The sequence below is a fragment of the Trachypithecus francoisi genome, unplaced genomic scaffold (genome assembly GCF_009764315.1).
Source record: "Trachypithecus francoisi isolate TF-2019V2 unplaced genomic scaffold, Tfra_2.0 Contig00285, whole genome shotgun sequence".
Classification (NCBI taxonomy): Eukaryota; Metazoa; Chordata; class Mammalia; order Primates; family Cercopithecidae; genus Trachypithecus; species Trachypithecus francoisi.
The window spans coordinates 129370-201458 of record NW_022680544.1 but is presented as its reverse complement, the minus strand read 5'-3'; the positions used below and the strand labels follow the sequence as shown (position 1 = coordinate 201458).

Sequence of the window (72089 nt, the reverse complement as noted above, 5' to 3'; positions counted from 1 at the left end):
AAAAAAATTCTGATTTACTTCTCATAATGTTTCATCTTAGCTGAACTGAGAAGTTCATAGATCAGAAAGTTTGGCCCTTTGTTTCTTCCTTCCTTCTTTCCTCTCTTCTTTCCTTCCTTCCTTCTCCTTCCTTCTCTCTTGCCCCCTTCTCATCTCCTGTCTTCCCTTCCTTTCTCCCTCCCTCTCCTTCCTCCCTCCCCATCCCTCTCTTCCTCCCTCTTTCTCCTTACAATAGAATATGCGTTGTCTCATTAATGTTGTTAGAAGCAGGGTCATGACTAATAAGCACTGGCTTGCTGCAAGCACTTGCACGAATAAGTTTTTTGACTTCTTTAGGTAGTATGAATCTACTAGACTGCAGCAGATAGCTGCAAATGTCTTCAAGTCTTCATCACCAAGGGGTTTCAGAGGTTTTAAGAAAACTGCACATAGACATCTTCAGGTTGTAAGAGCATTAGGGAACTTGAGTGTGACCATCTTCGTAAGTCTCTGTACATCTTTTAGTCGTCCCTGATTTGTCATCACAAAAGACACAACTAAGAGTTCAAAAGAATTTAAAATAAAATTCTCAATGGGAGACAAATTCATGGATTATCTGATGTACTGGAAGCAGCCAACTTCATCAATTTCTCCCAATTATCTCCAGTTTTCTCCCTCAATTTTCACATCTGAGCTATGAAAGAGAGGGTGAATGTGGTTGTGGAGACTGTGGAAGGAGTTGAGAGCAGTTATCCAGAGATCTGCTCTTTTAACTGTGTTGGTTTGCATTGGAATATAAGACATTTTATCTTTTGTCTACCATCAGCGTATCTATCAGTCCTGGGTCATAGCCTAAAAGATCCCCATAAAAAAGCACAATCTGGAGAAGTACAGAGGCCTCCTAACTAGGTCTAGTCTCTCAGATAGAAATACCCAAAGGAAAAATATAATTAACGCTCAGTCCCAGTCTCAGAGTAGGGGCACTGTGTGAATTTGTTTTCCAAAGGAAGTAAGGGGAAGAAAAAGAACGCAAACAGCAAAACATGACACCTGAAAAGTGCACTGACCAGCAAGCTTTGTCAAGACCCAAGACAACATCAACAGCTGAGGAATGAACAAATGTGTGGAGTATATTAATAAGGATTTCTTCCCAGTAGCTTCATCTTTGAAGGAAACACTGGCGATTTTTTTTCTGGATTTTGTTGGTTCTGATGACTGACATAAAAGCAAAATAAAAAAATGTATCATGTGGATCTTTTAAAACACAATGCAGATAAAGGAATGTAAAATGATTTTCATGTTCCTTTCATATTCTTCTACAAGAGACTGTGATACCATTTCCAGCTACTAATGGTGAAGCTGTTCTGTCTTTTCACATCCATATTCACTGCCAAGATGAGCTTGTCCACGATAAGCAAGTAGCTGTGAGTCATCGGGTTGGAGCCGTTAATCATACACAGAGAGGCAACGTGTAGTCTGGTTGATTAATCAGAAATTCATAGTGAAAAAGGCCAGGTATCATTCACATCAGATTAAGGGTTAAAGGCTTTTGATGTAGAAGTCAGTAATGCTGCTTTTGACGATACACACGCACACAGATATAACATACACATATGTATATATCTATCATATATACATGTGTATTTATGTGTGTGTGTGTGTATTCGCCCACTCACATCCCACCCACAGAGTAAGATCTGGCAGCTTTCAGAGTAGCAATCACCAAAACCTCTCTGTGTTCACACATTTTTTACAAGTTAACAACGGAATGACTTCTAAATCTTTGGTTTATCAAAAAGACAGCTTCTAAAATCACAACATTTTTGATTATTTTTTCTATAAGTGCACAGTGAACAACTTTTTTTTTTTTTTACAAAAGATAAAAACAGTGCCTTAGTGATTTAAATAAAAAAACAAAACAACAGCAATACAGCAATAGCTCCTTTCTACAGCATGCAACAATATAAAATGGTGAACTGGAGTTACAGTGAGCCTTACAGAGACTGTCCTGAAATTTTAGTTTTTTCCAGCTCCCAGCCAAAGCCACGAGAGGCAATGAGGAATGCACATTAGACCATTGTCTTTTTACTTCCATTGTTTTCAATGTGCAATTCTGTTTTCTTTCAAAAACCCAGATCTGAAATTCTCTCCTGTAAATATCATCCGTATTTGTCTTTACAATGTAATGATTTCCAATTTCCCCAGAGCAACACAAACCAATACTTTCTTGAAAACTGAATGAGAATAGAAGGAACATTGTGACTGATGAACCAAGCCACCAGTTTCTTCCTCAAGAAATTCTTGCGACTTCCTTTTGCAGCAAATTGTGCGTGTGGAGAATGAGTTCTCCAGAAGAACCTGGGTTGTTACATTTTTCAAAAATGGCTTTCTTAGGAGTATGGCAGCTTGTTAGAGCTGAGAAGTCCTCCCCTCCCAATGTTGGGACAGAAAAAGAAAGATGGCCCAATGAGGAACAGGAAAGGATTGGTACCTTGAGGGAAAAGTGGAGTGAGAGAAAGATAAAGTGATAATAGCAAAACAAAAGGAGAAGTTGGACTCCCATAAGTAATAGTCCTGTTATAGGAACCCAGGGTGTTGATTCCAGGGTATGTGAAATGATGTTATTCTCTAGTCCTGCCTGAATTATCCCTGGTACGGCTTCCTTCCTGTGCCTCGAGATATGTTTCTACCAATGTGGTCATCTCGAGTCTTTGGAACTAAAGGGGGCTGGCTGTGTTGGGGAGTTTGTGGCATCTCCTTCGGGGGAAGAAGGTCTGCATCCTTCAGGGTCCTCATCTAGGACACGTACTTATCAGCAGAGATATGGTGGGAATGATTGGGCCACTGGTTAAAAAAGAAGAAAGTTCTGGGTGGAGTTCTGTGGACTCAGCTCAGGTTAACTGTTATTAGTGACCACACTGAGTCCTGGGTACAGGTTCAGAACCACTCCAATGGGGCATTTTTGTGGTAGAGGGACATTGAGTTGATTTAGCTTTCCTCAAAAAAGATTGGTTTTGTCCCTCTGTCTCAAGAACTTTTGATTTGAAGCTGGGTCTGGCTTCTCTTTTGAAAGAGAGTAATGGAGACATTGGGCAACAGCTTCCATCGCAGGTATGTCTTCCATAACCTTGGAGGGCTGGCTTCCCTGTGCTCCCAAAAGACTGTGTTTCCTTTCCACGTTATCTCTAGTGAATTAATGAGAAAAGCTTGCAGTGTGAGCTTATGCCCCAACAATGCCTGAGAAAAATAATGGACTAGAAAATATACTGGCCTTTGAAAAGGCAGTGAAATATCTTTTTTGGCATCCTTAATCTGAGAAAGCACATTTCTGAATGCGTGTTGAAATCATTAACAGGTACTGAATGTTGGTAAATATTACAGTATATGTATTTCTTAAAATGTCTTCTATTTGTTCTTGTTGATTGGCACAGAAGTCTCCATTGCTTCTCTTTAATTCTCTTCTTCTTCTTCTCTTCTTCTTCTTCTTCTTCTTCTTCTTCTTCTTCTTCTCTTCTTCTTCTTCTTCTTCTTCTTCTTCTTCTTCTTCTTCTATTTTTGGACAGTAAAGTAAGTATGGCTGTGTGCTTTCCCCCATGGAACTCCTATTGGTCTTCCGTAGCACTGGTGCATCAGGCATTCTAGCACTGGTGTAAGTGAAAGTCCATGGAAGAACTCAAATTGAGATCAGTGACATCCAGGAAACCGATGTCGAAGATGCTGGGACTGCTGGTGCTGAGGGCGCTAAAGCCTGGTGTGGAACTTGGCGGAGGGAGGTCCAGCCACTCTATGGTTTCCCAAGGAGATTCAGTGAAGCTTAACTGCAGCCCACTGCTGTCCACAGAAGAGGGCGAAAACTGTGTCTGCATCGGAGAAAGGGGGCCTGGCAAGATCTCATATGCATTGAAGAGGTCTTCTGCAGCCTTCCCAGAGAATCCATCCATTATCCCATCAAAATGAGGTTCTTCGCTCCCAATTTTTAGAAGGGTGACATCACTCACCTTTCCTAGGGGGCTCTGGGAATTTACTAAGACTTCAAGATGCTCATCACTGTCGGTGGCATAGGGATCAAAGGGGATCTGGCTGCCTGAAGAGGCTTGTTCAAAGGAAGCCGAGGGCTTGGGGAGGACAGCAGTTGGAGTTTGGGAAGGTCTGGGTATCTTTGGGACTTTTGAAGACATGAGTGATCCTCTCTAGCGTCTGGCATTTCTGTGGGCAATACACTATGTGACTTGTTAAATCACTTCAAATTGAGCATGCCACGCAATATGAGTGAGTTACACTTAGATACGGAAGACTGCCATGCTTCCCTGCTCACCGCTCATCACCCAATCTCATCTCTAAGCTGATCTGTCAATCTTCAATTCATCATCCCTCTGGTTTTTCCCAAACCCTTTCCTGTTGGGAATTCTACTCTGTGATTCTTAAACTCTCTTCCCTGAAGGTTCCTGTGCCTACTCCTCTGACCCCTGGTGGTCCTTTGAGGACACTGAGTCCATCCCGACACCCTCAGTGAGGGCCTGAAGATGAGCGACCAGGTGCCACACCATTGCCACTTTCTGATTGCTACTCTCCCTCCTTCTGATGACAACTCAGCAGTTTTGGGTTTTGAGGGTGACACCAATGCCTCAACCCTAGCCTTCTGGTCACTCCTCCTCATTCACTGAAAACTCTACTTCCTACTCCATTGCCTTTCCCCCACTTCAGCCCTTCTCATTCTGTAACCTGAGCATCCTTGGAAATCACAGCACTCATGGTGGCCTCTCAGCTCCCGACTTGCTCTCAACTCCAGTGATTCCCTCTTTCCCACCCTGTCAGACAATCTTGAATTGTGTCATCTCAAAATACTGCATCCCTCTGAAAGCTCACTTTCAAGCTATGTTTTCTACTCGCTGTCCATCCTCTCCAAACCCTCCAAGCCACTTATTAAGTACCTGGTAACAATAATTTTGCAACCATTTACAGTCACGCCAATCCAAATACTCTACTACGTTATCACTGTCCACCAGTCCCTCTGGTCTTCACTTCTTTCCTTGTCCAGCTTGTAGTTTTGGCAGAACCCTACCTCTGGATGAACCTGATCGTCTGCCTTCGCTGAGCATGCTCTGGATCAGCAGAACATTGCAACAGAAAAATTAAACAACTAAGCTGACTTGGTTTCACTTTAGATTTCTGATGTCAGACCTACCGCTGGCATTTAAGACTGCAAAACAACCCTGCTGTGTTTCTCCAGAGAACTCAATTCATTCATAATTAAGTCATAACTGCTCTTCTTCACGTGAATCTTCCACACTCTCCTTCTACATCCTCATGCATTTCTGACCTTGCCACATATTTCATTAAAGATATACAAGAGCAAGCCAGGTGCGGTGGCTCACGCTTGTAATCCCAGCACTTTGGGAGGCCAAGGTGGGTGGATCATGAGGTCAGGAGATTGAGACCATCCTGGCCAACATGGTGAAACCCCATCTCTAATAAATATACGAAAAATTAGCTGGGCATGGTGGCGCACATCTGTAGTTCCAGGTACTCGGGAGGCTGAGGCAGGAGAATTGCTTGATCCTGGGAGGGGGAGGTTGCAGTGAGCCGAGATTGCACCATTGCACTTCAGCCTGGTGACAGAGTGAGATTCCATCTCAAATATATATATATATATGTGTGTGTGTGTGTGTGTGTGTGTGTATGCATATGTGTGTGTGTGTGTGTGTGTGTGTGTGTCTGTATAAAAATACAGGCATCTGATATGAACTCTTCTCATTTTTCCATCACAGAACTCATATACACACATATGTTTGTACCCATCTCTTTCTTCTTCCCTCTTGTTACAGTGGAGGAAAGGTGTGTTCACTTGCTTGTCTGTTTCCCTTACCAGACTGTAAACTCTATAGAAATCAGGACTTCGTCTGATGCAGCACTGAGACTAGCACAATGCCTGGCTACCCCTTCTCTGAGTCCTTTGCTACCTCCCTCTCTGAAATCTTAAATGTTTTTGGCCCAAAGATTCTTCCCTGAGTTCTTTTCTTTTTTTCTACACATCCTCCTCAGGTCATCTTATTCATCTGTGTGGCTTGAAATTCTAGGTACACACTCTGTAATTTTTTAAGTAAATAAATGAACAAATTAAAAGATGACAAAAAGCACATGTGGATTATGTTTTATTGCTAGCATGAATAATATTTAAGCCTGAATGAACTATCCAGTGGAAGGTTACTAATTGAATTTCACTTTGAGTTGGTGGCACAAAACGTTCATTATCTGCTTTTTTCTTTTCTCATAATTGAGAAGGCAGGCACATTGAGATTAGAACATAGAAAGAAGTAGTGCAGCAAGAGAAAACACTTAAGGAAACAAGGATTAGGCTGAGACATGAAAACTATTAAATTGATTCTGAAAAATGCTCCTAGGACAAAGGCAGTGAGGAATCATCCACTATGCTTTCTTTTATTAGCTGTAAAAATGTGCGAGAAGCTCAAAGGAAATGACTCTCCCTGAGGAATGCCTGGTACATCCGACTCACAGTGTGCATCTGATCTTGCTACCGAGAGTTCATTCCTTAAGAGTTCATGCAGGTTCAGAATGCCCTAATGGACAGGACACAGGCAGTCTTACCTCCACTTTCAATAAGCACGTCCGGGAGTTCATCCATCTGCTGACTCCGGGTCATTTGCTATTACAGATTTTTTTTTTTTTTTTTTGAGACAGAGTCTCGCTCTGTCACCCAGGCTAGAGTGCAGTGGCCAGATCTCAGCTCACTGCAAGCTCCGCCTCCCGGGTTCACGCCATTCTCCTGCCTCAGCCTCCAGAGTAGCTGGGACTACAGGTGCCCGCCACCTCACCCGGCTAGTTTTTTGTATTTTTTTTTTTTTTTTAGTAGAGACAGGGTTTCACCGTGTTAGCCAGGATGGTCTCGATCTCCTGACCTCGTGATCCGCCCGTCTTGGCCTCCCAAAGTGCTGGGACTACAGGCTTGAGCCACCGCGCCCGGCCAGAATTTCTTTTTTTAAAAGACTGAATAAAATTGCATTGTATAGATATAACACATGTTGTTTATCCATTCATTTTTCAATGGACATTTGGGTTGTGTCTACCTTTGGGCTACGGTGAATCATGCTGCTATGACCATGGGTCTATTGCCTAATGGCTTTTTAACCATATTTCATTCAGCTTCAGTATTAATTTTAGGCAGATAAACTGCTGAATGAAACAGTCTACTACAACAGGAGAAAGGAAAAAGAAGGCAGAATGCTTCCTAGCACAGAGTATTTTAGAGTCAGTTCTATTATTTGACAGGTTTTCATCCCAGGAGCAGGACATCTTAGTATATAGAAAATGTCTTTTTAGGCTCTTACTTTGAAGTGACCTGAATCTACCTCTTGCTTGGTTTCTGCAATGTGGTCCAAGATCTTGGCTCGTATTTTGTTGGTTCTTCATTGCAGTAGCTTGAGGAAGCTGTAGACACTTGTAGGATATGTCCCCTTCTCTCTGGCTCATCTCAGTAGAGTCTTATTTCTGGACGTCCACTTTGCCTGGCCCTCTTCTTTTGAAACTGAAGAATCAGCTGATGTTTACAGAAACCAGGGGAGAGGAATGGGGAGAACAAAGGCATATATCCATCTCACTACTCTGAGAGCCCAGACTCAATAAACACAGGTATCACTAATCAATATGGATGGGAACACTGACCAAAAAATGAGTCATTTATCAGTTCAGAAGGTACCAGAAGCCTAAGTGTCTGGCAGGTAATTGAAATGAACTGAATATAGAATAAGAAAAAGAGGCAGAGAGCAGAACATAGTTGTGGCTCAAAACAGCAGAAGAGCCTTGCTTTAGGCAATTGTCTCGCAGCAATGTGGCTCCTGGGTTGCCAGATCCTCTAACTTTTTAGAAATGAGAAAGCCCACTTTGCATACCATCTCCTGTTATTTTAAATATTCTTTAAGCCAAACAAAACTTAACTGCAGGCTGACTTTGATCTGTGGGATATCCGTATACAGCAACCGATGTAAATGTTCTTCTCTGGGTTAAGCACATATGAAGGGCTATCAAATACCTTATCCAAGCTCAAACTATTTGAAATAGGGGATCATTAATTGTTTTCTGTTTTTCTTTTCTTTTCTTTTCTTTTTTGAGACAGGGTTTTGCTCTCGTCACCTGGGATGGAGTACAGTGCTGCGAACTCAGCTCACTGCAACCTGGCCTCCCAGGTTCAAGCAATTCTCCTGCCTCAGCCTCCCGAGTAGCTGGGATTACAGGCACGCACCACCACACCCAGATAATTTTTGTATTTTTAGTAGAGCCGGGGTCTCACCATTTTGGTCAGGCTGGTTTCAAACTCCTGACCTCATGTGATCCACCTGCCTTGGCCTCCCAAAGTGCTGGGATTACAGGTGTGAGCCACCAGACCCAGCCTTGTTTTTTCTTTTTCCTACTTTTTAATTTTGAGACTTTCCAAATACAAACGAAAGCAGAGGATACAGTGAACCTCCTTGCGTTTATTATCCAGCTTCAACACCCATCAATGTTTTGGCAGGGTCATTGAATTTTAAAGCCAGAGAGCACCTTAGGAAGTATTACCCTGACAATCACTGTCATCTATTTGAGAAGCTATTATGTACCTGAACAAAGTGGTAAGTGCTAGGTTATCTAGAATCCTTACCAAGTAAATATCCCTGTTTTGTATAAGAGAGGTGAAGTGTTCACCTGAGCAACAGTGGCAGCTGGCAGATGGCAGAGCTGGTACCAAAGCCAGACAGGTGACCCTCTCTCTTCTCTCCCTGCCTCACACAGCTACACACGCAACACTGTTTTCCAATTATTGTCTACATAATTTGCTTATTTTGGTGGCGTGGCACATGACACACTCAGTATCAGAATTTACAAACTATGTGAAGTTTAATCATATAAAACCATGTCTGTTCATTGAGTCAGTCTATTAATTCTTCCATAAAGAACAAATCACATGGTTATCTGCTTTACGGCATCTTCATAGGATGGAGGCTGTGTTACCTCTGAAATTGCTGAACTTGACTTAGAAAAAGTTTAGATGGAATTTAAAACTTTGGCGCCACCTTATCAGAAGAGTGTAAACCAGCCATCTGCATGGGTAAAATACGGAGAAAGGTATTGAATTCATGGGTCTGACATGATACTGTTTCTGTTCTAGAAACAACAGGCTAAATTTTGGAAAAATTGATCTAAGAGGAAAAGAAAAGGTCCAGGGCTTAGAAAATAACTCCCATATGTTAACAATAGTGAATGGTACTGTGGGTTTATTGGTGGTGGCATCTTAGAATGGGAACCTTGCAGATCAATTTTCTCCCTTAAGGCACACCCTCTTCTTTTAGGGGAAAATAAGTAAGAGTCTAGTTCAATACGAAGAAGATGAGGCCGGGTGCGGTGGCTCATGGCTGTAATCCTAGCACTTTGGGAGACAGAGGTGGGCAGATCTCCTGAGCTCAGGAGTTCGAGACCCGCCTGGCCAGCATGGTGAAACCCCGTCTCACTAAAAATAAAAAAAAAAAATCAGCCAGGCGTGGTGGCGGGCCTGTAATCCCAGCTACTCGGGATGCTGAGGTGGGAGAATCATTTGAACCTGGGAGGTGGATGCTGCAGTGAGCCAAGATTGCACCACTGCACTCCAGTCTGGGTGACAGAGTGAGACCGTGTCTCAAAAAAAAAAAAAAAATCAACCCAGGAATTTCCAGAGTAATCTATCCCCCAGGTCATTTATTCCAAACGGGTTATTTTGCAGAGAGCTGGAGGCATTGCTGAGGTCTCTTTATGAACCAGCTTTGTTTATTGTGAGTGTGTTCTCCTGTGGAGTGCCTGGCCCACGTCAGGGTCTCTGCCCCTTCCCTGACTTGTGGTATGTGGCACTTTTATGTCATGCTTATGTTGTTTGTCTCCTTTCTGCCACCTCTTCTTTGCCCCTTGAGATTCTCCATACTTGGGAGGCTGAGGCATAATAATTGCTTGAACCCGGGAGGCAGAGGTTGCAGTGAGCCAAGATTATGCCACTGCACTCCAGCCTGGGTGATAGAGCGAGACTCCATCTCAAGAAAAAAGTAGCAAACTTCCAAATTACACACACACAGCCCCTTTTGCTTTTTCTCCATAAGATGTATCTTCTGCTAATATAGTACATAATTTACTTTGAAATTGTTTCATTTGCTTTTAAACTTTCTCTGTTCCCATAAGAATAGAAATTTTTGTTTGACTAGCTCAGCTAATTCCCAGAGATGAAAACAGGGCCTGGCACATAGTAGGTGCTCAGTAAATGTTTGCACTATGCAGACCATTACATGAAGAGTAAGATCTGATGATTTCCCCTTTAAACCTTTGAGGCATTGGTTTTGCCTATGATAAGGTTGGATACCAAGGAATCCTGGGAATCCTGAGAGCAGTGGTCAGCAAACTGCAGCCCACAAGCCAAGTCTTGCTCACTGACTTTTTTTTAAAATAAAGTTTTATTGGGACGTAGCCATGTGCATTTGCTTACATGATGTCTGTGGCTGCAAAGACATCATGTAATACAAAGGTGATACAAAGGCAAAATTAGGTTGGGATGACACAGACAGTGTGACCTGCAAAGCAAAAAATATTTACCATCTGGCCCTTTACAGAGCAAGTTTGCCACCCCTGCCTTAGAGGATGAGTGACTTTGGTCTACCATGGAGATTCAAGGATTGTAGTGTCTGGGAGATGCTGCTATGCTTTTGGTAAACTCTTCACATTGAAAGTTCTGACATTAGCTCTTTAGCAGTTGAAAATTTGTAACCCACTTCCAGAAAGAGGTGTGCACCAGGCATGGTGCAAGGTGCTCTTACCTGTCCAGTGCACACCTGGATGCTGATGGGTGAGGAGACCCTGTGCCCTTCTCCCTGGGCCCCGGAGGATGAGGGCAGAAAGTGAGGGTTGTTGGGTGATGGGGGCAAACTGGTGTACTGTGGGCTTTTCACAACCCCAAGCGGTGAATGCTGAGGAGAACACTGGGGGTTGAGAAATGTGGAAGAAAGTACGTTGGTTTGATCTGAGAACTCCACACAATAGGCATTTCCAAGAGGCTGGAGTTGAGCCGCTTCACAAGCCGGCGGTTGACACTCTGAGCTGCTGCTTTGTCTTTTCACAGGTACTTGGGATGCAAAAGGGCAGCTGGAGACAGCCTTTTCCTGCTTGATGGAGGCAGCCAGGAAAGGCAGTGGCTTCCTCTCTGAACAGTTATTCCTTTTCTGCTTCTGAAAATGCATCCTCAGCTCCCCCACCTGCCTCTGCTCTTGCTGGAGTTTCCAGGTGAGTTCGTTGATCACCTTCTGCTTCTCCACCAGCATCTTGTCCTTCTCAGAGTCCAGCCCATCCAGCTCAGAAGGAACAGAGCCCCCATTCAGGCTGCTCATGAGACTCCTCCGTGCACATGTGGACTGAGGATGGGTGCAGGCCGATGGAGGGGGAGGCATCATTGAAGGTGTCTGGCCGGGGCCCGGCCACCAACAGGTCAGAGGAGGCTAGAGAGATCGGGGGGCTGGAGCTGGTGCTTCCAAAGTGGTAGAAACCATTGGAGAGGGCACTGGTGGAAGAAGTCTGGTAATTGGGCAGAGTGTTGGGTGTGACAGGAAAAGTGACAGTCGTTATATCCCCAAAGTTCGGCCCTGGGTTGCCAGAGCAGTCCTGGAAGGGTCGAAGCCGGTCCATGAGGGCCGTTTTGGTGCCTGACACAGGCAGGCCCCGAATTCGAAGCTGTTGTCTTAATTCAGAGACCTAAAGAAATCAGAATGTGGTTAGTGTGCTGTTTAACGACAACATTTTAAAAAGTGTATTCTTTATAAAATTAGCTTCAAAACCTCACAAATGGAATTCTACAATACCCACTCTTTTTTATACTTCTTTCCAATTTCCTCTCCTACCCCTGATACAAACCAGTTTTGCACAATTTTAACAATTACTTTTAACTTTATCATATATGATGTTTTCATGGCCTTAGAGTCATAGAAATATAGAGCTTGAATGAATGGTAGAAGTCGTCTAATCTACTGCCTGTCATCCCTCATGGCGATCCGTGTCCCCGTTTTCTAGATGAGAAAACATATCCGCCTGGGTTTAGACACAAACCCTCCAACAATAGTCTTGAAGTACAGCGAAGTCGGCAGCTTTTCTGGCTTCCTTGGTGAGGGCTCTTCCTACCACGTTCTCTTCCTCAAACCTGAGCATGCACCAGAACCACTGGAGAGTGTGTTACAAAGCAGACTGCAGGGCCCCACTGTGGGGTTTCTAGCTCAGTTGATATGTATTTCTAACAAGTCCCCAGGTGGTGCCCAGACCTGACTTTGAGAACCACGGCTCCTTATGAACATTTACATCCTAATTTTAAAGACCAGCGGGGTAATAGTCATCTACTGAGAGAGTAGGCGGTGATAAGGCCATCGGTTCAAATCCTGGCCCTGCCTGTTACTAACTCAGTGATCAATCACTCCGTGCCTCAGTTTCCCTTCTGGGAAATGGAGGGAATAACACTTTATGCATTTTTGTGAGGGTTAAAATGGCTTACAATGCATAAAGCACTTGGAATCGTGCCTGGCAAATAGTTGTGCAATATAAAATTTTACTAATATTATTATGTTAATTCACATGTAATTATCTTATCCCTGTATTTTTTATAATGTTCTTAAACTGAAAAGTCTTAATATCTACAAATATGAGAACTGCTTAGGTAAATGATGGTGTATGCAAATGATGGGACACTACAGATCCAGTAAAGCTGATGCTATAAATATTTGCTGACATTGGATGATTAATTGCTTGTGGTATAGTAATAAGTGAACAAGGTTTGAATTGATTGTATTTTTCTAAAAATTATATAAACAATGTATGGATATATATACACACATATATATTTAAAGCTATGTTTGCATATGAAATTATCCAGATAAAATATGCTAAAATGTTAACAATGGTTCTCCTTATCTGTATGTTCCAAATATTTCACGTAAATTATTACTTTTGTAATTAAAACAGGAAACATATTAAATACATACATTTCAATAATTTCATAAAACAGAAGACTATAGGCAAATATTCTGATATTGTAGGAAATTCTGATATCTGTAGGAAAAGATTGCTTGAGAGAAATATTGAAAACAAAATTTAAAACTTCTGTAAGTCAAGAAACTACAAAGCTCAAATACAAATAACTCCCTTGGGAAAAACTAATCGCAACACCAATAATAAAGTGTTAAAAAGCTCAATGTATCAAGTGTACTAATTGATTAAAAAGAAGATTGATACCCAGTAAAAAAATGGGCAAGGATATACGATCTAGCTTTTCAGAAACAAAAATAAAATTTAAAATATGGACAATAATGTATGTATATCATCATTAGTAATCCAACAAATGCAAATCAAAAGAATATATATAATTTGTATTTATTAAATTTGCAAAGGAATAAGAAGACTTTGTGTTAGTTAAGTAGGAGCAAAAATTAAACAAAACTAATTTTTTTTTTTTTTTGAGACGGAGTCTTGCTCTGCCACCCAGGCTGGAGTGCAGTGGCCGGATCTCAGCTCACTGCAAGCTCCGCCTCCCGGGTTTACGCCATTCTCCTGCCTCAGCCTCCCGAGTAGCTGGGACTACAGGCACCCGCCTCGTCGCCCGGCTAGTTTTTTGTATTTTTAAGTAGAGACAGGGTTTCACCGTATTAGCCAGGATGGTCTCGATCTCCTGACCTCGTGATCCGCCCGTCTCGGCCTCCCAAAGTGCTGGGATTACAGGCTTGAGCCACCGCGCCCGGCCTAATTTTTTTTTTTTTTTGAGGCAGAGTCTTGCTCTGTTGGTCAGGCTGGAGTGCAGTGGCACAACCTCAGCTCACTCCAACCTCCACTTCCCGAGTTCAAGCAATTCTCCCGTGTCAGCCTCCCAAGTAGCTGGGATTACAGGCGTGCACCACCACACCGGGCTAATTTTTGTATTTTAAGTAGAGACGGGGTTTCACCATGTTGGCTAGGCTGATCTGGAACTCCTGACCTTAGATGATCCGCTCACCTCAGCCTCCCAAAGTGCTGGGATTACAGGCATGAGCCACAGCGCCCCACCCCAAATTACATTTTTGAAAAGCTCTTTAGTACATTGCTATTCAAAGTATGGCCCTTAGACAAACAGCATCAGCATCGCCTGCGAGCTAGTTGGAAATGCAGAATCTTGGGCCCCTCCACAAACCTGAATCAGAATCTGCATGCTACCAAGAGCCCAGGTGATTCAGTTCACACATTAATGCTTGAGAAGAGCTGCTTCTGGAAAGAGACGGACACAAACGTTCAGGGCAGAAATTTTACAATATATATCAAAAACTTTAGACAATATTAATATATTTAATACAGGAATTTTATTCTAGCCTGAGGAAATAATCAGAGGAACTAATAAATGAAGCCACAAAGGTCACTGAAATCATATATATATATATAGCACTTGGAATAGTGTCTGGCAAATGTTTGTGAAATATAAAGTTTTGCTAATATTATTATGTTAATTCACGTGTGTGTATATATATATATATATATATATATATGTATATATAGGGTTTTTTTTTTTTTTTTGAGACGGAATCTTACTGTCGCTCAGGCTGGAGTGCAGTGGCCGGATCTCAGCTCACTGCAAGCTCCACTTCCCAGGTTCAAGCAATTCCCCTGCCTCAGCTTCCTGAGTAGCTGGGATTATAGGTGTGCACTACCACACCTGGCTAATTGTTTGTATTTTTAGTAGAGATGGGGTTTCACCATCTTGGCCAAGCTGGTTTTGAACACCTGACTTCAAGTGATCTGCCATCTTGGCCTGCCAAACTCCTAGGATTACAGGCGTGAGCCACTGCACCCGGACTGAAATCACAGTTTGAATAGCCAAAATCTGGTAGCTAGTTAAGTGTCCAGCAGTGGAATGTTAACTAGGTGGTGAAGTGATATGCTGCTGTTAAAAATTTTAAAATTTATTGAATATTAACAGTTATGAAAAATATTCGTGATGTGTTAAGAAAAGAAGTATGCCAGTAATTTATGTACACGTAATTTTTTCAAGACAATTTCTTAAGACAAAATGTTTATATGCTTTTTTTTTTTTGAGACAGAGTCCCGCTGTGTCACCCAGGATGGAGTGCAGTGGCCGGATCTCAGCTCACTGCAAGCTCTGCCTTCCGGGTTCATGCCATTCTCCTGCCTCAGCCTCCAGAGTAGCTGGGACTACAGGCGCCCGCCACCTCGCCCGGCTAGTTTTTGCATTTTTTTGTAGAGACGGGGTTTCACCGTGTTAGCCATATATGCATTTTAAACCTAGAAGGAAATATAATCTACTTTCTGTGAGTCTTAATTATTTTTTAAAATAATGTTGACTTTTCTACATACTACCATATTTCAACAATCAATTTATGTTACTTTATAATCAGCTAAAAGTTATCAGAAAGGATTGAATTAACTTACATTAGCAATTATTTAGTTATTCACCCTACAGTCTTGCTGGAATTGTTTTATCATTATCTTTTAGATTTGCCGGTTTGGAAAAGTACAAAATGGCATCTCATTATTGTTTTAATTTTGAATTACTTAAACTTGATGAGTTCTACATTTATTTTTAGAATTTGTCTTGGCACTGAATAATTTAACTACATTATTAAATAACGTGGCTCATATTCTAAAATAAAATGAATACGGTTGCGTTTAATTTACCTTAAACTTCAGAATATTACACTGTATGGGCTTGTTCAGGACAAAGGTTTGTATATACCTTTTTCGTACATTCACTGGTGTTTTAATCATTAATAACTTTTAAAACTATTATGGAAAAATTGAAACATACACAAAAGTAGATAGAAAAGTCTAATGAACCCTATCTACTCATCAACAAACTTCAACAATTATCACTCATGTACAATCTTGTTTATTTTATACTCCAACCCATTTCTCCTACCTTTCTTGAATTATTTTGAAGCAAATCATACAATTTCATCCAAATAATTTGGTCTCTAGCTCTAAAAGATAAGTACTCTTAAAAAACGAAGATACAATAACATTATCACACCTTAAAATATGAATCATTATTTCTTAATATGAATAAGATATTCTCCCAGTTTTTTAAACTTTCAGTCTCTCTCTGTCTCTGTCTCTCTGGTATGCTCTCTCTCTCGCTCCAGTTTTTTCTTTTTTTTCTTTCTTTTCTTTTTTTTGAGACGAGGTCTCTCTCTGTCGCCAGGCTGGAGTGCAGTGGCACAATCTTGGCTCACTGCAACCTCCCCCTCCCGGGTTCATGCCATTCTCCTGCCTCAGCCTCCCAAGTAGCTGGTACTACAGATGCCCACCAGTACACCCTGCTAATTTTTGTATTTTTAGTAGAGATGGGGTTTCAACATGTTGGTCAGGCTGGTCTTGATCTCTAGACTTCATGATCTGCCTACCTTGGCCTCCCAAAGTGCTGGGATTATAGGCGTGAGTCATGTGCCTGGTAAATTTTTTTTTAATAGGATACAAAAAATTATCCACATACTGTCATATATAACCATGAACTTTTCAAAAAGAAATCAAAGACTTTTCTCTCAGTGTTCTTTTCCTTTTATGTAGCAAAACGTGAAAATTGCTTGCTAATGTCACCTCATTATATGACCTTTCTGATTACTATTTGGGGGGGTCACCTTCATCCATTCCTCTTATTTCTTCCTTTCCCCAATTGTGGATGCATCATATGTCTCCTTCATTCCTCTTCTCCCCTTCCTTCTCACTCTTTCCATTTTGTTCTTTGTCAGTCACATTCACCCTTCTAGGTTCAATGCTCCACACAATACACATGATTCTGAAATTTCTTTTCCCACCCCTGACAACACAGCCTGGCTAACTCTTAGTGATGGAAATGGATGCCTTTTCTCTCAGTTGTCCTGCTGGTACCTGAGACTTGGCTTTCCCAAACTGAATGAACTTGCCACTGTCCCTTCATATCAACTCCTCATTTTACTCTCCCTCTTTCCGTCATTGATGTCACTCTCCCAGGACTCAGATGGCGCCTCTCCCCATACACACAGTGAGTGGCCAAGTCCAGCCACGTTCTCTCCTGCCCATTCCTCTCTTTCCACTCGTCTCTCATACAATAGCAAAGCCCTTGAAATAAGTTGCTTAGCTTCAAGCCTCAGTTCTGTCATTCATAAGCTGGTTAAACTGCCTATCCTTTGACCTCTTTATGATTTTTTTTTTTTTTTTTTTGAGATGTAGTCTCACTCTCACCCAGGCTGGAGTGCAGTGGCGTGATCTCTGCTCACTGCAAGCTCCACCTCCCGGGTTCATGCCATTCTCCTGCCTCAGCCTTCCAAGTAGCTGGGACCACAGGCACCTGCCACCATGCCCGGCTAATTGTTTTTGTATTTTTAGTAAAGACAGAGTTTCACCGTGTTAGCCAGTATGGTCTCGATCTCCTGGTCTCGTGATCCACCCGCCTCGGCCTCCCAAAGTGCTGGGATTACAGGCATGAGCCACTGCGCCCGGCTCTATGATTCTGGTGTTATTTTCACTTTTTAAATTGGGGAGACAAACCTTACCTTGCGGGTGAAAATTAAAGCAAATCTACACAGAATAAATGACGGATGGCTTATCTTAAAAAATACAAATTGGAAGGGGTTGGGCAGGGTGGCTCATGTCTGTAATCCAGGACTTTGTGAGGCCAAGGCAGGTGTATCATCTGAGGTCAGTGGTTCGAGACCAGCCTGGCCAACTTGGTGAAACCTTGTCTATACTAAAAACACAAAAATCAGACAAGTGTGGTGGTAGGCGCCTGTAGTCCCAGCTACTAGGGAAGCCGATGCAGAAGATTTGCTTGAACTCGAGAGGCAGAGCTTGCAGTGAGCCGAGATTGAGGCCCATGGGATCATTCTGGCTGCAGCCAGGCCCTGCCTGGCTCAGTCGATGTGCTCAGCCCATCCATTCTCACTCAGAGGGGTCTGAAATCGGATCTGATGGGGGGTCGTGAGATGACCTCAGCAGGTGTAATGAAGCTCCCCCTACCCCGGTGGAAATCAGCTCAAGGAGGTCCTGAAGATAGGACTACTGGGGGTCTTTGGTTTCATCCTGGGACGCCGCTCACGGCCCCCACTCCACGTGGCCCCCTACTGGACCTCGGATCCAGCCGCTGCCAAGGCTGCTGCAGGAGAGCCCCTGATGCCACGCCCAGCGGCCGCCATCATTTAAAGGGGACGCAGCCTGACTGCCCGCAGCGGAGTGCGGGGCTACCCAGCCAATGCGCATGCGCGAGGCGCGAGCGGGTGCTGGCGTCACAGTGGTTCCCACGGTTGCCACGGAAACCACACCTTGAGGCCTGGCAAACAGGAGCCCTCCGGGGCAGTGCTTGGGTGTCGGGGCTAGCAGGCTCCAGCCTGACCTCTCCACGGGGTCCACAGGAATGTCTCCGGATACCAGGAGTCGTGGCAAGGGCTGACCAGGATGTTGAAAGCACAGGCGGAGTCTCGGGGAGGCAGCGCCGCATCCCACCCTCAGGCCCGCCCAGACGCTGTTCGGGTGAGTCTCCCCAGAAGTCGTGCCCCCCGTGATCTCGAGGATGGGTCGGCCTGCAGGCCTGTGGGCTGCTCTCTCAGCCGAGGGTCCTCCCGGTCGAGAGCCCAACCCCGAACCCCACTGCCTGTGGGTGTTTGTTTCTGGGCCACTGGCCCATGACTGTCTGTGTGTGTATGTGTTTGTGTGTCTCCCATTCTCGCTTCTCTCACTGTCTCTGACTCTGTGAGTTTCTTGGCCTCTCTCTGTTGATGGGTGTTTACGTGTGTGTGTGTTTGTGTGTGTGTGTGTGTTTGGAGGAATGTGCCCTTTGCGCCAAAATGCGATTTCTTGCATGTCGCCTTGTCTTTGGAGAGCCTCCCTCTGCGTGTCTGCCCGGGTCATGTGTCCGCTTGTCAACCGTTTTCACGGCTGTTCCATTTTGGGTTTGTAAAGGCCTCGACCACGTGAGGAGATGCGTGGCTCCCGGAGCATTTGAAATTTCATTCCAATCCCGGGCGACCTCTTTTCACGGATCAAGACGAACACACCCCAGCCGCGGAAAAAAGCCACAGGAGAGCTCATTGTCCTGCAGGAGAGGAGCAGGCCCACATCACAGAAGAGGCTTGTATCTTTTCAGGGCTCTTCTGTGAGAAAACAAGCCACACCACGACACGGGCTGAAAGAGGAAGCCGGGAATGGGAGATGGCCACAATGCCAGTCACTGGAACGCTGGCCTCACTGGACAAGCCACCCGTTTGGAAGCCCTACCCTTAAGCCCATGGCGGTGGCACGGTGCTGTACCCCGCCTGGGCTCTGGCCTCTGCTCTGTCCTCCCTCTGGCTGTGTATCACCTCTTTCTCCGGGGTGTAGATGCTTCTCGGTCTGGCTGGATGTCTTCCATAAGGATCACTTCCCAGTCCATCAGGGAGACACTTCCTGGAAATCCCTGTCATGATCGCTTCTCTCTGCAAACCTGCTTCGGTTTGAGTCGATTTTCAACGGAGGCAGGAGGAGCTACAGGGCGCCTGCTGGGGTCTCAGGACTCCACTTCAGATCCGACTCTGGACCCCTCCGGGTGAGAAAGCATGGGCTGAGCACATCTAGTGAGGCAGGCAGGCAATCGCTGCAGCCCACAGTCATCCCACGTGCCTCAAGGGGTGCTGTCCACTGAAAGTTCACTGACCCATCTCAGCCCTCTGCCTCCCTCCTCCTTTGAAAGACAAGTCCTTGTCTTCTGGGACAGGTGCTGTCACATATCTTCTGCACATCCAGTCTCATTTCTGAGAATGAGACTCCCCCTGCTCCTGCGGGGACTGACCCCCTTGAAAATTTCGACTACCTGGTAGATCCCAGGCGTTTTGTGACTTTCCCTGGCATTCATGGAAAGGTTACCTGTGCCCTCCTTCCACCGGGCACACGCCTGGACACCATTGTATCTTCCACAATCGCTCCTTGTGCCCTCAGTGACACACGTTCACACCATCTGCTCTAGGGTACGCCACTACCACGCATTGGCTCCACCTGGGAATCGCCCCCGGACCTAATTACACGTGTCCTGAAAATCGGGATCAGGTTGAAGGAGCCCAGGACCTTTAGATCAGGGCAGGCGACTGCTCTTTCAAAGGAGGGAGGCAGAGGGCACCGGACTCAGTGAACTTTCAGTTGACACCATGCTTTGAAGTCAGGGGGATCATTCTGGGCTGCCCCCAGGCCCTGATTGCCTCAGGCGATGTGCTCAGACCACCCATTCTCAGATGAAGGGGTCCGGAATCGAATCTGATGAGAGGTCGTGAGGTGACCCCAGCAGGAGCCCTGAAGCTCCCTCTCCAACGGGAAAAATCGGCTCAAGGAGGTCCTGAGGACAGGACTCCTGGGGGTCTTGGGTTTGGATCTGGGACGCCGCAGGCGGGCTCTCGCTGACGCGGCCCCCTACGGGACCCCGGATCCAGGCTGCTGCAGGAGAGACGCTGGTGTGCAGCAGCCACCGTCCTTTAAAGGGGACACAGCCTGACTACCCGCCCGCAGCGGAGCACGGGGCGGCCTAGCCAATGCGCATCCCCGAGGTGCATGCGGGTGCTGGCGTCACAGTGGTTCCCATGGTTGTCATAGGAACAACGCCCTGAGGCCGGGCAAACAGGAGCCCTCCGTGGCAGTGCTTGGGTGGCGGGGCTCCGAGGCTCCAGCCTGACCTCTCCACAGGGTCGACAGGACTGTCTCCGGATGCCAGGAGTCCTGGCAAAGGGCTGACCAGGATGTCGAAAGCACAGGAGGGGTCCGGGGGAAGCAGCGCCGCATCCCAGCCTCAGGCCCGCCCAGACGCTGTTTGGGTGAGTCTCCCCAGAAGTCGTGCCACCCCTGTGATCTCGAGAATGGGTCGGCCTGCAGACCCGTGGGCTGATCTCTCCACCAAGGGTCGTTCTCAGTCGAGAGCCGAACGCAGTAGCCTCAGCGGCTGCCTGCGGGTGTTGGTTTCTGGGCCACTGCTGTGTGACCCTCTGTGTGTGTATGTGTTTGTGCGTATCCCGTTTTCGATTCTCTCTCTCTCTCTCAGTCTCTCTGAGTTTCTTGCCCTCTCTCTTGCGATTGGTGTGTGTGCGTGTGTGTGGTGTGTGTGTGTGTGTGTGGATTGATTCCTCTATTTCCTTGTAAAAGTTATTGATCTTTACTTCTTACAAGTAGGTCTTTAACTCATTTTGAGTCAATGTTTACATATGATGTAAGGAAAAAGAACTAACTTCATTCTTTTGCATGGAGATACCCTTTTCTTCCAGGATCGTTTATTGAAATGACTATTCTTTCCTCCATTGACCTGACTTGGCTCCCTTGTCAATCAATAATGAACCATACATGTTGGACGCTTGATTCTAGTTCATGAATAAGTGTGGGTCCATCCTTATGTCAGTATCACAATCTTGATAACTGCAGCTTCCTAGCATGTATTGAAATTGGAAAACATGAACCATCCTACTTTCTAGGGTTTTTTTAAAACCACTTTATTTTAGTATGACTGATATACAAAAACTCATATATACTGGATGTATACAACTTGATGACTTTGGATACACCCCTCAAACTCTCAACACAGTCCAGACAATGAACATCTGTATCACCTGCAAAAGCTTCCTCCTGCTATTTTTGTGTAGGTGTATTTGGACAGCACAGAAGTTGCACCCTCTTAGGAAACTTTTAACGATGGTGTTACAACAATAGGTCCTCTGTTGTACAGTAGATCTCTAGGAGTTTATCATCTTGTATAACCAAAACTTTATACCCCGTGACTAATAACTCTGTCTAGGAAAACTGGGAGAAATTAGCCAGCAAACTTTCTAGTTTTTTTTTCTTTTTTGTTCACTTCTTTTGGCGATTCTGACTCCATTGCATAGCTGTATATATTTTAGGATCCACATGTCAATTTCTGTCATAAAGCCAGCTGAAACTGATAGGGTCATAATGACTCTACATCAATTCCAAAGATACGACTACCTTGACAATATTAAGTGTTCTCATCCATAAATCTGGGATGTCTTTCAATGTATTTAAATGAAATATAATTTCATTCATGATATTTTCCAGTGTTCTCTGTACAAATGTTACACTTTTGTTAAATTCATTCATATACATACATGTATATGAATTTATATGTGTGTGTGTGTGGTGTGTGTGTGTGTATATATATATATATATATTTTGAGGTGGAGTCTCACTGTGTCATGCAGGCTGGAGTGCAGTGGTACAATCTTGGCTCACTGCAACCTCTGACTCCGGGTTCAAGCAATTCTCCAGCCTCATCCTCCTGAGTAGCTGGGACCACAGGCATGCACCACCACATCCAGCCCAATTTTTGAATTTGTAGTAGAGACCAGGTTTCACCATGTTGGCCAGGGTGGTATCGAACTCCTGACCTCAGGTGATCTGCCCACACTGGCCTCTCAAAGTGCTGGGAGCAGGGATTACATGAGTGATCCACTGTGCCCAGCCTCATTTCTGTATATTTTTATTGATACTATTCTACATGGATTTTCTTCACTTTGATTTTGGAATAATTGCATACACACATAAACAAAATTTTTTTATAATCACTAATTCTTCTAGATTGGTAAACACATTTATTAGTCATAATACTGTGTGTGTGTGTGTGTGTGTGTGTGTGTGTGTGTATGTGTGTGTGTGGAGGAAAGTGCCCTCTGCGCCTAAAAGCGATTTCCTGCATGTCGGCCTGTCTTTGGCGAGCCTCCCTCCGCGTCTGTGCCTGGGTCACGGGTCCGCTTGTCAAGCGTTTTCGCGGCGGTTCCACTTTGGGTTTGTGAAGGCCTCGACCTCGTGAGAAGATGCCTGGCTCCCGGAGTAGGTGCAATCACATCCCCAGCCCGTGCCGCCTTTTTTCGTTGAGCAAGAAGAACACAATGCAGCCACGGACAAAAGACGCACGGGAGCTCCTTGTCCTGCAGCAGAGGAGCAGGCCCACATCACAGAAGAGGATTGGATCTTTTCCGGACTCTTCTCCGAGAAAAGAAGTCACACCAAGACACAGGCTGAAAGAAGAAGCCGGGAATGGGAGATGACCCCAATCCCAGTCCCTGCAAAGCTGGCCTCACTGCACAAGCCACCCTTTTGGCACCCTTCCCCTTAAAGCCGGTGCCGGTGGCATGGTGCTGTACCCCACCTGGGCTCTGGGCTCTGCTCTGTCCTCCCTCTGGCTGTGTATCCCCTGTTTCTCCAGGGCCAGGATGCTTCTTGGTCTGGCTGGATGTCTTCCAAAAGGATGACTTCCCAGTCCATCAGGTGCACACTTCCTGGTGATCCCTGTCCTGCTTGTTTTTCTCTCCAAACCTGCTTCGGTTTGAACCCATTTCATCCGGGTTGCGGGGGCTTCAGGGCGCCTGGTGGGGTCTCAGGACTCCGCTTCAGAACCGCTTCAGGACCCCTAAGGGGGAGAATGGATGGGCTGAGCACATGGACTGAGGCAGGCAGGATCTCGCTGCAGCCCACAATCATCCCATGGGCCTCAAGGCGTGCTGTCAACTGAAAGTTCACTGAGGCTTCTGAGCCCTCTGCCTCCCTCGTCCTTTGAAAGACAGGTCGTTGTCTTCTGGAAGAGGTGCTGTCGCATTTCCTCCGCACACCCAGTCTCGTTCCTGAGGACGAGACCCCCTCTGCTCCTGGGTAAACTGACCCCATGAGAGTTTTGGGCCGCCGCTAGATGCCAGATGATCTTTGATTTTCTCTGGCATTCCCTGAAAGGTCACCTGTGCCCCTTTTCCACAGGGCACATGCCAGCACACCGTTGTTACTTTGACAATCGGCCCGTGTGCCCTCAGTGACACATGCTTCCATCATCTCTTCCAGGGTGCGCCAGTGCCACGCATTGGCTCCATCTCGGATTCGCCCCTTGACCTGTTGACAGGTGTCCTGGAAAGCGGGATCAGCTTGAAGGAGCCCCAGGCCCTTGAGAAGCGCGGCAGGTCACCGCTCTTGGAAAGGAGGCAGGCAGAGGGCTCATGGCGCAGTGACATTTCAGCTGACTCCATGCCTTGAGGCTCATGGGATCATTCTGGGCTGCAGCCAGGCCCTGCCTGCCTCAGTCGATGTGATGTGCTGAGCCAAACCATTCTCCCCCGTAGGGGTCCAGAATCGGATCCGATGGGGGGTCATGAGATGACCCCAGCAGGCGCCAGGAAGCTCTCCCTCCCCTGGTGGAAAAGGACTCAAGGACATTCTCAAGTCCGGACTCCTGGGGGTTGGATCGTGGGAGGCCGCCTGCCATCGCCTCTCCCACGCGGCCGCCTTCAGGACCCCGGATGCAGCCGCTGCCAAGGCTGCAGCAGGAGAGCCCCTGGCGCCCAGCGGCCGCCGTCCTTTAAAGGGGATGCAGCCTGACTCTTGGCAGCGGAGCGCGAGGCAGTCCAGCCACTGCGCATGCGCGAGGGGCGGGCGGGTGCTCGCGCCAGCGAGTGCTCGCCTCACAGTGGTTCCCACAGTTGTCATAGGAACTACGCCCTGAGGCCGGGCAAACAGGAGCCCTCCGTGGTAGTGCTTGGGTGACGGGGCTCTGAGGCTCCAGCCTGACCTCTTCACGGGGTCGACAGGACTGTCTCCGGATGCCAGGAGGCCTGGCAAAGGGCTGACCAGGATGTGGAAAGTACAGGCGGGGTCCAGGGGAAGCCCCGCCTCATCCAAGCCTCAGGCCCGCCCAGACGCTGTTCGGGTGAGTCTCCCCAGAAGTCGTGCCCCCCCTGTGATCTCGAGGATGGGTCGGCCTGCAGAACCGTGGGCTGATCTGTCCACCGAGGGTCGTTCTCAGTCGAGAGCCGAACCCAGTAGCCTCAGCGGCTGCCTGCGGGTGTTGGTTTCTGGGCCATTGCTGTGTGACCCTCTGTGTGTGTATGTGTTTGTGCGTATCCCGTTTTTGATTCTCTCTCTCTCTCTGAGTCTCTGTGAGTTTCTTGCCCTCTCTCTTGCGATTGGTGTGTGTGCGTGTGTGTGTGTGTTTGTGTGGGTGTGTGTGTGTGTGAAGATTTATTCCTCTATTTCCTTGTAAAAGTTATTGATCTTTACTTCTTACAAGTAGGTCTTTAACTCATTTTGAGTCAATGTTTACATATGATGTAAGGAAAAAGACTAACTTCCTTCTTTTGCATGGAGATACCCTTTTCTTCCAGGATCATTTATTGAAATGACTATTCTTTCCTCCATGGACCTGACTTGGCTCCCTTGTCAATCAATAATGAACCATACACGTTGGACTCTTGATTCTACTTCATGAATAAGTGTGGGTCCATCCTTATGTCAGTATCACAATCTTGATAACTGCAGCTTCCTAGCAAGTATTGAAATTGGAAAACATGAACCATCCTACTTTCTAGGGTTTTTTTTTAAAACCACTTTATTATAGTATGACTGATATACAAAAACTCATATATATTGGATGTATACAACTTGATGACTTTGGATACACCCCTCAAACTCTCAACACAGTCCAGACAATGAACATCTGTATCACCTGCAAAAGCTTCCTCCTGCTATCTTTGTGTACGTGTATTTGGACAGCACAGAAGTTCCACCCTCTTAGGAAACTTTTAACGATGGTGTTACAACAATAGGTACTCTGTTGTACAGTAGATCTCTAGGAGTTTATCATCTTGTATAACCTAAACTTTATACCCCGTGACTAATAACTCTGTCTAGGAAAACTGAGAGATATTAGCCAGCAAACTTTCTAGGTTTTTTTTTTTCTTTTTGTTCACTTATTTTGGCGATTCTGACTCCATTGCATAGCTGCATATATTTTAGGATCCACATGTCAATTTCTGTCAAAAAGCCAGCTGAAACCGATAGGGTCACAATGACTCTACATCAATTCCAAAGAGACGACTACCTTGACAATATTAAGTCTTCTGATCCATACATCTGAGATGTCTTTCAATTTATTTCAATGAAATATAATTTCATTCATGATATTTTCCAGTGTTCTCTGTACAAATGTTACACTTTTGTTAAATTCATTCATATATATACATGTATGTGCATATATATGTGTGTGTGCGTGTATATATATATGTATTTTGAGATGGAGTCTCACTGTGTCATGCAGGCTGGAGTGCAGTGGTACAGTCTTGGCTCACTGCAACCTCTGACTCCGGGTACAAGCAATTCTCCAGCCTCATCCTCCTGAGTAGCTGGGACCACAGGCATGCACTACCACATCCAGCCCAATTTCTGAATTTGTAGTAGACACCAGGTTTCACGATGTTGGCCAGGGTGGTATCGAATTCCTGACCTCAGGTGATCTGCCCACACTGGCCTCTCAAAATGCTGGGAGCAGGGATTACATGAGTGATCCACTGTGCCCAGCCTCATTTCTGTATATTTTTATGGATACTATTCTACATGGATTTTCTTCACTTTGATTTTGGAATAATTGCTTACACACATAAACAAAATTTTTTAATAATCATCAATTTTTCTAGATTGGTAAACAAATTTATTAGTCATAAAAGTGTGTGTGTGTGTGTGTGTGTGCGTGTGTGTGTGTGTGTGTGTCTGTGCGTGTGTGTGTGTGTGTGTGGAGGAAAGTGCCCTTTGCGCCTAAAAGCGATTTCCTGCATGTCGGCCTGTCTTTGGTGAGCCTCCCTCCGCGTCTGTGCCTGGGTCATGTGTCCGCTTGTCAACCGTTTTTGCGGCGGTTCCACTTTGTGTTTGTGAAGGCCTCGACCTCGTGAGAAGATGCCTGGCTCCCGGAGTAGTTGCAACCTCATCCCCAGCCCGTGTCGCCTCTTTTCGTTGAGCAAGACGAACACACTGCAGCCACGGACAAAAGCCGCATGGGAGCTCGTTGTCCTGCAGGAGAGGAGCAGGCCCACATCACAGAAGAGGCTTGGATCTTTTCCGGGCTCCCCTCTGAGAAAAGAAGCCACACCAAGACACAGGCTGAAAGAAGAAGCAGAGAATGGGAGATGCCACAATCCCAGTCCCTGCAACGCTGGCCTCACTGCACAAGCCACCCTTTTGAAACCCTTCCCCTTAAATCCCGTGCGGGTGGCACAGTGCTGTACCCCACCTGGGCTCTGGCCTCTGCTCTGTCCTCCCTCTGGCTGTGTACCCCTGTTTCTCCGGGGCCTGGATGCTTCTTGGTCTGGCTGGATGTCTTCCAAAAGGATGACTTCCCAGTCCATCAGGTGCACACTTCCTGGTGATCCCTGTCCTGCTTTTTTTTCTCTCCAATCCTGCTTCGGTTTGAATCCATTTCGTCCGGGGGTGCGGGGGCTTCAGGGCGCCTGGTGGGGTCTCAGGCCTCTGCTTCAGACCCGATTCAGGACCCCTAAGGGGGAGAATGGATGGGCTGAGCACATCGACTGAGGCAGGCAGGATCTCGCTGCAGCCCACAATCATCCCACGGGCCTCAAGGCGTGCTGTCAACTGAAAGTTCACTGAGGCTTCTGAGCCCTCTGCCTCGCTCATCCTTTGAAAGACAGGTCGTTGTCTTCTGGAAGAGGTGTTGTCGCATTTCCTCCGCACACTCATTCTCATTCCTGAGGACGAGACACCCTCTGACCCTATGAGACTTTTGGGCTGCTGATAGATCCCAGACGTTCTTTGATTTTCCCTGGCATTCCCTGAAAGGTCACCTGTGCCCCTTTTCCACAGGGCACATGCCAGCACACCGTTGTTACTTTGACAATCGGCCCGTGTGCCCTCAGGGACACATGCTTCCATCATCTCTTCCGGGGTGCGCCAGTGCCACGCATTGGCTCCACCTCGGATTCGCCCCTGGACCTGTTGACAGGTGTCCTGGAAAGCGGGATCAGCTTGAAGGAGCCCCAGGCCCTTGAGAAGCGCGGCAGGTCACCGCTCTTTGAAAGGAGGCAGGCAGAGGGCTCATGGCGCAGTGACATTTCAGCTGACTCCACGCCTTGAGGCTCATGCGATCGTTCTGGGCTGCAGCCAGGCCCTACCTGCCTCAGTCGATGTGATGTGCTCAGCCAAACCATTCTCCCCCGTAGGGGTCCAGAATCGGATCCGATGGGAGGTCATGAGATGACCCCAGCAGGCACCAGGAAGCTCCCCCTCCCCTGGTGGCAATGGGCCCAAGGATATTCTCAAGTCGAGACTCCTGGGGGTTGGATCCTGGGAGGCCACCCGCGGTCGCCTCTCCCACGCGGCCGCCTTCAGGACCCCGGATGCAGCCGCTGCCAAGGCTGCAGCAGGAGAGCCCCTGGCGCCCAGCGGCCGCCGTCCTTTAAAGGGGACGCAGCCTGACTGCTGGCAGCAGAGCGCGGGGCGGCCCCGCCACTGCGCATGCGCGAGTGGCGGGCGGGTGCTCGCGTCACAGTGGTTCCCACGGTTGTCATAGGAACTACGCCCTAGGCCGGGCAAACAGGAGCCCTCCGTGGCAGTGCTTGGGTGGCGGGGCTCCGAGGCTCCAGCCTGACCTCTCCACGGGGTCGACAGGACTGTCTCCGGATGCTAGGAGCCCTGGCAAAGGGCTGACCAGGATATAGAAAGCACAGGCGGGGTCCGGGGGAAGCAGCGCCGCATCTCAGCCTCAGGCCCGCCCAGACGCTGTTCGGGTGAGTCTCCCCAGAAGTCGTGCCCCGCCGTGATCTCGAGGATAGGTTGGCCTGCAGACCCGTGGGCTGATCTCTCCATCGAGGGTCGTTCTCGGTCGAGAGCCGAACGCAGTAGCCTCAGCGGCTGCCTGCGGGTGTTGGTTTCTGGGCCACTGCTGTGTGACCCTCTGTGTGTGTATGTGTTTGTGCGTATCCCGTTTTCGATTCTCTCTCTCTCTCTCAGTCTCTCTGAGTTTCTTGCCCTCTCTCTTGCGATTGGTGTGTGTGCGTGTGTGTGTGTGTGTGTGTGTGTGTGTGTTGAAGATTTATTCCTCTATTTCCTTGTAAAAGTTATTGATCTTTACTTCTTACAAGTAGGTCTTTAACTAATTTTGAGTCAATGTTTACATATGATGTAAGGAAAAAGACTAACTTCCTTCTTTTGCATGGAGATACCCTTTTCTTCCGGGATCATTTATTGAAATGACTATTCTTTCCTCCATTGACCTGACTTGGCTCCCTTGTCAATCAATAATGAACCATACGTGTTGGACGCTTGATTCTAGTTCATGAATAAGTGTGGGTCCATCCTTATGTCAGTATCACAATCTTGATAACTGCAGCTTCCTAGCAAGTATTGAAATTGGAAAACATGAACCATCCTACTTTCTAGGGTTTTTTTTAAAACCACTTTATTATACTATGACTGATATACAAAAACCCATATATATTGGATGTACACAACCTGATGACTTTGGATACACCCCTCAAACTATCAACACAGTCCAGACAACGAACATCTGTATCACCTGCAAAAGCTTCCTCCTGCTATCTTTGTGTATGTGTATTTGGACAGCACATAAGTTCCACCCTCTTAGGAAACTTTTAACTATGGTGTTACAACAATAGGTCCTCTGTTGTACAGTAGATCTCTAGGAGTTTATTATCTTGTATAACCAAAACTTTATACCCCGTGACTAATAACTCTGTCTAGGAAAACTGGGAGATATTAGCCAGCAAACTTTCTAGGTTTTTTTTTTCTTTTTTGTTCATTTCTTTTGGCGATTCTGACTCCATTGCATAGCTGTATATATTTTAGGATCCACATGTCAATTTCTGTCGTAAAGCCAGCTGAAACTGATAGGGTCACAATGACTCTACATCAATTCCAAAGATACGACTACCTTGACAATATTAAGTGTTCTGATCCATAAATCTGGGATGTCTTTCAATGTATTTAAATGAAATATAATTTCATTCATGATATTTTCCAGTGTTCTCTGTACAAATGTTACACTTTTGTTAAATTCATTCATATATATACATGGATGTGCATATATATGTGTGTGTGTGTGTATATATATATATATTTTTTGAGATGGAGTCTCACTGTGTCATGCAGGCTGGAGTGCAGTGGTACAATCTTGGCTCACTGCAACCTCTGACTCCGGGTTCAAGCAATTCTCCAGCCTCATCCTCCTGAGTAGCTGGGACCACAGGCATGCACCACCACATCCAGCCCAATTTTTGAATTTGTAGTAGAGACCAGGTTTCACCATGGTGGCCAGGGTGGTATCGAACTCCTGACCTCAGGTGATCTGCCCACACTGGCCTCTCAAAGTGCTGGGAGCAGGGATTACATGAGTGATCCACTGTGCCCAGCCTCATTTCTGTATATTTTTATTGATACTATTCTACATGGATTTTCTTCACTTTGATTTTGGAATAATTGCATACACACATAAACAAAATTTTTTTATAATCATTAATTCTTCTAGATTGGTAAACAAATTTATTAGTCATAATACTGTGTGTGTGTGTGTGTGTGTGTGTGTGTAGGAAAGTGCCCTTTGCGCCTAAAAGCGATTTCCTGCATGTCGGCCTGTCTTTGGTGAGCCTCCCTCCGCGTCTGTGCCTGGGTCATGTGTCCGCTTGTCAACCGTTTTTGCGGCGGTTCCACTTTGGATTTGTGAAGGCCTCGACTCCGTGAGAAGATGCCTGGCTCCCGGAGTAGTTGCAACCTCATCCCCAGCCCTTGCCGCCTGTTTTCGTTGAGCAAGACGAACACACTGCAGCCACGGACAAAAGCCGCACGGGAGCTCATTGTCCTGCAGGAGAGGAGCAGGCCCACATCACAGAAGAGGCTTGGAGCTTTTCTAGGCTCTTCTCTGAGAAAACAAGCCACACCAAGACACAGGCTGAATGAAGAAGCCGCGAATGGGAGATGACCACAATCCCAGTCCCTGCAACGCTGGCCTCACTGCACAAGTCACCCTTTTGGCACCCTTCCCCTTAAAGCCCGTGCCGGTGGCATGGTGCTGTACCCCACCTGGGCTCTGGCCTCTGCTCCATCCTCCCTCTGGCTGTGTATCCCCTGTTTTTCCGGGGCCTGGATGCTTCTTGTTCTGGCTGTATGTCTTCCAAAAGGATGACTTCCCAGTCCATCAGGTGCACACTTCCTGGTGATCCCTGTCCTGCTTGTTTTTCTCTCCAAACCTGCTTCGGTTTGAACCCATTTCGTCCGGGGTTGCGCGGGCTTCAGGACGCCTGGTGGGGTCTCAGGACTCTGCTTCAGACCCGATTCAGGACCCCTAAGGGGGAGAATGGATGGGCTGAGCACATCGACTGAGGCAGGCAGGATCTCGCTGCAGCCCGCTATCATCCCATGGGCCTCAATGCGTGCTGTCAACTGAAAGTTCACTGAGTCTTCTGAGCCCTCTGCCTCCCTCATCCTTTGAAAGACAGGTCCTTGTCTTCTGGAAGAGGTGCTGTCGCATTTCCTCCGCACACCCATTCTCGTTCCTGAGGACGAGACCCCCTCTGCTCCTGGGTGGACTGACCCCATGAGCCTTTTGGTCCGCTGCTAGATCCCAGACGTTCTTTCAGTTTCCCTGGCATTCCCTGAAAGGTCACCTGTGCCCCTTTTCCACAGGGCACATGCCAGCACAACGTTGTTACTTTGACAATCGGCCCGTGTGCCCTCAGGGACACATGTTTACATCATCTCTTCCGGGGTGCGCCAGTGCCACGCATTGGCTCCACCTCGGATTCGCCCCTGGACCTGTTGACAGGTGTCCTGGAAAGCAGGATCAGCTTGAAGGAGCCCCAGGCCCTTGAGAAGCGCGGCAGGTCACCGCTCTTTGAAAGGAGGCAGGCAGAGGGCTCACGGCGCAGTGACATTTCAGCTGACTCCACGTCTTGAGACTCATGGGATCGTTCTGGGCTGCAGCCAGGCCCTGCCTGCCTCAGTCGATGTGATGTGCTCAGCCAAACCATTCTCCCCCGTAGGGGTCCAGAATCGGATGCGATGGGGGGTCATGAGATGACCCCAGCTGGCGCCAGGTAGCTCCCCCTCCCCTGGTGGAAGTGGGCTCAACGATATTCTCAAGTCGGGACTCCTGGGGGTTTGATCGTGGGACGCCGCCCGCGGTCGCCTCTCCCACGTGGCCGCCTTCAGGACCCCAGTTGCAGCCGCTGCCAAGGCTGCAGCAGGAGAGCCCCTGGCGCCCAGCGGCCGCCGTCCTTTAAAGGGGACACAGCCTGACTGCTGGCAGCGGAGCGCGGGGCGGCCCAGCCACTGTGCATGCGCGAGTGGCGGGCGGGAGCTCGCGGCGAGCGGGTGCTGGCGTCACAGTGGTTCCCACGGTTGTCATAGGAACCACGCCCTGAGGCCGGGCAAACAGGAGCCCTCCGTGGCAGTGCTTGGGTGGTGGGGCTCCGAGGCTCCAGCCATCAGGATGGTTCATGCCTGCTATCCAAAATTGGTTGGTAGAAGTACCTACTCTCCATCCCACCTGTAAATTTACTTATCACAGGGTAAGCGGAATGTCACTCAAACCGCAGGTAAACTTTTTAGAAGACTTCTCTTATCAAAGATCATTAAAATTTAGGCCAAAAGGAAAACCTTGCCCCAAGGAGATTTCCATAGAAACAAGAGATTTCGTTTGGGAAGGATGTGTGGCCGATAGTGCCGTGATTTTACAAAACAATACATTTGGAACTGTTATAGATTGGGCACCTCGAGGTCAATTCTACCACGATTGCACAGGACAAACTCAATTCTGTCCCAGTGCACTAGTGAGTCCAACTCTTGACAGTGACTTAACAGAAAATGTAGACAAACATAGACACAAAAATTTACAGTCTTTCTACCCTTGGAAATGGGGAGAAAAGGGAATCTCTACTCCAAGACCAAAAATAATAAGTCCTGTTTTTGGTCCTGAACATCCAGAATTATGGAGGCTTACCATGGCTTCATACCACCTTAGAATTTGGTCTGGAAACCAAACTACAGACACAAGAGATTATAAGACATTTTACTCTATCAACCTAAATTCCAGTCTAACAGTTCCTTTACACAGTTGTGTAAAGCCCCCTTATATGTTAGTCATAAGAAATATAGTTATTAAACCAGACTCCCAAACTATAACGTGTGAAAATTGCAGATTGTTTACTTGCATTGATTCGACTTTTGATTGGCAGCACCGTATTCTGCTAGTGAGAGCAAGAGAAGGTGTGTGGAGTGGATCCCTGTGTACATGGATCGACCATGGGAGGCCTCGCCATCCATCCATATTTTAACTGAAGTATTAAAAGGCATTTTAAATAGATCCAAAAGATTCATTTTTACTTTAATTGCCGTGATTATGGGATTTATTGCAGTCACATCTACAGCCGCTGTGGCAGGAGTCACATTGCACTCTTCTGTTCAGACAGTAAGCTTTGTTGACAATTGGCAAAAGAATTCCACAAGGTTGTGGAATTCACAATCTGGTATCCATCAAAAATTGGCAAATCAAATTAATGATCTTAGACAAACTGTCATTTGGATGGGAGATAGACTCATGAGCTTGGAACATCGTTTCCAGTTACAGTGTGACTCGAATACTTCAGATTTTTGTATTACACCCCAAATTTATCATGAGTCTAAATATCACTGGGACATGGTTAGACGCCATTTACAGGGAAGAGAAGATAATCTCACTTTAGACATTTCTAAATTAAAACAACAAATTTTTGAAGCCTCTCAAAGTCACTTAAATATTGTGCCTGGAGCTGAAGCGTTAGATCACGTGGCAAAAAATCTTTATGGATTAAACCCCACGACTTGGATTAAGTCTATTGGAAATTCTACTGCAATAAACTTTGGAATTATGTGTCTCTGTTTAATCGGTTTGTTTTTAGTGTGCTGGACCAGTCGAAGAATCCTGCGCCAAAATCGAGAGAACGAACAAGCCTTTATTGCCATGGCACATTTATATAGAGGGAAAGGGAGAGAAAATGCTGCAGGAAGTCAGGGACCTTGAACAGAGGGACTGACTGGAGCCACAACAGAAAAACATAAAATATGAAGATTTCATGGACATTTTATTACTTCTCCAAAATGTATACTTTTGTAATTTCTTATGTCTGTCTTTAATCTCTTAATCGCACCATTTTCTTTGTAAGCTGAGGAGGATATATGTCACCTCAGGACCCTGTGATGATTGTCTTAACTGCACAAATTGTTTGTAGAACATATGTGCTTTAACAATATGAAATCTGGGCATCTTGAAAAAAGAACGAGATAACAGCGGTGTTCAGGAAACAAGGGAGGTAACTTTGAACTGGCCTATATTCCATTCCATTCCGTTCCCTTCCATTCCATTCCATTCCGTTCCATATTCCATTTCATTCCATACTCAATTCCATTCAGTCGCGTGCTCTTACATTTCATTCCATTCCACTGCATTTTCCATTCCATATTCAATTTCATTCCGTTCCATTCCATTCATTCCGCGCTATATTCCATTCCATTGCATTCTATTTCATTACATTCCATCCTGTTCCATAGTTCATTCCATTCCATATTCCTTTACTTTCCATTCTATATAACATCCCATTCCATTCCATTCCATTCCATTCCATTCCATATTCCATGGCATTCCATATTCCATGCCATTCCATTCCATTCAATTCCATTCCACTCCATTTTATATTCTATTCCTTTCCATTAAATTCTTTCCATTCCAATATATTCCGTATTCCTTAGCTTTTCATATTCCATTCTATTTTATATTCCGTTCCATTCCATACTCCATTCCATTCTATTCTCTTCCATATTCCGTTCCTTTCCATTCTGTTCCATTCCATTGAATTGCATATTACATTACAGTCCATATTCCATTTTATTCTATTCGATTCCATTCCATATTGCATTCCATTCCATATTCCATTACCTTCCATTACACATTCCATTCCATTCCGTTCGAATCCATTCCATTTCACATTCCATTGCATTCCATATTCCATTCCATTTCATATTCCTTTCCATTCCGTATTCCAGTTCATTCTATATTCCATTCCATTCCATTCCGCGGCATTCCATATTACATTCCATTCCATATTCCATTCCTTTCCATTCCATTCAATTTACTTCCGTTTCATTCCCTGCCACATTCCATTCCATTCTATATTCCATTCCATTCCATTCCGTTCTATATGGCATTCCATTTCATTCCATTAAATATTCCATTTCATTCTATTCTATACCATTCCATTCCATTTCACATTCGATTAGATTCCATTCCATTCCATGTTCTATTCCATATTCCATTGCATTCCATATGCCATTCCATTCCTTATTCCATTCAATTCCATATACGATTCCATTGCATTCTATTACATTCCTCTTTCCATTCTATTCCATATTGGATTCCATTCCATTCCATTACATATTCCATTCCATTCCTTATTTCGTTCCTTTCCATTAAATTCCATTTTGCATTCCAATCCATTGCATTCCATAATCCATTTCATTCCATATTACATTCCACTGCATTCAATGACATACTTCATTCCATTCCGTTCCATTCCATTGCATTCTATTCCATTCCATTTTTTATTCCATTCATTCCATTCCATACCATGCCATTCCATATTTCATTCTGTTCCATACTCCATTCCATTCCATTCCATTCCTTTTTGTTCCATATTACATTCCATTCCATATTCCGTTCCACTCCGAACCATTCCATTCCATTCAATATTGCATTCCATTCCATATTCCATTCCATTCCATTCCATTCCATTCCATTCCATTTTTTATTCCATTTCATTCCAAAATCCATTCCATTCCTCTCCATATTCCCCTCCTTTCCCTTACATATTCCATTACATTCCATCTTCCATTCCATTCCATATTCCATTCCATTGAATATTCCATTCCATTTCATATTGCATTACATTCCGTATTTCATTCCAATCTATATTCCTTTCCATTCCATTGCTTTCCACTCCATATTTCATTCCATTCCATATTCCATTCCATTTCGCTCCATATTCCATTCCATTCCATTCCATTCCACTCCATTCCATATTCCATTCCATTCTATTATATTCCATTCCATATTCCATTCCTTTCTATATTCCATTCCATTCCATATTCCTTTCCTTTGTATTCCATTCCCTTCCGTTCCATTCCATTTCATATCAGATTCCATTACGTTCCATTCTGTTCCTTTCCGTTTCTTTCCATTCCATATTCCATTCGATTCCATTTCATTCAATTCAATATTCCATTCCATTCCATTGTATTCCATTTAATATTCCATTCATTCTGTACTACATTCCATTCCATTCCATATTCCATTCCATTCTATTGCATTTCATATTCCATTCCGTTCCGTTCCATATTACATTACATTCCTTATTCCGTTCCATTCCGAACCATTCCATTCCATTCCACGTTGCTTTCCATTCCATATTCCATTCCATTCCTTTCCATTCCATTCCATTCCATTTTTTATTCCATTTCATTCCAAATTCCATTCCATTCCTTTCCTTATTCCCCTCCTTTTCATTCCATATTCCATTCCATTCCATCTTCCATTCCATTCCATCTTCCATTCCATTCCATATTCCATTCCTTTTCATATTGCATTCCATTCCGTATTTCATTCCAATCTATGTTCCTTTCCATTCCATTCCTTTCCATTACATATTTCATTCCATTCCATAATCCATTCCATTTCGCTCCATTTTCCATGCATATCCATTCCATTCCATTCCACTCCATTCCATATTCCATTCCATTCAATTGCATTCTATTGCATTTCATTCCATTCCACTGCATATCCCATTCCATATTCCATTCTATTCCATTTCGTTCCATTCCATTCCATTCCAGTCCATTGCAATCCGTTCCATATTCCATTCCATTCCATTTTATTTCAGTCCATTCTGTCCCATTCCATTGTCCATTCCATTCCATATTCCATTACATTCCATTCTATATAACATTGCATTCCATTCCATTGCATTCCATATTCCATTCCATTCTGTATTCCATGCCATTCCCTTCCATATTCCATTCCCTTCCATTTAATTCCATTCCATTCCATTTTATATTCCATTCCTTTCCATTCCATTCTAATCCATTCCATATTCCTTAACTTTCCATATTCTATTCCATTCCATATTCCATTTCCTTCCATATTCCATTCCAATCCATTCTCTTCCATATTCCGTTCCTTTCCATTATGTTCCGTTCCGCTCCATTCCATTACATTCAATTGCATATTACATTCCATTCCATATTCCATTCCATTCTATCCCATTCCATATTCCATGCCATATCATATTGCATTCGATTCCTTGTTCCTTTGCATTCCATTCCATATTCCGTTCCATTCCGTTCCAATCCATTCCCTTCCATATTCCTTTGCATTCCATGTTCCTTTCCATTCCATATTCCTTTCCATTGCATTCCATTGGCTTCCGTCCCATTCCATTTCATTTCATATTTCTTTCCATTCCATTCCATTCCATTCCATTCCTTTTCATTCCATTCTGTATTCCATTTCATTCCATAATCCATTCCTTTCCATTCCATTCTATTCCATTCCATTCCATTCCATATTCCATTCCATGTTCCATTCTCTTCCATTTTATTCCATTCCATATTCCATTCCCTTCCATTCCATTCCCTTTCTTTCCATTCCATTTTATTTCATATTTCGTTACATTTCATTCCTTTCCATTCCGTTCCATTCATAACTCCATTCCATTTCATATTCTACTCCCTTCCACTGCATTCTATTCCATTCCATTCCATATTCCATTCCATTCCATTCCATTCCATTCATTCCATTCCTTATTCCAATACATTCCATTCTATTCCATTCCATATTCCACTCCATTCCATTCCATTGAGTTCCGTTCCATATTCCATTCTATTCCATATTTCTTTCCATTCTACTTCATTCTGCATTCCGTTCCATTCCATTACATTCCGTTACATATTTCATTCCATTCCATATTCCATGCCATTCCATTCCATTCTCTGCATTCCACTCCATTCCTCTCCATATTCCATTTCATATTTCTCACCATCCCATTCCATTCCATTCCGTTCCGTTCCTGATTCGATTCGATTCCATTCATTCCATTCCATTCCATTCCATTCCATCCCATTTCATATTTCATTCTATTATATATTCCATTACATTCCATTCCCTATTTCATTACAATCCATTCCATTCCATTCCATTCCGTATTCCATTCCATTTCTTTCCATGTTCCATTCCATTCCATTGCATTTTATATCCCATTCCTCTCCATTCCATTCTATTCCGTTCCTTTCCATTCCATATTCCATTCCGTTCCGCTTTACATTCCACTCCATATTCCATTCCATTCTATACCATTGCATTCCATATTCCATTCAATTGCATTCCATATTCCATTCCATTCCATTGCATTCCTTTCCAGTCCATTCCATTCCATATTCCATTCCATTCCACCCCATTCCATTGCATATTCCATTCTATCCCATTTTCCATTCCATTTCTTTCCATATTGCATTGCATTCCATTCATTCCATTGCATTTTATATCCCAATGCTCTCCATTCCATCCTGTTCCATTCCATTCCATTCCATATTCCTTGTCATTCAATATTCCATTCCATTCCATATTCCATTCCATTCCATATTCCTTTCCATTCCATTCCATATTCCATTCCATTCCGCTCAATATTCCATTCCATGAAATTCCATTCCATTCCATTCCATATTCCATTCAGTTCCATTCTATTCCATTCCATATTCCATTCCATTCCATTCCAATCCATATTCCATTCCATATTCCATTCCATTCCGCTCAATATTCCATTCCATGAAATTCCATTCCATTCCATTCCATATTCCATTCAGTTCCATTCTATTCCATTCCATATTCCATTCCATTCCATTCCAATCCATATTCCATTCCATTCCATATTCCTTTCGATTCCATTCCGTTTCCTTCCATTCCATGTGGTTTCATTTCACTTTTCGTTACGTTCCATTCCGTTGCTCTCCGTTTCTTACCATTCCATATTCCCTTCCATTCCATTTCATCCTATTGTTTATTCCATTCCATTCCATTCTATTCCCTTTCATATGCAATCCCATTTCAGTCCACTGCGTTCCATATTCCATTCCATTCCATATTCCATTCCATTCTATTCCATTTCATATTCGATTCCATTCCATTCCATTCCATTCCGTTCCGTATTCCATTTCATTCCATATTCAATTCCATTCAGTTACGTGCTCTTCCTTTTCATTCCATTCCACTGCATATTCCATTCCATATTCCATTCCATTCCATTCCATTCCATTCATTCCGTTCTATATTCCATTCCATTGCATTCTATTTCTTTCCATTCCATCCCATTCCATAGTTCATTCCATTCCATATTCCTTTACTTTCCATTCTATATAACATCCCATTCCATTCCATTCCATATTCCATGGCATTCCATATTCCATGCCATTCCCTTCCATATTCCATTCCATTCCATTCAATTCCATTCCACTCCATTTTATATTCTATTCCTTTCCATTCCAATACATTCCCTGTTCCTTAGCTTTCCATAGTCCATTCTATTCTATATTCCGTTCCATTCCATACTCCATTCCATTCCATTCTCTTCCATATTCCGTTCCTTTCCATTCCGTTCTGTTCCGTTCCATTCCATTCAATTGCATATTACATTACATTCCATATTCCATTCCATTCTATTCAATTCCATATTCCATTCCATTCCATATTGCATTCCATTCCATATTCCATTGCTTTCCATAAACATTCCATTGCATTCCATTGGAATCCATTCCATTTCATATTCCATTGCATTCCATATTCCATTCCATTTCATATTCCTTTCCATTCCGTATTCCAGTTCATTCTATATTCCATTCCATTCCATTCCACGGCATTCCATATTACATTCCATTCCATATTCCATTCCTTTCCATTCCATTCCTTTTCCTTCCGTTTCATTCCCTTCCACATTCCATTCCATTCTATATTCCATTCCATTCCCTTCCGTTCTATATTGCATTCCATTCCATTCCATTAAATATTCCATTTCATTCTATTCTATTCCATTCCATTCCATTCCACATTCGATTAGATTCCATTCCATTCCATGTTCCATTCCATATTCCATTACATTCCATATGCCATTCCATTCCATGTTCCATTCAATTCCATATACTATTACATTGCATTCTATTAAAATCCATTTTCCATTCTATTCCATATTGGATTCCATTCCATTTCAGTACATATTCCATTCCATTCCTTATTTTGTTCCTTTCCATTAAATTCCATATTCCATTCCATTCCATTGCATTCCATAATCCATTCCATTCCACATTCCTTTCCACTGCATTCAATGACATATTTCATTCCATTCCATTCCATTCCATATTTTAGTCCATTCCATTCCCTTCATTCCATTCCATTCCAATCCATATTGCATTTCACTCCATGCCATTTCATATTTCATTCCATTCCATACTCCATTTCATTCCATTCCATTCCATTCCATTTCATATTCCATTCAATTCCATTCCTTTCCAATACATAGTCCATTCCATTCCATATTGCATTCCATTCCATATTCCTTTCCATTACATTCCATTCCCTTCCTTTCCATTCCATTTCATTTCATATTTCTTTCTGTTCCATTCCTTTTCATTCCATTTCATATTCCATTCCACTCCTTATTCCTTTCCTTTCCATTCCATTCTATTCCATTCCATTCCACATTCCATTCCATTCCACACTTTCCATTCTATTCCATATTCCATTCTATTCGATTCCATTCATTTCATTACGTTACATATTCCATTCCATTCCGTTCTATTTCATTTCATATTCCATTCCATTGCATTCCGTTCCATATTCCATTTCATTCCACATTCCATTCCTTTCAATTGCATTCTATTCAATTTCACTGCATTCCACTGCATATTCCATTCCATACTCCATTCCATTCCATTCCATTGCTTTTTGTTCCATATTACATTACATTCCCTATTCCGTTCCATTCCGAACCATTCCATTCCATTTCATATTGCGCTCCATTCCATATTCCATTCCATTCCATTCCATTTTTTATTCCATTCCATTCCAAATTCCATTCCATTCCTTTCCATATTCCCCTCCTTTCCATTCCATATTCCATTCCATTCCATTCCATTTTTTATTCCATTCCATTCCATATTCCATTCCATTCCATCTTCCATTCCATTCCATATTCCATTCCATTCCATATTCCATTCCATTTCATATTGCATTCCATTCCGTATTTCATTCCAATCTGTAATCCTTTCCATTCCATTCCTTTCCATTCCATATTTCATTCCATTCCATATTCCATTCCATTTCATATTGCATTCGATTCCATATTTCATTCCAATGTATATTCGTTTCCATTCCGTTCCTTTCCATTCCATATTTCATTCCATTCCATATTCCATTCCATTTCGCTTCATATTCCATTCCATTCCATTCCTCATTCCATTCCATTCTATTATATTCCAATCTATATTCCATTCCTTTCCATATTCCATTCCATTCCATATTCCTTTCCATTCTATTCCATTCCCTTCCGTTCCATTCCGTTTCATTGCAGATTTCGTTACGTTCCATTCCGTTCCTTTGCGTTTCTTTCCATTTCATATTCCATTCGATTCCATTTCATTCAATATTCCATTCCATTCCATTGTGTTCCATTTCATATTTCATTCCATTCCATTCCATTCCGTACTATATTCCATTCCATTCCACATTCCATTCCGTTCTATTCCATTTCATATTCCTTTCCATTCCGTCTGTTCCATATTACATTCCTTTCCATATTCCATTCCATTCAATTGCATTCTATTCCATTTCATTCCATTCCACTGCATATCCCATTCCATATTCCATTCTATTCCATTCCATTCCATTCCACTCCATTCCATTCCATTCCAATCCGTTCCATATTCCATTCCATTCCCTTCTATTTCAGTCCATTCTGTCCCATTCCATAGTCCATTCCATTCCATATTCCATTCCATTCCATTCTATATAACATTGCATTCCATTCCATTGCATTCCATATTCCATTCCATTCTGCATTCCATGCGAATCTCTTCCATATTCCATTCCCTTCCATTTAACGCCATTTCTTTCCATCTTTTATTCCATTGCTTTCCATTCCATTCTTTTCCTTCCAATCCATTCCATATTCCTTAACTTTCCATATTCTATTCCATTCCATATTCCATTTCATCCCATATTCCATTCCAATCCATTCTCTTCCATATTCCGTTCCATTCCATTCCGTTCCATTCCACTCCGTTCCATTCCATTCAGTTGCATATTACATTCCATTCCATATTAAAATCCATTCTATTCCATTCCATATTCCATTCCATTCCATATTGCATTCGATTCCTTGTTCCTTTGCATTCCATTGCATATTCCATTCCATTCCGTTCCAATCCATTCCATTCTATATTCCATTGCTTTCCATATTCCTATCCACTCCATATTCCTCTCCATTGCATTTCATTGGCTTCCGTCCCATTTCATTTCATTTCATATTTCTTTCCATTCCATTCCATTCTTTTTCATTCCATTCCGTATTCCATTCCATTCCATATTCCATTCTTTTCCATTCCATTCCATTCCATATGCCATTCTATTCTATTCCATTCCATTCCATATTCCATTCCATATGCCATTCCATATTCCATTCCATTCCATTCCATTCCATATTCCATTCCATTCCATTCTTTCCCATTTCATATTCCATTCCATTCCATTCCATTCCATATTCCATTCCATTCCACATTCCATTCATTTCAATTACATTCTATTCCATTCCATTGCATTCCAATGCATTTTCCATTCCATTCCATTCCACTCCATTCCATTCCGTTCCATATTACATTCCATTCCATATTCCATTCCATTCCATTCCATTCCATTTTTTATTCCATTCCATTCCATATTCCATTCCATGTTCCATTCTCTTCCATTTTATTCAATTCCATATTCCATTCCCTTCCATTGCATTCCCTTTCTTTCCATTCCATTTTATTTCATATTTCGTTACATTTCGTTCCTTTCCATTCCGTTCCATTCATAACTCCATTCCATTCCATATTCTTTTCCCTTCCACTGCATTCTATTCCATTCCATTCCATATTCCGTTCCATTCCATTCCATTTAACTCCATTCCTTATTCCAATACATTCCATTCTATTCCGTTCCATATTCCACTCCATTCCATTCCAGTGGATTCCGTTCCATATTCCATTCCATTCCATATTCCTTTCCATTCTACTACATTCTGCATTCCGTTCCATTTGATTACATTCCGTTACATATTTCATTCCATTCCATATTCCATGCCATTCCATTCCATTCTCTGCATTCCACTCCATTTCTCTCCATATTCCATTTCATATTCCTCACCATCCTATTCCATTCCATTCCATTCCCTTCCTGATTCGATTCCATTCCATCCATTCCATTACATTCCATTCCATCCCATTTCATATTTCATTCTATTATATATTCCATTACATTCCATTCCCTATTTCATTACAATCCAATCCATTCCATTCCGTATTCCATTCCATTCCGTATTCCATTCCATTCCTTTCCAAGTTCCATCCCATTCCATTCCATTCCATTGCATTTTACATCCCATTCCTCTCCATTCCATTCTATTGCGTTCCTTTCCATTCCGTATTCCATTCCATTCCGCTTTACATTCCACTCCATATTCCATTCCATTCTATACCATTGCATTCCATATTCCATTCAATACCATTCCATATTCCATTCCATTCCATTGCATTCCTTTCCCATTCATTCCATTCCATATTCCATTCCATTCCATTCCACCCCATTCCATTGCATATTGCATTCTATTCCGTATTCCATTCCATTGCTTTCCACATTCCATTCCATTCCATATTCCATTCCATTCCATATTCCATTCCATTTCGTTCCATATTCCATTGCATTACATTCCACTCCATTGCATTTTATATCCCAGTGGTCTCCATTCCATCCCGTTCCATTCCATTCCATTCCATATTCCTTGCCATTCAATATTCCATTCCATTCCGTATTGTGTTCCATTTCATTCCATTCCATACTCCATAAATTCCATTCCATCCATATTCCATTCCATTCCATTTCAATCCATATTCTGTTCCATTCCATTCCTTTTTCCATTCCATTCCATATTCCATGCTATCCACTCCATTGTATTCCATTCCATTCCATTCAATTCCATATTCCATTCCATTTCATTCCATATTCCATTGCATTCCGTTCCATTTCATTCCATTCCATATTCCAATCCATTCTATTCCACTCCATTCCTTATTCCATTCCATTTCGTACCCTATTCCAGTCCTTTCCATTTCATTCCATATTGCAATCCAATCCATTCTATTCCATTCCATTATTCATTCCATTCCATTCCTTTCCTTTCCATTCCGTTCCATATTCCATTCCATTCCAGATTCCATTATATTCTCTTCCTTTCCAGATTCCATTCCATTCCATTCCACTTCATTTCATTCCATTCCATATACCATTGCATTCCATTCCATATTCCAATCTATTCCATTTTATTCAATTCCCTATCCAATTCTATTCCATATTCCATTACATTACCTATTCCATTCCTTTCCATATTGCACTCCATTCCATTCCATATTTCATTCAATTCCATATTCCATTCCATTTAGTGTTCCATTACATTCCATGGTACATTCCACTCCATTCCAGAACAGATTCCATTCCATTTAATATTCCATTCCATTCCATATTCCACTCCATTCCAAATTCTATTAAATTACATTCCAACTCCATTCCATTGCATTTCGTTCCATTTCATTCCGTTCCATATTCCATTCCATTCCATTCCATTCCATCAAATTCCATTGCGTATTCTATTCCATTCCATTCCATTCCATATTCCATTCCATTCCTTTCCATTCCACATTCTATTCCATTCCATTCCATTCCACATTCCATTCCACTCCTTTCCATATTCTATTCCATTCCATTCCATTCAATATCCCATTCCATTCCATAGTCCCCTGCATTCCATTTAATTCCGTTCATTTCCATTCCATTTCATATTCCGTTTCATTCCGTAACGTTTCGTTCTCTTCCGTTCCGTTCGATTCCATATTCAGTTCCATTCTATATTCCATTTCATATTCCATTCCATTCCTTATTCCATTTCATTCCATTCCATTCCATTTCTTTCCGTATTCCATTGCATTCCGTTCCATTCCATTCCACTGCATTCTGTTCCATATTCGATTCCATTCCACATTCCATTCCATTCCATTCTATATCCTTTCCATACTACTCAATATTTCATTCCATTCCACATTCCGTTCCATTCCATCTTCCATTGCATTCCATTCCATTCCATTCCACTGCATATTCCAGGCTAGTGCATTCCATTGCATAGTCCTTTCCATTCCATATTCCATTCCATTACGAATTCCATTCCATTCCATTACATGTTTCCTCGCATACCGTATTCCATTTCCTTGCATTACATTCCGTTCCTTCCCATTCCATTTCATATGGCGTTCCATTCCATTACGTTACGTTCTGTTCCATTTCATTCAGTTCCATATTCCATTGCATTCTATATTCCATTCCATTTTCCATTACATTCCATATTCCATTCCATTGCATTCAATTTCATTCCATTTTCCATTCCATTCCATTCCATATTCCATTCCATTCCAATACATATTCCATTCCATTCCATATTCCATTCCATTCCATATTCCATTCAATTCCATATTCCATTCCATTCCACTCTATATTCGTTTCCATTCCATTCCATTACGTAATCCATTCTATTTCATTCCAGTCCCCTCCATTCCATTCCATTCCATTCCGTTCTATATTCTATTCCTTTCCACTGCATTCTATTCCATTCATTTCTTTCCACTGCAAATTCCATTCCATATTTCATTCCATTCCATATTCATTCCATTCCACTACATTTCATTCCATTCCATTCCATTCCGTATTCCATTCCATTCCATATTCCATTCCATTCCATTCCATTCGATTCCATTCCATTCCATTTCGTATTCCATTCCATTCCATATTCCATTTCATTCCATTCTATTCCATGTTTCATTCCTTTCCGTATTCCATTGCATTCCATGTAATTCCATTCCATTCTATTCCATTCCATTCCATATTCCATTACATTACATTCTGTCCCATTCCATTCCATTCCATATTTCATTCCATTCCATATTCCATTGCATTCCATTTTCCAGTCCATTCCATTCCATATTTCATTCCATTACATTCAATTCCATATTTCATTCCACTCCATATTCCATTTGATTTCATTCCATTCCATTCCATTCGATACAATTCCATGTTCCATTCCATTCCTATCCATATTCCATTCCATTCCATATTTCATTCCATTCCATATTCCTTTCCATTCCTTTTCATGCCCTTCCTTTCACTTCCATTTCATTTCATATTTTTTTCGTTCCATTCCGTTCCGTTTCATATCATTCCATTCCATATTCCTTTCCCTTCCATTCCATTCCCTTCCGTTCAGTTACATTTCATTTCACCTTTCTTTCTGTTCCTTTCCGTTCCATACTGTTTCATTGCATTCCATATTCTACTCCATTCCATATTCCATACCTTTCCATTCCATTCTGTTCCATTCCATTCCATATTATTCCATATTCCACTCCATTCCGTTTCATTACATTCCTCATTCCATTCCATTCCACTCTATTTCATTTCATATTTCATTACATTCCATAACATATTCCATTCATTTCCATATTCCATTCAATTCAATTGCATTCTATTCCATTTCATTTCTTTCCACTGCAAATTCCATTCCATATTCCTTTCTATTCCATTCCATTCCATTCCATGCCATTCCATTCCATTCCGTTCTATAGTTGATTCCATTCCATTCCATTTTATTCCGTTCCATCCCATTCCATATTCCATTCCATTACATATTTCATTTCATTCCGTTCGATATTTCATTGCATTCCATATTCCATTCCGTTCCCATCCATATACCATTCCATTCAATTTTCTATTGCATTACATTCCATTCCAATCCGTTCCATTCCAATCCATTCCGTATTCCTTTCCATTCCATATTCCATTCGATTCGATATTCCATTCCATTCCATTCAAAGTTCCATTTCATGCCATTCCGTTCTGTTCCTTTCCATTCCGTTCAATTCCATATTCTATTCAATACCATATTCCATTCTATTTAATTCCATTCCATTCCATTCCGTATTCGATTCCTTTCCATATTCCTTTCCATTCCATTCCATTCCCTTTCGTTCCATTCCATTTTATTTCATATTTCGTTACATTTCATTCCTTTCTGTTCCATTCCATTTTTTACTCCATTCCGTTCTATATTCTATTCCTTTCCACTGCATTCTATTCCATTCCATTCCATTCCATATTCCATTCCATTTCATTCCTTTCCTTATTTCAATACATTCCATTCTATTCCGTTTCATATTCCACTGAATTCCACTCCATTGCATATTCCATTCCATTCCATTCTATTCCATTCCGTCGCATTACGTTCCATATTTCATTCCATTCCATATTCCATTCCATTTCATATTCCATTCCATTGTATTCCATATTAAATTGAATTCCATTCCATTCCTTTTCTATCTATATTGCTTTCCATTCCATTCCATATTCCATTCCATTCCATATTCCATTCCATTCCGCTCAATATTCCATTCCATCAAATTCCATTCCATTCCATTCCATATTCCATTCAGTTCCATTCCATTCCATTCCATATTCCATTCCTTTTCATATTGCATTCCATTCCGTATTTCATTCCAATCTATATATTACTTTCCATTCCTTTCCTTTCCATTACATATTTCATTCCATTCCATATTCCATTCCATTTCATCCATATTCCATTCCATTCCATTCCATTCCATTCCATTACCTTCCATTCCCTATTCCATTCCATTCTATTATATTCCAATCCATATTCCATTCCGTTACATATTACATTCCATTCCATATTCCTTTCCATTCTATTCCATTCCCTTCCATTCCATTTGATTTCAGATTTCGATATCTTTCTTTCCGTTCCTTTGCATTTCTTTCCATTCTATATTCCATTCCATTCCATTTCATTCAATTCAATATTGCCTTCCTTTGCATTGTATTCCATTTCATATTACATTTCATTCCATTCCATTCCGTACTACATTCCATTCCATTCCATATTCCATTCCATTCTATTCCATTTCACATTCCATTCCATTCCATTCCGTTCCGTTCCATATTACATTCCATTCCATATTCCATTCCAGTCAATTGCATTCTATTCCATTTCATTCCATTCCACTGCATATCCCATTCCATATTCCATTCTATTCCATTCCATTCCACTCCATTCCATTCCAATCCATTCCATATTCCATTTCATTCCGTTATATTTCAGTCCATTCTGTCCCATTCCATAGTCCATTCCATTCCATATTCCATTACATTCCATTCTATATAGCATTGCATTCCATTCCATTGCATTCCATATTCCATTCCATTCTGTATTCCATAACATTTCCCTCCATATTCCATTCCCTTCTATTTAATGCCATCCCATTCCATTTTATATTCCATTCCTTTCCATTCCATTCTTTTCCATTCCAATCCATTCCATATTCCTTAACTTTCCATATTCTATTCCATTCCATATTCCATTTCATTCCATATTCTATTCCAATCCATTCTCTTCCATATTCCGTTCCTCTCCATTCCATTCCGTTTCGCTCCGTTCATTCCATTCAATTGCATATTGCATTCCATTCCATATTCCATTCCATTCTGTTCCATTCCATATTGCGTTCTATTCCTTGTTCCTTTGCATTCCATTCCATATTCCATTCCATTCCCTTCCAATGCATTCCATTCCACATTCCATTGCATTCCATATTCCACTCCATTCAATATTACTTTCCATTACATTCCATTGACTTCCGTCCCATTCCATTTCATTTCATATTTCTTTCCGTTCCATTCCATTCCATTCCATTCCATTTTCATTCCATTCCGTATTCCATTCCAATCCATATTCCATTCCTTTCCATTCCATTCCATTTCATTCCATTCCATTCCATAATCCATTCCTTTCCATTCCATTTAATTCTATTCCATTCCATATTCCATTCCATTCCATACCATTCCATTCCATTTCATTCCATTCCATATTCCATTCCATTCCATTCTTTTCTATTTCATATTCCATTCCATTCCATTCCGTTCCATATTACATTCCATTCCACCTTCCATTGCTTTCAATTGCATTCTATTTCATTCCATTGCATTCCATTCTATATTCCATTCCACTCCACTCCATTCCATTCCATTATGTTCCATATTACATTCCATTCCATATTGCCTTCCTTTACGAACCATTCCATTCCATTGCATATTGCATTCCATTCCATATTCCATTCCATTCCTTTCCATTTTTTATTCTATTTCATTCCAAATTCCTTTCCATTCCATTCCATATCCATTCCTTTCCATTCCATTTCATTCCATTCCATTCATATTCCATTCCATTCCATACCATTCCATTCCATTTCATTCCATTCCATATTCCATTCCATTCCATTCTTTTCTATTTCATATTCCATTCCATTCCATTCCGTTCCATATTACATTCCATTCCACCTTCCATTGCTTTCAATTGCATTCTATTTCATTCCATTGCATTCCATTCTATATTCCATTCCACTCCACTCCATTCCATTCCATTATGTTCCATATTACATTCCATTCCATATTGCCTTCCTTTACGAACCATTCCATTCCATTGCATATTGCATTCCATTCCATATTCCATTCCATTCCTTTCCATTTTTTATTCTATTTCATTCCAAATTCCTTTCCATTCCATTCCATATTCCACTGCTTTCACTCCATATTCCATTCCATTCCATCCTCCATTCCATTCCATATTCCATTCCATTTCATATTCCATTACATTCCGTATTTCATTCCATTCTATATTCCTTTCCATTCCATTCCTTTCCATTCCGTATTCCATTCCATTCCATTATGCTCACATTCTTTTTTATTTTTTTTATTTTTATTTTTTTAATTTTTTAATTTTTTATTTTTATTTTTTTTTTTGAGACAGAGTCTGGCTCTGTCGCCCAGGCTGGAGTGCAGTGGCCGGATCTCAGCTCACTGCAAGCTCCGCCTCCCGGGTTTACGCCATTCTCCTGCCTCAGCCTCCCGAGTAGCTGGGACTACAGGCGCCTGCCACCTCGCCTGGCTAGTTTTTTGTATTTTTTAGTAGAGACGGGGTTTCACTGTGTTAGCCACGATAGTCTCGATCTCCTGACCTCGTGATCCGCCCGTCTCGGCCTCCCAAAGTGCTGGGATTACAAGCTTGAGCCACCGCGCCCGGCCAATTACGGTCATATTCGATTCCATTCCATTGCATTCCATATTCCATTCCATTCTCTTGCATTCCAATCCATATTCCATTCCATTCCATATTCTATTCCATTCCATATTCCTTTCCATTCCATTTCAATTCCTCCTTCCATTCCATTTCATTTCATATGTCGTTACCTTCCATGACGTTCCTTTCCTTTCCTTTCCATTCATTATTGCATTCGATTGCATTTCATTCAATTCCATATTCCATTCCATTCCATTTGATTCGATTTCATATTCCATTTCATTCTATTGCATTCCATTCCGTTCCGTATTCCATTCCATTCCATATTCCATTCCATTCATTTGCATTTGATTCCCTTTCATTCCATTCCACTGCATATCCCATTCCATATTCCATTCTATTCCATTCCATTCCATATTCCATTCCATTCCGCTCTATTTGATTGCATTGCTTTCAATTTCATTCCATTTCATTCCGTTCCATATTCCATACTATTCTACATTCCATTCCATTTCCTTCCACTCTATATTCCATTTCATTCCATTCCATTAAATTTTCCTTTCCTTTCCATTCTATACCATTCCATTGAATTCCACATTCCATTCCATTCGATTCCATTCCATATTCCATTCCATTCCATATTTCATTTGATATTCCATTCCATTCCATATACCATTCAATTGCTTATTCCATTGTATTCTATATTCCATTCCATTCCATTTCATACCATTCCATTTTGCATTCTATTCCATTTTGGATTCCATTCCATTCCATTCCATATTACACTCCATTCCTTATTCCATTCCTTTCCATTCCATTCCATATTCCATTCCATTCCATTGCATTCCATATTCCATTCCATTCCATATTCCATTCCACTACATTCAATTACATATTTCATTCCATTCTATTCCATTCCATTCTATTCCATTCCATATTTTATACCATTCCCTTCCATTCATTCCTTTCCATTCCGTCCCATATTCAATTCCATTTCATGATATTCCATATATCATTCCATTCCATTCCCCATTTCATTTCATTCCATTCCATTCCATTCCATTTAATGTTCGAAACCATTCCATTCCATTCCATATTCCATTCCATTCCATTCTATTCCATGTCATATTGCATTCCATGCTCCATTCCATTCCATTCCATTCCATTCCATTCCGTTCCATATTCCATTCCATTCCATTCCAATTCATTCCATTCCATCCAATTCCACATTCCATTCCGTATTTCATTCCATTGCATTGCATATTATATTACATTCCATATTCCATTCCATTCCGAACCATTCCATTCCAATCCATATTCTTTCCATTTCATTCAATATTCCATTCGATTCCATTACATTCCAATCCATTTTTTCCATTTCATTCCATATTCCATTCCATTCCATTCCATATTCCACTCCTTTCCATTCCATATTCCATATTCCATTCCATCTTCTTTTCCATTCCATATTCCATTCCATTCCATATTCCATTCCATATCATATTCCATTCCATTCCGTATTTCATTTCATTCTGTATTCCATTCCATTCCTTTCCTTTCCATTCCATATTCGATTTCATTCCATATTTCATTCCATTCAGTTTCGTTCCACTTCATTCCCTTCCATATTCCATTTCTTTCCATATTCCATTCCATTCCATTCCGTTCCATTCCATTACATTCCATTCAATTCCATTCCATTCCATTAAATACTCCATTCCTTTCCATGCAATTCCTTTCCATTCTATTTCATTCCATATTCCATTCCATTCAATATTCCATTCCATTCCATATTCCATTCCCTATTCCATTCCATTCCTTTCCATATTTCATTCCATTCCATATTCCATTCCACATTCCATTCCATTACGAATTCCATTGCTTTCCATTCCATTCCGTTTCTTCCATTCGATTTCATATTCCGTTTCATTCCTTACCGTCCCGTTCCTTTCCATTTTTTTCCATATTCTATTTCATGCTATATTACATTTTATTCCTTTCCATCGCATTCCATATTCCATTCCAGTTCATATTTCATTCCATTCAATTGCATTCAATTTCATTCCATTTCATTCCTTTCCACATTCCATTCCGTTCTACATGCCATTCCATTCCATTCCATGCTATATTCCATTCCATTCCATATTCCATTCCATTCCATATTCCATTCAATTCTATATTCCATTCCATTCCATTCAATTCTATATTCCATTCCATTTCATTCTATTGCATTTTATTTTCCATTCTATTCCATATTCGATTCCATTCCATTCATTCCATATTCCATTCCATTGCTTATTCCATTCCTTTCCATTCCATTCCATATTCCATTCCATTCCATTGCATTTGATATTCCATTCCATTCCATATTCCATTTCATTCCTTTCCATTCCTTTCCATTCCATTGCATTTCATTCCATTCCATTTCATATTCCATTCCATTCCATTCCACTCCATTCCATTCCGTTTCATTTCGTTCCATTTGATATTCCATGCCATTCCATTTCATGCTGTTCCTTTCCATTCCACTCCATTCGATCCCATTCCATTCCATATTCCTTTCCATTCCATTCCATTTCATTCAATATTCCTTTCCATTCTATTCAATTTCGTATTCCATTCCATTCCATTCGATTCCATTCTGTTCCATATTCCATTCCATTCCGTACTCCATTCCATTGCCTTCCATTCCATTCCATTCCATCCCTTTCTGTTCCATATTCCATTCCATTCCATTCCAATTCATTCCAATCCATCCCATTCCACATTCCATTCCATTCCATATTTCATTTGATTCCATTCCATATTATATTCCATTCCATATTCCTTCCATTCCATTCCATTCCGAAACTTTGCATTCCAATCCATATTGCATTCCATTCCGTTCAATATTCCATTCCATTCCATATTCCTCTACTTGACATTCCATATTCCATACTCCATTCCACTCCATTTCATTCCATTCCGTTGCATTCCATTCCATTCCTTACCATTCCATTCCATATTGCATTCAATTATATATACCTTTCCATTCTATTCCATTCAGTATTCCATTCCATTGCATTTCATTCCGCTCCATATTGCATTCCATTCTATGTTTCATTCCATTCCATTCCTTTCCATTCTATATTTCATTCCATATTACATTTCTTTCTTTTTCAATAAATTCCATTCCGTTCCATATTCCCTTTCCGTCCATTCCATCGCATTCCATATTCAATTCCATTGCATATTCCATTCCGTTCCATATTCCATTCCATTCCATTCCATTTCATTCCATATTACATTCTATTCCATTCCATTCCATTTCATATTCCATTCCATTACATTCCATTCCGTTCCTTTCCATTCCATTTCATATTCCTTTCCATTCCATATTCCATTCCATTCCATATACCCTTCGATTTCATATTCCACTCTATTCCATTTCAATCCATTCTGTCCCATGTTCTGTTCCCTTTCATTCCATTGTGTTCAGTTCCATTCCATTGAATTCAATATTCCATTCCATTCCGTATTCTATTTCAATCTATTAAATTCCATTCCATTCCATATTCCATTCCATACCATTCCGTTCCTTATTCCATTCTATTCCATTCCATTCCATTCTATTCCATTCCATTTTGCATTCCGTTCCATTACATATTCCATTCCATTCTAAATTCCACTTCATTCCATTTCATATTCCATTCTATTCCATTCCATTCCATATTCCATTCCATTACATTCCATCCCATATTCCATTCCATTCCATATTGCATTCCATTACATATTCAATTTCATTCCATTCCATATTCCATTCCATTTCATGTTACATTCCGTTCTGTATTCTATTCCATTCCATATGCCATTCCATTCCATTCCATCTTTCATTCCATCCCATATTTCATTCCTTTCCATTCCATGCAATTTCATTCCATTTCATTACGTTTTTATTCCATTCCATTCATTATTCCATTCCATTATATTCCATTCCATTCCCTTCCATATTCCATTACTTTCCATTCCATTCCACCTTCCATTCCATTCCATATTCCATTCCATTCTATTCCATTCAATCCCAGTACACTTTCCATTCCGTTCCATTCCATATTACACTCCTTTCACTTCCATTCCATTCCATTCCATTCCATATTCCATTCCATTCCATATTTTATTGCATTCCATTTCATTCCATTCCCTTCCATTTCATTTCATGTTTCGTTGCATCCCTTTCCATTCCATTCCATTCCATTCTATTCCATTCCATATTCCATTCCATTCCATATTCCATTGCATTGCATTTCATCCTGTTCCCTTCCATTCTATTTCATATTCCGTTCCTTTCCGTTACATTCCATTCCATTCCCTTCCATTCACTTCCATATTCTATTCTATTCTACATTTGATTTTATGTTTCCTTCCATTTTATAATTCATTCCACTCCATTCCATTCTCTTCCATATGCCATTCCATGCCATATTAGATTGCATTCCATATTCAAATTCAATCTTTTCCACATTCCATTTCACTCCATTGCATATTCCTTTTTATTCCATTCCATTCCATTTCATTCCATTGCATTCCATATTCCATTCCATTCCATATTACACTCCATTCCGTTCCATATTCTATTGCATTCCAATCCATTCAATTTCATTCCGTATTCCATTCCGTATTCCATGCCATATTCCATTCCATTCAAGTCCGTTCCATATTCCATTCCATTGCATAATCCTTTCCATTCCATTACATTGCATTCCATTTCATTACACATTCCAGTCCATTCCACTCCATTCCATTCCATATTCCATTCTATTCCATATTCCATTCCATTCCATTTCATTCCATTCCATTTCATATTCGATTCCTTTTCATTCCATTGCATTCCATATTTCATTCTTTTCCATATTTTATTTCATTCCATTCCATTCCTTTCCATTCCTTATTTCATTCTATTCCATTCCATTATATTTCATATTCCATTCCCTTCCATTCCCCATTCCATTCCATTCCGTTCCATTCCATATTCCGTTCCATTTCATTCCTTTCCATTCCATTCCATTGTGTTCTGTTCCATATACCATTCCATTCCATATTCCATTCTATTGAATATTCCATTCCATTCCATTCCATAATCCATTACATCCCATTCTATTCCGTATTCCTTTCCATTCCAATCCATTCCATATTCCATTGCATTCTGTATTTCCTTCTATTCCTTATTAAATTCCATTCCATTCGGTGCTATTGCCCTCCATTTTATTCCATTCCATTACATTCCGTTCCATATTCCTTTCCATTCCATGTTACATTCCATTCCTTTCCATTCCATTCCATTCCACTCCATTTCATTCCTTTCCATATTCCATTCCATTCCCTTCCATATTCCATTCCGTTCCATTTTCTATTGCATTAATTTCCATTCCAATCCGTTCCATTCCATATTCCATTGCATTCCATATTCCATTCCATTCCATATTCCATTACATTCCATTGCATTTGATATTCCATTCCATTCCATATTCCATTCCACTACATTCAATTACATATTACATTCCATTCCATTCCATTCCATATTCCATTTCATTTCATTCTATTCCATTCCATTCCATACTCCATTCCATTCCATTCCATTCCACTCCATTCCATTCCGTTTCATTTCGTTCCATTTGATATTCCACTCCAATCCATTCCATTCCTTTCCATTCCACTCCATTCCATCCCATTCCATTCCCTATTCCTTTCCATTCCATTCCATTCAATTCAATATTCCTTTCCATTCTATTCAATTTCATATTCCATTCCATTCCATTCGATTCCATTCTGTTCCATATTCCATTCCATTCCATATTCCATTCCATTCAATTGCATTCTATTACATTTTCTTGCATTCTACTGCATATTCCATTCCATACTCCATTCCATTCCATTCCATATTCCATTCCATTTCATTCCAATTCATTCCATTCCATCCCATTCGACATTCCATTCCATTCCATATTTCATTTCATTCCATTCGTATTATATTGCATTCCATATTCCGTACCATTCCATTCTATTCCGAAACTTTCCATTCCAACCATATTGCATTCCATTCCATTCCATATTCCTTTCCATTCCATTCCATTCATTCCATTCCATTTTTTATTCCATTTCATTCCATATTCCATTCCATTTCATTGCATTCCATTCCACATTCCACTCCTTTGCATTCCATATTCCATACTCCATTCCACTCCGTTCCATTCCATTCCATTTCATTGCATTCCATTCCATATCCATTCCATTTCATATTGCATTCAATTATATATTGCTTTGCATTGTATTTCATTCCATCATCCATTCCATTGCATTTCATTCCGCTCCATATTGCATTCCATTCCATATTCCATTCCGTTATATTCCTTTCCATTCCATATTTCATTCCATATTCCATTCCATTTCATTCCATTTCAATAAATTCCATTTCATTCCATTCCATTCCATTTCCATTCCATTCCATCCATTCCATTCCATTCCATATTTTATTGCATTCCATTCCATTCCATATTCCATTCCATTCCATTCCATTCCTTTCCATTCCATATTCCTTTGCATTCCATTCAATTTTGTATTCCATTCCATTCCATTACATTCCAATTCTTTCCTTTCCATTCCATTTCATATTCCATTCCATTCCTATTCCATTCCATTCCATATACCATCCATTCCATATTCCACTCTATTCCAGTTGATCGATTCGTTCCATATTCCGTTCCCTTTCTTTCTATTGTATTCAGTTCCATTCCATTGAATTCCATATTCCATTCCTTCCATTCCATATTCAATTTCAATCTATTACATTCCATTCCATACCATTCCGTTCCTTATTCCATTCTATTCCACTCCATTTCATTGTATTCCATTCTATTCCATTCCATTTTGCATTCCATTCCATTACATATTTCATTCAATTCCATATTCCATTCCATTCCATATTTCATTCCATTCCATATTTCATTCCATTCCATTTTCCATTCCATTACATTCCATCCCATATTCCATTCCATTCCTTATTCCATTCCATTACATATTCAATTTCACTCCATTCCATTCCATATTTCATTTCATTCCATTCGTATTATATTGCATTCCATATTCCGTACCATTCCATTCTATTCCGAAACTTTCCATTCCAACCCATATTGCATTCCATTCCATTCGATATTCCATTCCATTCCATTCAATTCCATTCCATTTTTTATTCCATTTCATTCCATATTCCATTCCATTTCATTGCATTCCATTCCATATTCCACTCCTTTGCATTCCATATTCCATACTCCATTCCACTCCATTCCATTCCATTCCATTCCATTGCAGTCTATTCCATTCCATTCCATTTCATATTGCATTCAATTATATATTGCTTTGCATTGTATTTCATTCCATCATCCATTCCATTGCATTTCATTCCGCTCCATATTGCATTCCATTCCATATTCCATTCCATTATATTCCTTTCCATTCCATATTTCATTCCATATTCCGTTTCATTCCATTTCAATAAATTCCATTTCATTCCATATTCCATTTCCATCCATTCCATCCCATTCCATATTCAATTCTATTGCATATTCCATTCCATTCCATATTCCATTCCATTCCATTCCATTTCATTCCATATTCCTTTCCATTCCATTCAATTTTGTATTCCATTCCATTACATTCCAATTCTTTCCTTTCCATTCCATTTCATATTCCTTTCCATTCCATATTCCATTCCATTCCATATACCATCCATTCCATATTCCACTCTATTCCAGTTGATCGATTCGTTCCATATTCCGTTCCCTTTCTTTCTATTGTATTCAGTTCCATTCCATTGAATTCCATATTCCATTCCATTCCATATTCAATTTCAATCTATTACATTCCATTCCATACCATTCCGTTCCTTATTCCATTCTATTCCACTCCATTTCATTGTATTCCATTCTATTCCATTCCATTTTGCATTCCATTCCATTACATATTTCATTCAATTCCATATTCCATTTCATTCCATTTCATATTCCATTATATTTCATTCCATTCCATTTTCCATTCCATTACATTCCATCCCATATTCCATTCCATTCCTTATTCCATTCCATTACATATTCAATTTCACTCCATTCCATTACATATTTCATTCAATTCCATTCCATTCCATATTCCATTCCATTTCATATTACATTCCGTTCCGTATTCTATTCCATTCCAAATTCCATTCCATTCCATTCCATCTTTCATTCCATCCCATATTTCATTCCTTTCCATTCCAGGCAATTTCATTCAATTTCATTCCGTTTTTATTCCATTCCATTCCTTTCCATATTCCATTCCGGATTCCATTCCATTCCAATCCATAATCCATTCCACCCATTCTCTTCCATTCAACCCCAGTACCCTTTCCATTCCATTCCATTCCATACTACACTCCATTCCCTTCCATTCCATTCCGTTCCATATTCCATTCCATTCCATATTCCATTCCATTCCATATTTTATTGCATTCCATTTCATTCCATTCCCTTCCATTCCATTTCATGTTTCATTGCATCCCGTTCCCTTCCATTCCATTCCATTCTATTCCATTCCATATTCCATTTCATTCCATATTCCATTGCATTGCATTTCATCCTGTTCCCTTCCATTCTATTTCATATTCTGTTCCATTCCGTTACGTTCCATTCCATTCCCTTCCATTCCATTCCGTATTCTATTCTATTCTGCATTTGATTTTATGTTTCATTCCATTTTGTAATACATTCCACTCCATTCCATTCTCTTCCATATGCCATTCCATGCGATATTACACTGCCTTCCATATCCCAATCCAATCCTTTCCATATTCCATTTCACTCCATTGTGTATTCCTTTTTATTCCATTCCATTCCATTGCATTCCATATTCCATTCCATTCCATATTCCACTCCATTCCGTTTCATATTCTATTGCATTTCATTCCATTCAATTCCATTCCATATTCCATTCCGTATTCCATGCCATATTCCATTCCATTCCATTCCATTCCAATCCATTCCATTCCAGTCCGTTCCATATTCCATTCATTTGCATATTCCTTTCCATTCCATTTCTTTGCATTCCATTCCATTCCACATTCCATTCCATTCCATTCGATTCCATATTCCATTCCATTCCATTTCATTCCTTTCCATTTCATATTCGATTCCTTTTCATTCCATTCCATTCCTTTTCATTCCATTCCATTCCATATTCCATTCCATTCCATATTATATTTCATTCCATTCCATTCCTTCTTTCATTCCATTCCATTCCATTCTATTCCATTCCATATTCCATTCCATCCCATTCCATATTCCATCAAATTCCATTCCCCATTCCATTCCATTCCCTTCCATTCCATATTCCATTCCATTCCATTCCTTTCCATTCCATTCCATTGTGTTCCGTTCCATATTCCATTCCATTCCACATTCCATTCCATTCAATATTCCATTCCATTCCATTCCATTCCATTCCATATTCCATTCCATTCCGTATTGCTTTCCATTACAATCCATTCCATATTCCATTGCATTCTGTATTTCCTTCTATTCCTTATTTAATTCCATTCCATTCGGTTCCATTGCCCTCCATTTTATTCCATTCCAGTACATTCCGTTCCATATTCCTTTCCATTCCATGTTACATTCCATTCCTTTCCATTCCATTCCATTCCACTCCATATTCCATTCCTTTCCTCTAAATTCCATATTCCCTTCCATTTCATTCTATTCCATGTTCCATTCTTTCCATTCCATTCCATTCTGTTCCATATTCCATTCCATTCCATTTAATTCCATATTCCATTCCATTTCATTCCATATTCCATTCCATTTCATTCTATTCCATTCAAACTTCCATTTCATTCCATTCCGTGTTCGATTCCATTCCATTCCATTCCATTCCATATTTCATTCCAGTCCATATTCCATTCCGTATTCCCTTCCATTTCATATTCCATTCCTTTCCATATTCCATTCCACTCCATATTCCATTCCATCCATTCCATTCCATTCTATTCCATTCCATTCCATTCAATTCATATTCCGTTCCATTCCATTCTGTTCCATTCGTTTCCATTTCATTCAATTCTTTTTTCCATTCCATTCCGTAATCCATTCCGTTGCATTCCATTCCATATTCCATTCCATTTCATTCCTTATTCCATTCCATTCCGTTCCATTCCATACCATATTCCATTCCATTCTATTCCATTCCATTCCTTATTCCATTCATTTCATATTCCATTCCATTTCATTCCAGTCCATATTCTATTCCATTCCTTTCCATATTCCACTCCATTCCATTTTCCATTTCATTCCATATTCCATTCTATTTCATTCCATATTCCATTCCATTTCATGTCCATTCCATTCCGTATACAATTCCATTCCATGTTCCATTCCATTCCGTTCCATTCCATTCCATATTTCAGTCCATTATATTCCATTCCATTCCTTTCCATTCCGTTCAATATTAATTCCATTCCATTTCATTCCAAATTCCATTCCACTCTATTCCATATTCCATTGCATTCCATATTCCAATTCATTCAATATTCCATTCCATTCCATATTGCATTCCATTGGTATTTCATTCCATTCCGTATTCCATTTCATTCCATATTCCTTTCCATTCCATTCCATATTCCATAATCCATTCCATTCCATTCCAGATTCCATTCCATTTCATTCCATTCCAAAATTCATTGCATTCAATACCATTCCATTCCATTCTATTCCTTTCCATATTTCTTTCCATTCCATATTCAATTCCATTCCATTCCATCCCATTCCATATTCCATCCATTCCATTCCATTCCCTTCCATTCCATTCCATTCCATATTCCATTCCATTCCATATTTTATTGCATTCCATTTCATTCCCTTCCCTTCCATTCCATTTCATGTTCGTTCCATCCCGTTCCATTGCGTTCCATTCCATATTCCATTCCATCCCGTTCCATATTCCATTCATTCCATTCCATATTCCATTCCATTCCGTATTGCTTTCCATTACAATCCATTCCATATTCCATTGCATTCTGTATTTCCTTCTATTCCTTATTTAATTCCATTCCATTCGGTTCCATTGCCCTCCATTTTATTCCATTCCATTCGGTTCCATTGCCCTCCATTTTATTCCATTCCAGTACATTCCGTTCCATATTCCTTTCCATTCCATGTTACATTCCATTCCTTTCCATTCCATTCCATTCCACTCCATATTCCATTCCTTTCCTCTAAATTCCATATTCCCTTCCATTTCATTCTATTCCATGTTCCATTCTTTCCATTCCATTCCATTCTGTTCCATATTCCATTCCATTCCATTTAATTCCATATTCCATTCCATTTCATTCCATATTCCATTCCATTTCATTCTATTCCATTCAAACTTCCATTTCATTCCATTCCGTGTTCGATTCCATTCCATTCCATTCCATTCCATATTTCATTCCAGTCCATATTCCATTCCGTATTCCCTTCCATTTCATATTCCATTCCTTTCCATATTCCATTCCACTCCATATTCCATTCCATCCAATTCCATTCCATTCTATTCCATTCCATTCCATTCAAATTCATATTCCGTTCCATTCCATTCTGTTCCATTCGTTTCCATTTCATTCAATTCTTTTTTCCATTCCATTCCGTAATCCATTCCGTTGCATTCCATTCCATATTCCATTCCATTTCATTCCTTATTCCATTCCATTCCGTTCCATTCCATACCATATTCCATTCCATTCTATTCCATTCCATTCCTTATTCCATTTCATTTCATATTCCATTCCATTTCATTCCAGTCCATATTCTATTCCATTCCTTTCCATATTCCACTCCATTCCATTTTCCATTTCATTCCATATTCCATTCTATTCCATTCCATATTCCATTCCATTTCATGTCCATTCCATTCCGTATACAATTCCATTCCATGTTCCATTCCATTCCGTTCCATTCCATTCCATATTTCAGTCCATTATATTCCATTCCATTCCTTTCCATTCCGTTCAATATTAATTCCATTCCATTTCATTCCAAATTCCATTCCACTCTATTCCATATTCCATTGCATTCCATATTCCAATTCATTCAATATTCCATTCCATTCCATATTGCATTCCATTTGGTATTTCATTCCATTCCGTATTCCATTTCATTCCATATTCCTTTCCATTCCATTCCATATTCCATAATCCATTCCATTCCATTCCAGATTCCATTCCATTTCATTCCATTCCAAAATTCATTGCATTCAATACCATTCCATTCCATTCTATTCCTTTCCATATTTCTTTCCATTCCATATTCAATTCCATATTACATCCCATTATATATTCCATTCCATTCCATTCCCTTCCATTCCATTCCATTCCATATTCCATTCCATTCCATATTTTATTGCATTCCATTTCATTCCCTTCCCTTCCATTCCATTTCATGTTTCGTTCCATCCCGTTCCATTGCGTTCCATTCCATATTCCATTCCATCCCGTTCCATATTCCATTCCATTCCATTCCATATTCCATTCCATTCTATTCCATTCTATTTCGTTCCATTCCTTTCCATTCCATATTCCATTGCATTGAATATTCCTTTGGAATCCATTTCTTCCTCTTCCCTTCCATTCTATTTCATATTCCGTTCCATTCTGTTACGTCCCATTCCATTCCTTTCCATTCCATTCCATATTCTATTCTATTCTTTATTTCGTTCCATGTTTCATTCCATTATATAATTCATTCCATTCCATTCCATTCCATTCCATTCCCTTTTGTGCCATATGTCATTCCATATGCCATATTACATTGCATTCCATATTGCAATCCAATCCTTTCTACTTTCCGTTTCATTCCATTGCATATTCCTTTTTTTTCCATTCCATTCCGTTCCATTCCATTCCATATTCCATTCCATTCGATATTCCACTCCATTTCATTCCATATTCCTTTGCATTCCATTCGATTCAATCCCATTCCGTATACCATTTCGTATTCCATTTGATATTCCATTCCATTCCATTCCACTTCGTGTTCCATTCAATTTCATATTCCATTCCTTTCCGTATTCCATTCCATTCCATATTGCATTCCATTCCATTTCATTCCATCCCATTCCTTTCAATATTCCGTTCCATTCCATTGCATTCAATTTCATTCCATTTCATTCCGTTCCATATTCCATTCCATTGAATATTACATTCAATTTCATTCTGTTACATTTCATATTGCATTCCATTTAATTACGTTCCATATTCCATTCCATAGTCCATTCCATATTCCATACTATTGCATATTCCATTTCATTTCATTCCATTACGTTCCATTCCACTCCATTGCATTCCATTCCATTCCATTCCACTCCCTTCCATATTCCATTCAACTCCATATACGATTTCATTGCATATTCCATTCCATTCCATTTCTTTCCATTTAATTCCGTTCCATTCCATTCCATTCCATATTCCATTCCATTCCAAATTCCATTCCATTCCTTTCCATTCCATTTCATATTCCATTCCATTCCATGTTTCTTTCCATTCCATTCCACATTCCATTCCAGTCCAGTGTATTTCATTCCGCATTGTATTCCATTCCATTTCATTCCATTCCATATTCCATTCGATTCCATTCCACTCGATTCCCATATTCCATTCCATTCCAGAATCCATTGCATTCCATTCGATTCCAATCCATATTCTGTACCATTCCACATTCCTTTCCATTCCATTCAATTCCCTTCCCTTGCATTCCATTCCATTTCATATTTCGTTCCATTCCGTTCCATGCCATTCCATATTCCATTGCATTCCGTATTTCATTTCACTCCTTTCCATTCTGTTCTATTCCATTCCATTCCATTCCTGATTCCATTCCATTCCATTTCATTCCATTCCATATTCCATTCCATTCCAATCTGTTCTATTCCGTTCCATTATATATTCCATTCCATTCCATTCCGCATTGCATTCCATTCCATTTCATTCCATTCCGTTCCATTCCATATTCCATTCCATTCCATTTCATACCATATTCAATTCCATTCCATATTGCATTCCATTACATATTCCATTCCATTCCATATTCCATTCCATTGCATATTCCATTCCATTCCATTCCATCTTCCATTCCATTCCATTCCATACCGTATTCCATTCCATTCCATCTCATTCCGTATTATATTCCATCTCATATTCCATTGCATTCCATTCTATTCCATTTTTTAACATCTGATACCATATTCCATTGCCTTCCATTCCATTTAGTTATCTTTCAATCCATTTCATATTTTGTTTCACTCTTTTAACTTCCCTTCCGTTGCGTTTCATTCCATTCCATATTTTATTCCCTTCTATATTGCTTTCCATATTCCTTTCCATTCCATATTCCATACCATTCTATCCCACTCCATTCCATATTCCATTGCAATCCATTCCATGCCATATTCCATTGCATTCCATATTGCTTTCCATTCCATATTACATTTCATTCCTTTCCATATTCCATTCCATTCCATTCCTTTCCATTCCATATTCCATTCCATTCCATATTCCATTACATTTCAATCCCTATTCCATTCCATTCCATTCAACTTTCCATTCCATTGCATTCCATTCCTTTCCATTCCATATTCCATTCCGTATTTCATTCCTTCCATTGCATTCCATTTCATTCCATTCCATATTCCATTCCATTCCATTCCATGTAATTGCATATTCCATTCCATTTCATTTTATTCCATTCCAACTTCCATTTCATTCCATTCCGTTTTTGATTCCATTCGATTCGATTCCATTCCATTCCATTCCGTTCCATATTCCATTCCATTCCATATTTGATTCCACTCCATATTTGATTCCATTTCATTCCTTAATTCGTTCAATTCCATTGCATCCCATTCATTGTTGCCTTCCATTCCATATTCCGCTGCATTCCATTCCATATTACATTGCATTGCATTCCATTCCATTGCATTCAATTCCATATTCCACTCCAGTCCATTCCATTCCATATACCTTTCCATTGCATTGAAAATTGCATTCCTTTCCATATTGCATTCCATTCCATATTCCATTCCAATCCATATTCCATTCCGTTGCATTCCATATTTTATCCCTACCATCATATTCCACTCCATTCCATTCAATTCCATTCCGTTCGATATTCCATTCAATTCAATTGCATTCTATTCCATTTCTTTCCATTCCACTACATATTCCATTCCATTCCATTCCATATTTCATTCCATTTCGTTCCATTTCTTTTTATTGTATTTTATATATTTATTTATTTATTTATTTTTTATTATACTTCAAGTTCTAGAGTACATGTGCATAACGTGCAGGTTTGTTACCTATATATACTTATGCCATGTTGCTGTGTTGCACCCATCAACTCGTCAGCACCCATCAAGTCATCATTTATATCATGTATAACTCCTCAATGCAATCCCTCCCTCCTCCCCCCTCCCCATGATAGGCCCCAGTGTGTGATGTTCCCCTTCCCGAGTCCAAGTGATCTCATTGTTCAGTTCCCACCTATGAGTGAGAACATGCGGTGTTTGGTTTTCTCTTCTTGTGATAGTTTGCTAAGAATGATGGTTTCCAGCTGCATCCATGTCCCTACAAAGGATGCAAACTCATCCTTTTTTATGGCTGCATAGTATTCCATGGTGTATATGTGCCACATTTTCTTAATACAGTCTGTCACAGATGGATATTTGGATTGATTCCAAGTCTTTGCTATTGTGAATAGTGCCGCAATAAACATACGTGTGCATGTGTCTTTGTAGTAGAGTAATTTATAATCCTTTGGGTATATACCCAGTAGTGGGATGGCTGGGTCATATGGTACATTTAGTTCTAGAACCTTGAGGAATTGCCATACTGTTTTCCATAATGGTTGAACTAGTTTACAATCCCACCACAGTGTAAAAGTGTTCCTATTTCTCCACATCCTCAACTTGGGCTTGAGAAGGGGAAGATCACACACTGGGGCCTATCATGGGGAGGGGGGAGGAGGGAGGGATTGCATTGGGGAGTTATACATGATATAAATGATGAATTGATGGGTGCTGACGAGTTGATGGGTTCAGCACACCAACATGGCATAAGTATACATATGTAACAAACCTGCACGTTATGCACATGTACCCTAAAACTTAAAGTATAATAAAAATAAAAATAAAAAAAAGATTCTCTCCAGTTTCTATCTGAACATATTTCCTTTTTCACCATAAGTCTCAAAGCGTTTCCGAATATCCCTTCGAATGCAAAACATAAACAGTGTTAGAGAACTGGTCAATGAACGGAGAACCTTAACTGAGAGAGAGGAATTCATACGACACAGAGCAGTTTCACAGAAGGCTTCCTTCTGGTTTTTGTTTGAAGGTATTTCTTTCTCCATATTCTAAGGAGCGTTCCCAAATGTCCTTCCTCAGATTAATAGAAACAGTGATTTCAAACTGCTCATCCAAAGAATGATTTAACTCTATGAGATAAATATACATGTCAAAAAGCAGTTGCTCAGAAAGCTTCTCTCCAGTCTTCAATGGAAGACATTTCCTTGCTCACAACAGGCCTCTGAGCGCCATTTAGTGTCCCTTCGCAGATTCCTCAAGAGAGATTTTCCAAAGAGTGCAATGCAGAATAAGCTTAATCTCTGTGAAATAAAAGCACATATAAGGGAGCATTTTCTTAGAATGCTTCTTTTTGGATTTTATTTGAGGATAGTTCACTTTTGGCCATACTGTTCTCGTGGAATTGGCAAAGTGATATTTAGGAGCCTATGCAGGGTTATGGTGAAAAAGGAAATATCCTCAGATAAAAACTGGAAAGAAGTGTTCAGAGAAACAGCAAAATAAGAAAGAAGCTTTCTGAGAGACTTCTTTGTGATCTGTGAATTTATCTCGCTGAGTTACACCTCTCTCATCTTGAAGCCGTTCACTAAGACTGTTCTTGTGGAATTGGCAAAGTGATATTTGGGAACCCATTGAGGGCTAAGGTGAAAAAGGAAATGTCCTCAGATAAAAACTGGAAAGAAGCGTTCAGAGAAACTGCATTGTGATGTGTGAATGCAACTCACACAGTTACACTTTTCTCTTCGGGGATCAGTTTGCTAATACAGTTTTCTTGAAATCTGCAGTGGTACACTTCTTAGCGCAATGAAGCTTATGGTGACAAAGGAAATGTCCCAGGATAAAAACTAGAAAGAGCATTCGCAGAAACTTCTTTGTGATGTGTGAGTACATCTCACGGAGTTACACATACGTTTCATGGAGTAGTCGAATAAGACTGCCTTTGAGGAAGCTGAGAAGGGCTACATTGGATCGCATTGAGTATGCTGATAGAGGAAATATCCTCAATTAAAACCTTGATAGAAGCTTTGTGAGAAACTTCTTTGTGATATGTGAATTCATCTCACAGAGTTACACTTGCCTCTTCATGAAGCATTTTGTTAACATTGTTGTCGTGGAATCTGTAAAGTGATATTTGGAACCGCATTGAGGTCTATGGTGAAAAAGGAAATATCCTCAGATAAAAACTGGAAAGAAGCGTCTGAGAAACTGCATTGTGACATGTGAATGCAACTCACGGTGTTACCCTTTCCTTTCCATGGATCCGTTTGCTAACAGTGTTTTCTTGAAAGCTACATTGGGATAGTTCCTAGCGCAATGAAGCTTACGATGACAAAGGAAATATCCTCAAATGAAAACTGGAAAGGAGCCTTCTGAGAAACTTATTTGTGATCTGTGAATTCATCTCACAGAGTTACAACCTGGTCTTCATGAAGCAGTTTGCTAACACTGTTGTCATGGAATCTGCAAAGTGATATTTGGGAGCGCAAGGAGCCCTATGGTGAAAAAGGAAATATCCTCAGATAATAACTAGAAAGAAGCTTTCTGAGAAATTGCTTTCTGATGTGTGAATTCATCACAGAGTTTCACCTTTCCCTTCTGGTAGCAGTTTGCTAACACTGTTTTCGTGGATTCTGCAAAGTGATATTTGGGAGCTCATTGTGGGCTATGGTGAGAAACGAAATATCCTCAGATAAAAACTGGAAAGAAGCATTCAGAAAAACTTCAATGCGATGTGTGAATGCACCTCACACAGTTACCATTTTCTCTTCAGGAAATATCCTCAGATAATAACTAGAAATAAGCTTTCTGAAAAATTGTTTTCTGATGTGTGAATTCATCATGCAGAGATTCACCTTTCCCTACTAGTAGCAGTTTGCTAACACTGTTTTCGTGGATCTGCAAAGTGATATTTGGGAACCCGTTGAGGGCTATGGTGAAAGAGGAAATATCCTCAGATAAAAACTGGAAAGAACCGTTCAGAGAGACTGCATTGCGATGTGTGAGTGCAACTCACACAGTTACACTTTTCTGAAGTTTGCTAACACAGTTTTCTAGAAATGTACAATGGGATACTTCTTATCGCTCTGCAGCTTACAGTGAGAAAGGAAGTATCCTCAGATAAAAACGTGAAAGAAGCTTTCTGAGATATTGCTTCCTGATATATGACTTCAGCTCACAGAGTTACACTACTATTTCGTGCAGCCGTTTGCTATCAATTTTTGTGGATTCTGAGAACTGATATTTCGGATGGATTTGAAGAGTACAAGGACAAAGGGATTACCCTCCGAGAAAAACTGGAATGAAGCTTTCTGAGAAACTTCTTTGTGCTGTGTGAATTCAACTCATTGAGATACACCAGTATTTTGTGGAGCCGTTTGCTAGCCCTATTTTGTGGAATCTGAGAACTGATATTTCGGATCCCATTTAAGACTATAGGGCCAAAGGAAATATCCTTCGATAAAAATGAGAAAGAAGCTTTCTGAGAAACTTGTTTGTGATCTGTGAATTCATCTCACAGAGTTACACCTTTCTCCTCATGAAGCCATTCGCTATGACTGTTCTCGTGGAATTGGCAAAGTGATATTTAGGAGCTCATGGAGGGCTAATGTGAAAAAGGAAATATCCTCAGATAAAAACTGTAAAGAAGCTTTTTGAGGAACTGCATTGTGACATGTGGATGCAACTCACAGAGTTACACTTTCCTCTCCATGGATCCGTTTGCTGACAGTGTTTTCTTGAAATGTACATTGGGATATTTCTTAGTGCAATGAAGCTTACGGAGACAAAAGAAATATCCTGAAATAAAAACTAGACAGGAGCTTTCTGAGAAACGTCTTTGTGATATATGAATTCATCCCACAGAGTTACAACCTAGTCTCTATGAAGCAGTTTGCTAAGACTGCTGAAGTGCATTCTGCAAAGTGTTATTTGGGAGCGCATTGAGGACTATGGTGAAAAAGGAAATATCCTCAGATAATAACTAGAAAGAAGCTTTCTGAGAAATTGCTTTCTGCTGTGTGAATTCATCACGCAGAGTTTCACCTTTCCCTGCTAGTAGCAGTTTGCTAACACTGTTTTCGTGGATTCTGCAAAGTGATATTTGGGCTCTCATGGAGGGCTATGGTGAAAAAGGAAATATTCTCGGATAAAAACTGGAAAGAAGCGTTCAGAGAAACTCTATTGTGATGTGTGAATGCAATCCACACAGTTACCCTTTTCTCTTCAGGGATCAGTTTGCTAACACAGTTTTCTTGAAATCTGCAATGGGATACTTCTTAGTGCTATGCAGCTTATAGTGAGAAAGGAAATATCCTCAGATAAAAACGTGAAAGAAACTTTCTGAGAAATTTCTTCCTGATATGTGACTTTATCTCACAGAGTGACACCACTATTTCATGCAGCCGTGTGCTAGCAGCTTTTTTATGGATTCTGAGAACTGATAATTCGGATGGGTTTGAAGAGTAGAGGAACCAAGGAAATATCCTTCGGGAAAAACCAGAATGAAGCTTTAGAAGAAACTGCTTTGTGATGTGTGAATTCATTCCACAGTGTTACACCACTCTTTAAAGGAAAAGTTTGCTAGCAGTGATTTGTGGAATCTCAGAAGTGATATCATGGAAACGAATGGACTAGAAGAAGGAATGGAATGGAATGGAATGTGGACTGCAATGGAATGGAAAGGAATGGAATACTGAATGGAATGGAATTCAATGAACTATGGAATGGAATGGAACAGAATATGGAATTGAATGGAATATGGAAGGGAATGGATTGGAATGCAATGGAATATGAAACGAAATGGAATGGAAAATGAAATGGAGTGGAATGGAATTTGGAATGGAATAGAATATGGAATGGAATGGAATATGGAATGGAATGGAATATCAATGGAATGGAATGAAATGGAATGGAATTTGGAATGGAATAGAATATGGAATGGAATATGGAAAGTAATGGAATACGAAATGGAATGGAATATGGAAGGGAAAGGAATGGAATGGAATGGAAAGGAATGAAATGGAATATGGAATGGAATGGAATATGGAATGGAATGGAATGGAAAGTAATAAAATGGAATGGAATGGAATGGAATATGGAATGGAACGGAATATGGAATGGAAAGGAATGTAAAGGAATATGAAATATAATGGAATGGACTATGTAATGGAATGGAATGGAATTTGGAGGGGAATGGAATATGGATGGATGGAATATGGAATGAAAAGGAATACGGAATGATATAGAATGGAATCGAATACGGAATGTAATGAAATACGAAATGGAATGGAATATGGAATGGAAGGGCATATGGAATAGAATGGAATGGATTGAAATTGAGTGGAATACGGAAAGGAATGGAACATGGAATGGAATGGAATATGGAATGGAATGGAATGCAATGGAAAGGAATGGAATATGGAAGGAAATGGAATAAGGAATGCAATGGAATGGAATCGAATGGAATATGGAATGGAATGGAATGGAATATGGAAAGAAATGAAGAATGGAATGGAACGGAATATGGAATGGAATGGAATGGAATATGGAATATGGAATGGAATAGAATGGAATGGAGTGGAATGGAATGGAATGGAATATGGAATGGAATGGAATATGGAATGGAATGGAATGCAATGCAATGGAACTGAATATGCAATGGAATGGAATGGAATATGAAATGGAATGCAATGGAATATAGAAATGAATGGAATGGAATATGGAATGGAATAGAATATGGAATGGAATGGAATATGGAACAAAGTGGAATGGAATAGAATGGAATGGAATGAAATGGAATATGGAAAGAAGTGGAACCGATTGGAATGGAATGGAATGGAAAGATATATGGAATCGAATGGAATATGAAATGGAATATAGAATGGAATGGAATACGGAATGGAAAAGAACGAAATACACCATAAAGGAAAGGAACGGAATATGAAATGGAATTGAAGGGAACATAATAGAATTGAACACAATGGAATATGGAATGGAATGGAATGAAATGGAATATGGAATGGAATTGAATATGGAACGTAATTAAATGGAATGAAATGGAACGGAATAGAATATGGAATGGAATGGAATGGAATTTGGAGTGGAATGGAATATGGAAGGCAATTGAATACGGAATGGAATGGAAAGGAATGGAATGAAATATGGAATGTAAAGGAATACAAAATGGAATGGAATATGGAATGGAATGGAGTAACGAATGGAAAAGAATGGAATCGAATGGAATGGAATGCAATGAGGAATGGAATAGAATGGAATGGAATGGAATATGGAAGGGAATAGAATGGAATTCGGAATGGAAGGAATATGGAATGGAATGGAATGGAATGG

The 72089-nt window shown here is 41.0% G+C and overlaps 1 long non-coding RNA gene and 1 pseudogene across 1 annotated transcript; both read right to left on the bottom strand.

Annotated features, from left to right (window-relative positions):
• Window positions 1-3617: 3617 nt before the first annotated feature.
• LOC117083066 lies at window positions 3618-12180 on the bottom strand (annotated as a pseudogene).
• Window positions 12181-29569: 17389 nt separating this feature from the next.
• LOC117083064 lies at window positions 29570-33021 on the bottom strand. Its single transcript, XR_004436918.1, has 3 exons — window positions 33012-33021; window positions 31342-31344; window positions 29570-29706 (listed from the first exon to the last, which is right to left on the bottom strand). It is a non-coding gene; the product is annotated as an uncharacterized LOC117083064 (long non-coding RNA).
• Between the last annotated feature and the right edge of the window lie 39068 nt (window positions 33022-72089).